The 69,579-nt window shown below is 36.4% G+C and overlaps 9 protein-coding genes across 30 annotated transcripts in view; 4 read left to right on the plus strand and 5 right to left on the minus strand.

The window, feature by feature from the left end:
• Window positions 1-9,648: 9,648 nt before the first annotated feature.
• On the minus strand, window positions 9,649-11,231 carry LOC6616235 (beta-1,3-galactosyltransferase brn). Of its 4 annotated transcripts, none has more exons than XM_032724350.1 (3): window positions 10,769-11,231; window positions 10,454-10,703; window positions 9,649-10,366 (listed from the first exon to the last, which is right to left on the minus strand). In XM_032724350.1, the coding sequence occupies exons 1-3, from the start codon at window positions 11,028-11,030 to the stop codon at window positions 9,796-9,798; spliced, it is 1,083 nt and encodes a 360-aa protein (XP_032580241.1). In that variant the 5' UTR covers window positions 11,031-11,231; the 3' UTR covers window positions 9,649-9,795. The 4 variants fall into 4 exon arrangements, with proteins under 4 accessions (XP_032580241.1, XP_032580242.1, XP_032580243.1 ...); XM_032724351.1 differs by having other exon boundaries at window positions 9,649-10,703; window positions 10,769-10,938; window positions 11,040-11,230; XM_032724352.1 differs by having other exon boundaries at window positions 9,649-10,703; window positions 10,769-10,929; window positions 11,040-11,229.
• A 949-nt stretch (window positions 11,232-12,180) lies between these two features.
• On the plus strand, window positions 12,181-20,080 carry LOC6615843 (histone-lysine N-methyltransferase EHMT2). Of its 2 annotated transcripts, XM_002040173.2 has the most exons (10): window positions 12,181-12,921; window positions 13,830-15,686; window positions 15,742-15,983; window positions 16,076-16,443; window positions 16,500-16,741; window positions 16,801-16,991; window positions 17,052-17,213; window positions 17,272-17,809; window positions 17,881-18,254; window positions 18,511-18,703. In XM_002040173.2, exons 1-10 carry the CDS (start codon window positions 12,181-12,183, stop codon window positions 18,701-18,703), a joined length of 4,908 nt encoding a protein of 1,635 aa, XP_002040209.2. The 2 variants fall into 2 exon arrangements, with proteins under 2 accessions (XP_002040209.2, XP_032580233.1); XM_032724342.1 differs by having other exon boundaries at window positions 16,801-17,213; window positions 18,511-20,080.
• A 225-nt stretch (window positions 20,081-20,305) lies between these two features.
• Window positions 20,306-20,838, plus strand: LOC6615839 (cytochrome c oxidase assembly factor 6 homolog). Its single transcript, XM_002040174.2, has one exon. It carries the CDS (start codon window positions 20,449-20,451, stop codon window positions 20,725-20,727), a length of 279 nt encoding a protein of 92 aa, XP_002040210.1. The 5' UTR covers window positions 20,306-20,448; the 3' UTR covers window positions 20,728-20,838.
• Window positions 20,839-21,015: 177 nt separating this feature from the next.
• On the plus strand, window positions 21,016-23,683 carry LOC6615840 (molybdenum cofactor synthesis protein cinnamon). The gene is made up of 7 exons (XM_002040175.2): window positions 21,016-21,161; window positions 21,218-21,978; window positions 22,099-22,277; window positions 22,336-22,764; window positions 22,821-22,983; window positions 23,316-23,414; window positions 23,476-23,683. Exons 1-7 carry the CDS (start codon window positions 21,131-21,133, stop codon window positions 23,617-23,619), a joined length of 1,806 nt encoding a protein of 601 aa, XP_002040211.1. The 5' UTR covers window positions 21,016-21,130; the 3' UTR covers window positions 23,620-23,683.
• LOC6615841 (estradiol 17-beta-dehydrogenase 2) lies at window positions 23,668-29,835 on the minus strand. Of its 3 annotated transcripts, XM_032724353.1 has the most exons (3): window positions 29,518-29,835; window positions 24,215-24,993; window positions 23,668-24,145 (listed from the first exon to the last, which is right to left on the minus strand). In XM_032724353.1, exons 2-3 carry the CDS (start codon window positions 24,981-24,983, stop codon window positions 23,922-23,924), a joined length of 993 nt encoding a protein of 330 aa, XP_032580244.1. In that variant the 5' UTR covers window positions 24,984-24,993; window positions 29,518-29,835; the 3' UTR covers window positions 23,668-23,921. The 3 variants fall into 3 exon arrangements, with proteins under 3 accessions (XP_032580244.1, XP_002040212.1, XP_032580245.1); XM_002040176.2 differs by lacking the exon at window positions 29,518-29,835 and having other exon boundaries at window positions 24,215-25,267; XM_032724354.1 differs by lacking the exon at window positions 29,518-29,835 and having other exon boundaries at window positions 23,974-24,145; window positions 24,210-24,993.
• Window positions 29,836-31,418: 1,583 nt separating this feature from the next.
• Window positions 31,419-32,221, minus strand: LOC6615842 (glycine-rich protein DOT1; the record flags this gene model as incomplete). Its single annotated transcript, XM_002040177.2, has 1 exon — window positions 31,419-32,221. A coding segment is annotated over one exon (609 nt), but the record flags the coding sequence as incomplete, so codon positions are not given.
• Window positions 32,222-33,914: 1,693 nt separating this feature from the next.
• Window positions 33,915-45,002, minus strand: LOC6615844 (DNA-binding protein Ewg). Of its 9 annotated transcripts, XM_032724346.1 has the most exons (9): window positions 44,641-45,001; window positions 38,904-39,962; window positions 38,617-38,826; window positions 37,818-38,279; window positions 36,905-37,030; window positions 36,707-36,842; window positions 36,505-36,626; window positions 34,841-34,878; window positions 34,622-34,775 (listed from the first exon to the last, which is right to left on the minus strand). In XM_032724346.1, exons 2-9 carry the CDS (start codon window positions 39,591-39,593, stop codon window positions 34,718-34,720), a joined length of 1,842 nt encoding a protein of 613 aa, XP_032580237.1. In that variant the 5' UTR covers window positions 39,594-39,962; window positions 44,641-45,001; the 3' UTR covers window positions 34,622-34,717. The 9 variants fall into 9 exon arrangements, 6 of the variants coding, with proteins under 6 accessions (XP_032580236.1, XP_032580239.1, XP_032580237.1 ...); XM_032724345.1 differs by lacking the exon at window positions 34,841-34,878 and having other exon boundaries at window positions 33,915-34,775; window positions 44,641-45,000; XM_032724348.1 differs by lacking the exons at window positions 34,841-34,878; window positions 37,818-38,279 and having other exon boundaries at window positions 33,915-34,775; window positions 44,641-44,999.
• A 10,406-nt stretch (window positions 45,003-55,408) lies between these two features.
• LOC6615845 (ras-related protein Rap-2b) lies at window positions 55,409-66,763 on the minus strand. Of its 8 annotated transcripts, none has more exons than XM_032724360.1 (7): window positions 66,494-66,763; window positions 65,063-65,382; window positions 62,816-63,177; window positions 61,702-61,933; window positions 59,118-59,315; window positions 58,149-58,241; window positions 55,409-58,091 (listed from the first exon to the last, which is right to left on the minus strand). In XM_032724360.1, the coding sequence occupies exons 3-7, from the start codon at window positions 62,902-62,904 to the stop codon at window positions 57,780-57,782; spliced, it is 924 nt and encodes a 307-aa protein (XP_032580251.1). In that variant the 5' UTR covers window positions 62,905-63,177; window positions 65,063-65,382; window positions 66,494-66,763; the 3' UTR covers window positions 55,409-57,779. The 8 variants fall into 8 exon arrangements, with proteins under 8 accessions (XP_032580251.1, XP_032580249.1, XP_032580250.1 ...); XM_032724358.1 differs by lacking the exons at window positions 65,063-65,382; window positions 66,494-66,763 and adding exons at window positions 64,605-64,650; window positions 64,753-64,995; XM_032724359.1 differs by lacking the exons at window positions 65,063-65,382; window positions 66,494-66,763 and adding exons at window positions 64,629-64,694; window positions 64,753-64,995.
• The window catches only part of LOC6615846, an 11,832-nt gene continuing 4,134 nt past the window's right edge, over window positions 61,882-69,579 (plus strand). Inside the window, exon 1 of the mRNA XM_002040180.2 lies at window positions 61,882-61,965. The gene's annotated coding sequence lies outside the window, so the exon portion shown is untranslated. The remainder of the gene's footprint in view (window positions 61,966-69,579) is intronic.

Genomic DNA, 69,579 nt, shown 5'->3' on the forward strand with positions numbered 1-69,579 from the left:
TAAAATTTTTATTTTTGATAATAATAAAAATAGTGATAGGGATAGTTAGTTATGTTTATTGGCAGAACAAATCAGTCTTAATTTTAGCGGTAATATCTATTTTGTCCAAGTTATGGAGAAAACCCCGTTTGTAAATATCAGATTTTTGTCAAATTTTTTTCCGTTTATTTTTAGTAAAAAATAATCTATATTTTCTTAATAGCATTAAGAATAGTTGTCCAAAAGTGAAATGCTATACCTCGTTGAATTCGTAACAAAATTCTCTATCGACCTGTATTCAAAAATGGAAATTAAAATTTTTTGCCATTTTTCGCAAATTTTAATGATGGTACCCCTTATCAAAAATGCGAAAATGTGCTACAATTTTTATTTTTGATAATAATAAAAATAGTGATAGGGGTAGTTAGCCATGTTTATTGGCAGTACAAATCAGTCTTCACTTTAGCGGTAATATCTTTTTTGGCCAAGTTATGGAGAAAACCCCGTTTGTAAATATCCGATTTTTGGAAACTTTTTTTCCGTTTATTTTTAGTAAAAAACAATCTGTATTTTCTCAATAGCATAAAAAATTGGTGTAAAACAGTGAAATGAACCTCGTTGAATTCGTAACAAAATTCCCTATCGACCTGTATTCAAAAATGGAAATTAAAATTTTTTGCCATTTTTCGCAAATTATAATGATGGTACCCCTTATCAAAAATGCGAAAATGTGCTAAAATTTTTATTTTTGATAATAATAAAAATAGTGATAGGGATAGTTAGTTATGTTAATTGGCAGTACAAATCAGTCTTCATTTAAGCGGTAATATCTTTTTTGGCCAAGTTATGGAGAAAACTCCGTTTGTAAATATCAGATTTTTGGCAAATTTTTTTCTGTTTATTTTTAGTAAAAAATAATCTGTATTTTCTTAATAGCATTAAGAATAGTTGTCCAAAAGTGAAATGCCATACCTCGTTGAATTCGTAACAAAATTCTCTATCGACCTGTATTGAAAAATGGAAATTAAAATTTTTTGCCATTTTCGCAAATTTTAATTTTACCCCTTATCAAAAATCCGAAAATGTGTTAAAATTTTTATTTTTGATAATTCTAAAAATAGTGATAGGGATACTTAGATATGTTTATTGGCAGTACAAATCAGTCTTCACTTTAGCGGTAATATCTTTTTTGGCCAAGTTATGGAGAAAACCCCGTTTGTAAATATCCGGCTTTTTGAAACTTTTTTTCCGTTTATTTTTAGTAAAAAAGAATCTGTATTTTCTCAATAGCATAAAAAATTGGTGTAAAACAGTGAAATGCCATACCTCGTTGAATTCGTAACAAAATTCTCTATCGACCTGTATTCAAAAATGGTAATTAAAATTTTTTGCCATTTTCGCAAATTTTAATGATGGTACCCCTTATCAAAAATGCGAAAATGTGCTACAATTTTTATTTTTGATAATAATAAAAATAGTGATAGGGGTAGTTAGCCATGTTTATTGGCAGTACAAATCAGTCTTCACTTTAGCGGTAATATCTTTTTTGGCCAAGTTATGGAGAAAACCCCGTTTGTAAATATCCGATTTTTGGAAACTTTTTTTCCGTTTATTTTTAGTAAAAAAGAATCTGTATTTTCTCAATAGCATAAAAAATTGGTGTCCAACAGTGAAATGCCATACCTCGTTGAATTCGTAACAAAATTCTCTATCGACCTGTATTCAAAAATGGAAATTAAAATTTTTTGCCATTTTTCGCAAATTTTAATGATGGTACCCCTTATCAAAAATGCGAAAATGTGCTAAAATTTTTATTTTTGATAATAATAAAAATAGTGATAGGGATAGTTAGCCATGTTTATTGGCAGTACAAATCAGTCTTCACTTTAGCGGTAATATCTTTTTTGGCCAAGTTATGGAGAAAACCCCGTTTGTAAATATCCGATTTTTGGAAACTTTTTTTCCGTTTATTTTTAGTAAAAAAGAATCTGTATTTTCTTAATAGCATTAAGAATAGTTGTCCAAAAGTGAAATGCCATACCTCGTTGAATTCGTAACAAAATTCTCTATCAACCTGTATTCAAAAATGGTAATTAAAATTTTTTGCCATTTTTCGCAAATTTTAATGATGGTACCCCTTATCAAAAATGCGAAAATGTGCTAAAATTTTTATTTTTGATAATAATAAAAATAGTGATAGGGATAGTTAGTTATGTTTATTGGCAGAACAAATCAGTCTTAATTTTAGCGCTAATATCTATTTTGTCCAAGTTATGGAGAAAACCCCGTTTGTAAATATCAGATTTTTGTCAAATTTTTTTCCGTTTATTTTTAGTAAAAAATAATCTATATTTTCTTAATAGCATTAAGAATAGTTGTCCAAAAGTGAAATGCTATACCTCGTTGAATTCGTAACAAAATTCTCTATCGACCTGTATTCAAAAATGGAAATTAAAATTTGTTGCCATTTTTCGCAAATTTTAATGATGGTACCCCTTATCAAAAATGCGAAAATGTGCTAAAATTTTTATTTTTGATAATAATAAAAATAGTGATAGGGATAGTTAGCCATGTTTATTGGCAGTACAAATCAGTCTTCACTTTAGCGGTAATATCTTTTTTGGCCAAGTTATGGAGAAAACCCCGTTTGTAAATATCCGATTTTTGGAAACTTTTTTTCCGTTTATTTTTAGTAAAAAAGAATCTGTATTTTCTTAATAGCATTAAGAATAGTTGTCCAAAAGTGAAATGCCATACCTCGTTGAATTCGTAACAAAATTCTCTATCAACCTGTATTCAAAAATGGTAATTAAAATTTTTTGCCATTTTTCGCAAATTTTAATGATGGTACCCCTTATCAAAAATGCGAAAATGTGCTACAATTTTTATTTTTGATAATAATAAAAATAGTGATAGGGGTAGTTAGCCATGTTTATTGGCAGTACAAATCAGTCTTCACTTTAGCGGTAATATCTTTTTTGGCCAAGTTATGGAGAAAACCCCGTTTGTAAATATCCGATTTTTGGAAACTTTTTTTCCGTTTATTTTTAGTAAAAAACAATCTGTATTTTCTCAATAGCATAAAAAATTGGTGTAAAACAGTGAAATGAACCTCGTTGAATTCGTAACAAAATTCCCTATCGACCTGTATTCAAAAATGGAAATTAAAATTTTTTGCCATTTTTCGCAAATTATAATGATGGTACCCCTTATCAAAAATGCGAAAATGTGCTAAAATTTTTATTTTTGATAATAATAAAAATAGTGATAGGGATAGTTAGTTATGTTAATTGGCAGTACAAATCAGTCTTCATTTAAGCGGTAATATCTTTTTTGGCCAAGTTATGGAGAAAACTCCGTTTGTAAATATCAGATTTTTGGCAAATTTTTTTCTGTTTATTTTTAGTAAAAAATAATCTGTATTTTCTTAATAGCATTAAGAATAGTTGTCCAAAAGTGAAATGCCATACCTCGTTGAATTCGTAACAAAATTCTCTATCGACCTGTATTGAAAAATGGAAATTAAAATTTTTTGCCATTTTCGCAAATTTTAATGATGGTACCCCTTATCAAAAATCCGAAAATGTGTTAAAATTTTTATTTTTGATAATTCTAAAAATAGTGATAGGGATACTTAGATATGTTTATTGGCAGTACAAATCAGTCTTCACTTTAGCGGTAATATCTTTTTTGGCCAAGTTATGGAGAAAACCCCGTTTGTAAATATCCGGCTTTTTGAAACTTTTTTTCCGTTTATTTTTAGTAAAAAAGAATCTGTATTTTCTCAATAGCATAAAAAATTGGTGTAAAACAGTGAAATGCCATACCTCGTTGAATTCGTAACAAAATTCTCTATCGACCTGTATTCAAAAATGGTAATTAAAATTTTTTGCCATTTTCGCAAATTTTAATGATGGTACCCCTTATCAAAAATGCGAAAATGTGCTACAATTTTTATTTTTGATAATAATAAAAATAGTGATAGGGGTAGTTAGCCATGTTTATTGGCAGTACAAATCAGTCTTCACTTTAGCGGTAATATCTTTTTTGGCCAAGTTATGGAGAAAACCCCGTTTGTAAATATCCGATTTTTGGAAACTTTTTTTCCGTTTATTTTTAGTAAAAAAGAATCTGTATTTTCTCAATAGCATAAAAAATTGGTGTCCAACAGTGAAATGCCATACCTCGTTGAATTCGTAACAAAATTCTCTATCGACCTGTATTCAAAAATGGAAATTAAAATTTTTTGCCATTTTTCGCAAATTTTAATGATGGTACCCCTTATCAAAAATGCGAAAATGTGCTAAAATTTTTATTTTTGATAATAATAAAAATAGTGATAGGGATAGTTAGTTATGTTTATTGGCAGAACAAATCAGTCTTAATTTTAGCGGTAATATCTATTTTGTCCAAGTTATGGAGAAAACCCCGTTTGTAAATATCAGATTTTTGTCAAATTTTTTTCCGTTTATTTTTAGTAAAAAATAATCTATATTTTCTTAATAGCATTAAGAATAGTTGTCCAAAAGTGAAATGCTATACCTCGTTGAATTCGTAACAAAATTCTCTATCGACCTGTATTCAAAAATGGAAATTAAAATTTGTTGCCATTTTTCGCAAATTTTAATGATGGTACCCCTTATCAAAAATGCGAAAATGTGCTAAAATTTTTATTTTTGATAATAATAAAAATAGTGATAGGGATAGTTAGCCATGTTTATTGGCAGTACAAATCAGTCTTCACTTTAGCGGTAATATCTTTTTTGGCCAAGTTATGGAGAAAACCCCGTTTGTAAATATCCGATTTTTGGAAACTTTTTTTCCGTTTATTTTTAGTAAAAAAGAATCTGTATTTTCTTAATAGCATTAAGAATAGTTGTCCAAAAGTGAAATGCCATACCTCGTTGAATTCGTAACAAAATTCTCTATCAACCTGTATTCAAAAATGGTAATTAAAATTTTTTGCCATTTTTCGCAAATTTTAATGATGGTACCCCTTATCAAAATGCGAAATGTGCTACAATTTTTATTTTTGATAATAATAAAAATAGTGATAGGGGTAGTTAGCCATGTTTATTGGCAGTACAAATCAGTCTTCACTTTAGCGGTAATATCTTTTTTGGCCAAGTTATGGAGAAAACCCCGTTTGTAAATATCCGATTTTTGGAAACTTTTTTTCCGTTTATTTTTAGTAAAAAACAATCTGTATTTTCTCAATAGCATAAAAAATTGGTGTAAAACAGTGAAATGAACCTCGTTGAATTCGTAACAAAATTCCCTATCGACCTGTATTCAAAAATGGAAATTAAAATTTTTTGCCATTTTTCGCAAATTATAATGATGGTACCCCTTATCAAAAATGCGAAAATGTGCTAAAATTTTTATTTTTGATAATAATAAAAATAGTGATAGGGATAGTTAGTTATGTTAATTGGCAGTACAAATCAGTCTTCATTTAAGCGGTAATATCTTTTTTGGCCAAGTTATGGAGAAAACTCCGTTTGTAAATATCAGATTTTTGGCAAATTTTTTTCTGTTTATTTTTAGTAAAAAATAATCTGTATTTTCTTAATAGCATTAAGAATAGTTGTCCAAAAGTGAAATGCCATACCTCGTTGAATTCGTAACAAAATTCTCTATCGACCTGTATTGAAAAATGGAAATTAAAATTTTTTGCCATTTTCGCAAATTTTAATTTTACCCCTTATCAAAAATCCGAAAATGTGTTAAAATTTTTATTTTTGATAATTCTAAAAATAGTGATAGGGATACTTAGATATGTTTATTGGCAGTACAAATCAGTCTTCACTTTAGCGGTAATATCTTTTTTGGCCAAGTTATGGAGAAAACCCCGTTTGTAAATATCCGGCTTTTTGAAACTTTTTTTCCGTTTATTTTTAGTAAAAAAGAATCTGTATTTTCTCAATAGCATAAAAAATTGGTGTAAAACAGTGAAATGCAATACCTCGTTGAATTCGTAACAAAATTCTCTATCGACCTGTATTCAAAAATGGTAATTAAAATTTTTTGCCATTTTCGCAAATTTTAATGATGGTACGCCTTATCAAAAATGCGAAAATGTGCTAAAATTTTTATTTTTGATAATAATAAAAATAGTGATAGGGATAGTTAGCCATGTTTATTGGCAGTACAAATCAGTCTTCACTTTAGCGGTAATATCTTTTTTGGCCAAGTTATGGAGAAAACCCCGTTTGTAAATATCCGATTTTTGGCAAATTTTTTTCTGTTTGTTTTTTGGTAAAAAATATTCTGTATTTTCTTAATAGCATTAAGAATAGTTGTCCAAAAGTGAAATGCCATACCTCGTTGAATTCGTAACAAAATTCCCATCGACCTGTATTCAAAAATGGAAATTAAAATTTTTTTGCATTTTTCGCAAATTTTAATGATGGTACCCTTTATCAAAAATGCGAAAATGTGCTAACATTTTTATTTTTGATAATAATAAAAATAGTGATAGGGATAGTTAGCCATGTTTATTGGCAGTACAAATCAGTCTTCACTTTAGCGGTAATATCTTTTTTGGCCAAGTTATGGAGAAAACCCCGTTTGTAAATATCCGATTTTTGGAAACTTTTTTTCCGTTTATTTTTAGTAAAAAAGAATCTGTATTTTCTTAATAGCATTAAGAATAGTTGTCCAAAAGTGAAATGCCATACCTCGTTGAATTCGTAACAAAATTCTCTATCAACCTGTATTCAAAAATGGTAATTAAAATTTTTTGCCATTTTCGCAAATTTTAATGATGGTACCCCTTATCAAAAATGCGAAAATGTGCTACAATTTTTATTTTTGATAATAATAAAAATAGTGATAGGGGTAGTTAGCCATGTTTATTGGCAGTACAAATCAGTCTTCACTTTAGCGGTAATATCTTTTTTGTCCAAGTTATGGAGAAAACCCCGTTTGTAAATATCCGATTTTTGGAAACTTTTTTTCCGTTGTCCAAAAGTGAAATGCCATACCTCGTTGAATTCGTAACAAAATTTCCTATCGACTTGTATTCAAAAATGGAAATTAAAATTTTTTGCCATTTTTCGCAAATTTTAATGATGGTACCCCTTATAAAAAATGCAAAAATTTGCTAAAATTTTTATTTTTGATAATAATAAAAATAGTGATAGGGATAGTTGGTTATGTTTATTGGCAGTACAAATCAGTCTTCTTTTTAGCGGTAATATCTTTTTTGGCAGTTATGGAGAAAACCCCGTTTGTAAATATCCGATTTTTGGCAATTTTTTTCAGTAAAAAAGAATCTATATTTTCTCATTAGCATTAAGAATAGTTGTCCAAAAGTGAAATGCCATACCTCGTTGAATTCGTAACAAAATTTCCTATCGACTTGTATTCAAAAATGGAAATTAAAATTTTTTGCCATTTTAGCAAATTTTAATGATGGTACCCCTTATCAAAAATGCGAAAATGTGCTAAAATTTTTATTTTTGATAATAATAAAAGTGATAGGGATAGTTGGTTATGTTTATTGGCAGTACAAATCAGTCTTCATTTTAGCGGTAATATCTTTTTTGGCCAAGTTATGGAGAAAACCCCGTTTGTAAATATCCGATTTTTGGAAACTTTTTTTCCGTTTATTTTTAATGATGTTACCCCTTATCAAAAATGCGAAAATGTGCTAAAATTTTTATTTTTGATAATAATAAAAGTGATAGGGATAGTTGGTTATGTTTATTGGCAGTACAAATCAGTCTTCATTTTAGCGGTAATATCTTTTTTGGCCAAGTTATGGAGAAAACCCCGTTTGTAAATATCCGATTTTTGGAAACTTTTTTTCCGTTTATTTTTAGTAAAAAAGAATCTGTATTTTCTCAATAGCATAAAAAATTGGTGTCCAACAGTGAATTGCCATACCTCGTTGAATTCGTAACAAAATTCCCTATCGACCTGTATTCAAAAATGGAAATTAAAATTTTTTGCCATTTTAGCAAATTTTAATGATGCCTATCAAAAATGCGAAAATGTGCTAAAATTTTTATTTTTGATAATAATTAAAATAGTGATAGGGATAGTTAGTTATGTTTATTGGCAGTACAAATCAGTCTTCACTTTAGCGGTAATATCTTTTTTGGCCAATTTATGGAGAAAACCCCGTTTGTAAATATCAGATTTTTGGCAAATTTTTTTCTGTTTATTTTTAGTGAAAAATAATCTGTATATTCTCAATAGCATAAAAAATTGGTGTCCAACAGTAAAATGCCATACCTCGTTGAATTCGTAACAAAATTCCCTATCGACTTGTATTCAAAAATGGAAATTAAAATTTTTTGCCATTTTAGCAAATTTTAATGATGGTACCCCTTATCAAAAATCAGAAAATGTATTAAAATTTATTTTTTTTTGATATTTATAAAAATAGTGATAGGGATAGTTGGTTATGTTTATTGGCAGTACAAATCAGTCTTCATTTTAGCGGTAATATCTTTTTTGACCAAGTTATGGAGAAAACCCCGTTTGCAAATATCCGATTTTTGGCAATTTTTTTCAGTACAAAAGAATGTGTATTTTCTCAATAGCATTAAAAATTGGTGTCCAACAGTAAAATGCCATACCTCGTTGAATTCGTAACAAAATTCCCTATCGACTTGTATTCAAAAATGGAAATTAAAATTTTTTGCCATTTTAGCAAATTTTAATGATGGTAAAATAAAAATAGTGATAGGGATTGTTGGTTATGTTTATTGGCAGTACAAATCAGTCTTCATTTTAGCGGTAATATCTTTTTTGGCCAAGTTATGGAGAAAACCCCGTTTGTAAATATCCGATTTTTGGCAATTTTTTTCAGTAAAAAAGAATCTGTATTTTCTCAATAGCATAAAAAATTGGTGTCCAACAGTGAAATGCCATACCCGTCGAATTTTTAACAAAATTCCCTATCGACCTGTATTCAGAAATGGATATTAAATTTTTTCGCAAATGTTCTTAGCTTATTCCCCAATATCTATCGATATCCCAGAAAAATGATTAAATGTCACGTTCACATTCACACTAGCTGAGTAGCAGCTGATAGTCGCGGAACGCGGCCATTTTTCGCAATAAAAATAGTTCTCCAAAAGTGGAATGCAATACCTCGTTGAATTCGTAACAAAATTTCCTATCGGAATATATTAAAAAGTGGAACTTAAATTTTATTTGCATTTTTCTTCTAAATTTGCTACACAGATGAAAATTATTCAGAAATTTAAAGAAAACTTTTTAGCCTTTAGAACTAAGTGCCTGTCGTAATATATAATTTCACTTCTGAAACTTTTATCAAAACTACTACTAATTTTCAGCTGTTATTGTAAATGGATTTGGTATTTTATTAGGGTCCAGGAGAGAAGACATTCCGTAATTTGACGACTATATTTTGCGGAATTCATTTATTTTCGACTAATATTCTGGTTAAAAAAATCCAAACAATATAAAAACAACCAAATCGTTTTGTCTTGTTCTGGTTTTATATCTTATTTTATTTATTTCGTATAAATGCAGTCAAAAAAAAAAACACTGGCAGAACAGTTTTATTTTCAAAATTAATGATTAAAAAAAGAACGAAAGTATGATTTTATGTCCTATTATTTTTCATTTAATTTTCCGACTGTTACTATGGCAACCGAAATTATATATAATTAAAAAACTGGTGTATAGTAATTCAGTTAAAGTCGATTTCTGGGAAAACATTTATTGTAATGCATATATATATATGCAAGGATGAGTACCGGAGTCATATCCTCTTTGCAATATATTCTTCATTATCGATTAGTTTCTAAAGGATGAAAAGCCATTTGTCCTTGAATGTCACCTGAGTCGCAATGCTTTTATTTCAGCAAAACCATGTTTAGGGGGTCGAGATTTGGCCGCCGCTAAACAGGTCTCTTTGAGCGACTTACCAACCGGCCGTTTGACGCATTCATCAAAGTAGCACTTCTCAACGTTATGCAGAAATTCCACCAGTAGTCGGTCGTCGCCGCCATTGGGTCCCATGGAGTACTCGCACTCGTAGTTGTGCTTCTTGAGATCTCGCACACAGCAGTCGATGAACTCTGCATTGGCAGAAAACCAGTCGTTGTGACGCTCAAGGGGAATACCTAAACGAGTCCTTACTACTCCAGTCAACCAGGTGTCATCGATCCAAAAAAATGGCATCCTCTCCGCCTCCGCCACAATCCTTTCGGCTGTTGGCACGTTGGTCACGTAAAGCCAGCCCGACAAATAGGCGGGATATAAAGCATGTGGATACTCCTTCTTGCTAACGTACCACTTATTGGCTCGCAGCCGAATGGGGGGCTTGGCATCCAGTACATAGCCTGATAACAAAGTACTTGATGTGGCCAGTCCAGGTTGTCGCACCTCGAGGGTCTCTAAGTACCTGCGCAGATGAAACACATCGTAAATGATGTCATCATCCAGTTTAATTATAAACTTGGCCTGCTTTTTGCACTCCTCAGAGACCCACTTTAATCCCATTACGTGTTTGTAGCTCAGATTGCGATAGTCCTCGATAAAATTCCCCTGGAGAAGGTCCCCGAAACGCTTCTGTTCGCTAACCAGTTGATCCTGGCTTATAAAAAGCTCTCTTGAAGGCAGTGCTGCCAAGAGAAAAACTCTTCGCAGGCCCATTTCTTCCAGTTTGCTTTGGGGAATTGCCTGTCGGTGAGCTGATCGCAAGGCATCGTGCCCCGCATACGAAGTGACTATTAAAACGGCTAATCGGGAATTACAAAAATGGTTTAGTATTCCTTACAATGGTTGATTAAAGCGAAGAACTTACCTAAGAGTTCTCTTTTCGCCTTTCGACACACATTACTGGCCAGCAAGTATTGGAAGTCCGTGAGATTCAGAAGAGAATTACTTAACGGAGTATAAGGGTTACCTGGATTCCTCTTCGTTTCGAGTGGTAGGTGCAGCAAGAAACCGTTTTCGCGGGACTGCCTTAAATCCCTCAAGTGATTCGAAAAGTAACAAAGACTCAGTAGGACGATCAAAAATAGCGACAGGATAATCGGAAGCAATCTTCGTCCGCGCATGCGCATTTTTCTTACATTCTATGTGGGATTCCCCTCGTCCTATGCCGTCTGTATGTATATGTGGCTTGGTGTAACTTGATAAGCTTTAATAAACACAATGCCTAGAACGATTATATATTAAGAAAAAAAATAAAGAGATGCGTTAATAAGAATTGTTTTCACGCCTCTGCCAGTGCTGCCCCATCAAATTAGCGTTAGCTAAATTGGGAACCGTGTCACCCTATTTTCATTTAGCGATTACACTCTCCCAGCAGCGTTGCCATCTCCGATAAACATCGATTTTTGTGCCATGCCAGCTCTAGTTGTTGTGTTGTTGCTGTTCTTTGCGGATAACAGTTTTCAGCGCGGAGTGCGTGCGTGTGCGTGCGTCGAAAACGTAGTTCTGTATGTGTGTTCGTGTGCTTTTCTTATATTTTTCTAAAATAATGTTATTGAATTGGTTGGCTTTGTGAAGAAAAAGCCACGAAAACTACAAGCATTTGTAAATTCGTTGCAGAATTTCGTTAAAAATTTGCAGCTTACCAATTCCAAAATCTGAAAACAGTGACTGCAACACCAACAAAAACGCAGTAGCAGCGACGTCGGCAGAGTAGCAACAAGAACAACAATCTTGGTGATGAAGCGATGTGAGAAGGAGAGTGTAATATTTGACAGCATGTGAGCTAATCAGCAAAGCAGCGATTTCTGCAAACATTTTGTGCTTCTTAAGGGAAATTAAAAAACGGAAAAGTTGGAAAACCTATAAATAATATAGTAACAAATTTTGCATTTGTTACAAAAAGTACAATAAATTTAGCTGTGCCCACCAAGAAACGCAGTCGACTTCGCTGCCGGCAGAACGAAGAAAAAGAAGGACCATAATAAAAAGCAGATAAACCAGATTTTAGTGTCTAAGTTTTAAAGATTGAATTTTTTTTTCTTATGTTTGCTCATTTATACTACAAGAAATCGGTGTCAAAATAGTTGTAAATTCAGAACAGCAAAGCAACAACAAAGGCTGCTGCTTGCACGACCGATGCACGAATCTTATCGGGAAAAATAGGGTTCTGAAACCGAAATTTTGTTTTTATTTGCCTTACGATGGAATATTGACTCTGAAATCGAAAATCGAAGAAACTAATACGCCAAGTAAGCAAATAGTGACAATTAAGGCAAGATGACGGACTTTGTTGAGCTGATGAACAGCATGTCTAGTACATTCAATAGCGACTGTGCTACTTCAACAGCGGAGGGTGGTACTTTGCTTAATATGAACTTGGCGGAAGACAAAACCCTCAAGTGGCGTAATTTGGCCAATAACCAGTTCGCTAGTAAAGAAAAGAAACACAAGGACAAGGAGGAGGAGCGCAAGGAGGCAAGGAATCAAGAAGAAATCGAAGACATCAAAGCACTTTTGGCAGATGTTGTCGATGCGGCCGCTGTCAAGCTGGAAGAAGAAGAAGCGCAGAATGCAGAAAAAGTCGAACAACATACAAAAAGAGAAAAAGAGGAAGAAGGTAGGAAGGAAATGGAGTACGATCCAGATGTCGCAAAACAATACTCCGAAAAGGAAGAAAAGCAGAATGGCAAAGCAACATCCATAACAGTAAAGATGGAAAGCAACGAGCGTGCAGAGAAACACGCAACGGAAATTGCAACGACGTCGACAGATAGATGGCAAAACGAAAGCTTTAAAACTGAGCAGCAAAATAAGAAAGCTGCTGAGAAAGAAGAAGACACACTAGCGGCAACACAAAAATCGGATGCAAATGCAGAACCAGGGACAAAAACAAGAATTGAGGCAGCAGTAGCATCTCCACTTGTTGTTAGTTCTGCTAGCGTTAAACTCGCTGCTGACGCAACCAACCAAATGCGAGCAGCGACGTCGGCAGGGGCAGCGACATTAGCTGATAAAAATGTAAGTATATGTGTGTGTGTTTGTTTGTATCAGCTTCGAAATTCTTGCTGTTTATTTTATATTTGAATTCATTTAGAAGTTAGCCGTTGACTGCCTAGTTCTTTTCTTTCTAGTGTTTCACGTGTAGTTCAAATCAAGTACATAATGTACACATATTTTTGTACATAAATATTGAAGTGTATGGCATTGTTTTTGTTCAGCCCAATCATAAAAAAGGTTAGGGATTCTTTTATAATTCCTACTTGTTGAAAGGTCTTACAAATTAAAGACTTATTATGTTTGAGAAGTTAATTATTTGTTAATTAATTTAGAAGTTAGCCCTAGACTGTTGACTTCTTTTCTTTCTAGTGTTTCACGTGTAGTTCAAATCAAATACATACGTACATATGATTGATGTATACATACATATTTATGTACATAAATATTATAATGTATGACATTGTACTTCTTTAGCCCAATGATATGTTGATATGTCATACAAATTAAATAATTATTATGTTGGAGAAGTTAACTTTTTGTTAAAATTGTAGTAGTATTGAGCAAGAGAAAAGAAGTAGAAAAAAATTAAAAAAAAAAATTATGTATTTAGATATTCTTATGAATATTTCCATTCTCGATTATGTACATACCCCATGGCTAGTTTGTCGTAATTTCAGAATTTGGATGCAAGTAAGGCTTGAAGTAATTGCATCCAATTGTAAGAAGGTTAAACCATCCATTCATTCATCCTTTTGGTCAACAGACCTTTTATGTTTGCTAGAAACAGTTGTCTAGGCAACCGATGAAGGCATTTAAAGCTTTCTTTGAGGACTGGTACTTCTAGTCAGTATGTCTCTATATTATATAATACATAATAAAATTCTGAGTACTTCTTTAGTCGGCACATTCAATGAGTCTGTATTTTGCAGGTACAAGTTTCTCCCGGTGGAACGCGACGGTCTCGAAGAGCACCCAGACCCCCAGACACGCCCACTTCAGTTACTGATGAACATGTTCAGGTGGAGAATAAAAAATTCGGAAAGTCGGAGCAGTATACGGATTGTAGTAGCCATCTGGAGAGGTTCACACTGGACGATAATACTGCTATTGTCAGACTGCAGTTGAAGAGTGAACTTGACAAACCGTCATCGACTACATTATCGCCCGAGGAAAACTCGGCTCCTGCTCCGAAGCGAGGAAGGGGTCGAGCCAGGAAAATAAGACCCGATGCCGAGGTGGAAACCAGTGAGGTTATTTTACCCTGCGAGGATTCATTAGGGGAGAAGAAACCAGGACGCAAAAGGAAACTCCCGGATGAACCGATAGATCAGCAGCAACTAAGCGACTTTGTTGTGGTAAAAACAGAGCAGGAGGAATTGGGTGAAGCTCCCTTGGGAGATGTCAAGAGAATGCGACGTAGTGTCCGTTTGGGCAATCGATTACATGCCGATGGAAGCCCTTGGGAGGAGGTAAAGACAGAGGCACTTCCCTCTCAGCCTTCTGCAGAGCTTTCCTTGGCGGAGGTAACTTCTGAGGTCGTGCCACTAGCTGTCTTAGATGAGAAGACCCCACCCAAAAAGCGAGGGCGGAAGGCAAAAACGCCCGGTGTGAAGTTAGAATCTGAAACATCCTGCGTGCTACCGTTTGCTAATGGCAACAAGAAAACGAATTCCTCTGGTGGATCCGAACTTCAGCTGCCCAAGCGTTCAAAAAGACGAATAAAACCAACGCCAAAGATATTAGAAAATGACGAACTGCGCTGTGAGTTCGAAACGAAGCACATTGAACGTATGACCCACTGGGAGAGTGCTGCAGCAGTAGATGGGGATTTTGAAACGCCAACAACAGGCGGTAATGGGTCGAATTCCTCGACCTCAAGGCAAAAGAGCGACAAGTCCGACGGGAGCAACTTCGAAGGTGGTCCAGGACATCCTGCAGGCACAAGTGCCATAAAGAAAAGACTGTTTTCAAAGTCCCAGCGGGACATTGAGAACTATGGCGCAGCAATGCTAGCCAAAAGTAAGTTACGTCCGTGTCCGGATGTCGAACAATTTCTAAGCGACATCAAGGCATCGCGAATTAATGCGAATCGATCACCAGAAGAAAGGAAATTGAACAAAAAACAGCAACGAAAACTGGCCAAACAAAAGGAAAAGCACCTAAAGCATTTGGGACTGCAAAAAAATCACAGAGATGAGCCTTCGGATAACGACAGTTCCAATACGGACAATGAATTCTTACCTACTACAAGAGTGCAAGTGGGAAAACCAAGTGTTACTTTGAGAGTGAGGAATAGTGTTACCAAGGAGCTTCCCACAACAGCCACTTTAAAATCACTTCGGAATCCAGTCGTGCAAGCAGCCAAACTCAAGAGAAGGATATATGCAAGAGCCACCGGTGAAGTTACTGAAGCAGCCCGAGCAAGTGTTTCAATTTCTGCACTGGATGCGAAGCAGCTTCACTCGTTGAACACTTCTATTCAAGCTGATGTTACCCCGATAAGAGACTTAGATATGAGGCCCAGCACCTCCAGAGTGGCAAAGTTTATTTGTCTATGTCAGAAGCCTTCCCAGTACTATGCCAGGAATGCCCCGGACTCATCATACTGCTGTGCCATCGATCACATCGACGAACAAAAAATTGGCTGCTGCAACGAGCTGTCCTCGGAGGTTCACAATCTACTCAGACCCAGCCAACGCGTGAGCTATATGATCCTATGCGACGAGCACAAAAAGCGCCTACAATCCCACAACTGCTGCGCAGGATGTGGCATATTTTGTACACAGGTAAAAACAGAATTATTATTATGAACCGCAATCAAATACTTTAATTATATTTCAGGGAAAATTTGTGCTATGCAAGCAGCAGCACTTCTTTCATCCCGATTGTGCCCAGCGATTTATTCTAAACACTTCGTACGAGAAGGAACTCGTCGATGAGGAAGATCAGGGCGTCAAATTCAGCAGCCCTGTGTTGGTGCTCAAGTGCCCCCACTGCGGATTAGATACACCAGAACGGACCTCCACGGTGACCATGAAGTGTCAGTCCCTGCCTGTCTTTCTGCGCACCCAAAAATACAAGATGTGAGTAAATAGTGTTGCAGATTGAGCGTGTTTTAGATTTAATTCAAATCTATTTTCAAAATGTATTAATATATTCTTCACTAACCATGCAGAAAACCCGCTAGGTTGACAACCTCTTCGCATCTAACCCAATTTGGAACAGTTGAGAAAGCAAATACTCCAGGAGCCACGGCCAGAAACAATGGGGGACCATCAACCGCCGTAACCTTAAGTGCGGCATTAAGTCCTGCTTCAAAAACAAATGGAGCCCAGAGAGGCAGGGCGGGCACCTCCAATTCTAGCTCCGGACATGCTCTTAATTCGATCAACTTTGCTCAACTTATACCCGAGTCCGTAATGAATGTAGTGCTGCGGGGCCATGTGGTTTCTGCTAGTGGTCGCGTGACCACAGAGTTTACGCCGCGGGATATGTACTATGCAGTCCAAAACGATGACTTGGAGCGTGTAGCGGAGATTCTGGGTAAGTTTGTTTGCACTCGGCATTTACGTTATAAAGGCTTAATGCTTTTGGAACAGCTGCCGACTTCAACGTGCTGACTCCTATACGGGAGTACCTAAATGGCACCTGCCTGCATTTGGTGGCCCACTCGGGCACACTTCAGATGGCATATCTGCTGCTCTGCAAAGGAGCAAGCTCACCGGATTTCGTTAACATTGTGGATTATGAACTGCGGACTGCTTTAATGTGTGCCGTGATGAACGAGAAGTGCGACATGCTGAATCTATTTCTTCAATGTGGTGCGGATGTGGCCATTAAGGTTTTTATGCCTCTTCACTCCAAATGATCTATAATCATTATAAACTGTACTTTCAAAAGGGTCCCGATGGTAAGACCAGTCTGCATATTGCTGCCCAGTTAGGCAACTTGGAAGCCACACAGTTGATTGTAGACAGCTATCGAACTTCTCGAAATATTACCAGTTTTTTAAGTTTCATTGATGCCCAGGATGAAGGCGGTTGGACGGCCATGGTCTGGGCAGCAGAGCTGGGGCACACGGATATAGTTAGGTTGGCTTCTCTGCCCCAAGGGGTTCTCTTAAAGATGATTAATATTTTTCCCTTCATTAGCTTCCTGCTTAACCAGGATGCTGATCCAAACATATGCGACAATGACAACAATACCGTGCTGCACTGGTCTACGCTGCACAATGATGGTCTGGACACGATTACAGTACTGCTGCAGTCAAGGGCGGACTGCAATGTACAGAATGTGGAGGGCGACACGCCTTTGTGAGTTTATTTACCAATCAATGGAGTGATGTAGTGATAACATATATATAATTTTTAGGCACATTGCTTGCCGTCATTCTGTCACACGCATGTGCATTGCGTTAATAGCTAATGGAGCCGATCTAATGATTAAGAACAAGGCGGAACAGCTGCCCTTTGATTGCATTCCGAATGAGGAGTCTGAGTGCGGTCGCACTGTAGGTTTTAATATGCAAATGCGTAGTTTCAGGCCTTTGGGCCTCCGTACCTTTGTGGTATGTGCAGATGCGTCGAATGGCAGGGAGGCACGACCAATCCAGGTGGTTCGCAACGAACTGGCAATGTCTGAAAATGAGGATGAGGCCGACTCGCTTATGTGGCCGGATTTTCGCTACGTAACACAATGCATCATCCAGCAAAACTCAGTGCAGATTGACCGACGCGTTTCTCAAATGCGCATATGCTCCTGCCTGGATAGTTGCAGTAGCGATCGGTGTCAGTGCAATGGGGCCTCCTCGCAGAATTGGTACACGGCAGAAAGTCGTCTAACCGCCGACTTTAACTACGAGGATCCTGCGGTAATCTTCGAATGCAACGACGTCTGCGGTTGCAATCAGGTTAGAGACTTGGTTATCGGAAATAATCCATTTTTTACTAAACTCTTAAACTGGTTCTATTCCTTAAATAGCTCTCCTGCAAAAACCGCGTGGTCCAGAATGGTACACGGACACCACTACAAATTGTCGAGTGCGAGGATCAGGCGAAGGGCTGGGGAGTACGGGCGCTGGCCAATGTGCCCAAAGGCACTTTTGTGGCCAGTTATACGGGTGAAATTTTGACCGCGATGGAGGCAGATCGACGCACCGATGACAGCTACTACTTTGACCTAGACAACGGGCACTGCATCGATGCTAACTATTATGGAAATGTAACCCGGTTTTTTAACCACTCGTGTGAACCGAATGTTTTGCCCGTTCGTGTTTTCTACGAGCATCAGGACTACAGATTCCCTAAGATCGCCTTTTTTTCCTGCCGTGACATCGATGCCGGAGAGGAAATATGGTAAGTCGATCCAACGATTTTAAAGCAAAGAGATAGATAGTCAAACGAGAATTATTTTACAATAAATTTTTAAAGACCAAAATTTTAAGCCATTGCTTCCTTTTTTATTGTAATATTTCTACTAAAATATAATAATTATTCGTTGAATAGTAGGTAAAGTCGAAAGGACTCGTTTTCGGTCCTTTAAAACATTATTGATCAGAATTAAGGGTTCGAAATTGTTGTTGACTTTATTTACTCTTTGTTGTTTCTTTAGCTTTGACTACGGAGAAAAATTCTGGCGCGTGGAACATCGCTCCTGTGTGGGATGTCGATGCCTGTCAGCAACCTGCAAGTACGCCTCCCAATCCTCAAGCACAAATGCCTCGCCCACGGATGCAACAACAGCACCGGAAAATGAAACTGGAACGCTGTCATCTACAAATACGGAGAAAATTGGACAGGCGTAGGCTAAAACCTCCTAAACTTGAAATGATTGCAGATTTTACAGTCTCATCCGACAAATAAATCCCCACCTAAACCATCAGCAACCAGATAAGCCAGACATCTGAAATCGCAGCAGCCCCATATTCGATAACGATATAAACAATGAATCGTTATCGAAGCCCGTCCGGGCCTTTCTTCTTTGACTGCCAAATGTTTCGTGGTTAACAACTTTTTATCTATTTTTACATATACAAATAGTGTTTGTTTTTTTTTTTTAATTTTGTTTGAATTGTATTAATTTTTGTACGCCTTATTAATAATGTTTTTATTATTAGTAACTGTAAAACCAAATTAGTTTATACTTCCTGCGCGAAACAAACTAAATAAGAAGGGCATATCAAAATTGTTTCCCGACATTGTGGGTGTGCTTGTTTCTGGAGCGTAAAAATTTCAAACTTTAAATTAGGCTTGGACATTACCAGGCATAAAATAGAATTGTAATGGCGGAAAAGACCATCTAGTCATAAGAATGAGGGAGAAAAAGTATTTAAAAAGAAAAGAGAAAAAAATTTTTTTTAATAGAAGTAGTCTGCTTTTTTTTTTAAATTTGTATGAGCATGCTCCAGAATACGTAAATACGTGATACGTAAAAAGTAATTTGTTTGATTTTACCGTTAACCATGAAAATTAGACCATTTAAATTGACCTGTAATGGGCATCTAAATGTTACTAGAAACCAAAAGTATAGGAGGAATTATTTAGCAAAAAAACATTGTCATATAATGGATAACACATATATGTACATGTTTTGTGCAGGGTGAAGTACTGACACATACCCCCAATTTGATTACCACTCTACCAATCCAATTAAATCTGGAATCTTTATCAAGTATAACAATTTTTCAGTTTGCTAAGCAAGCCAAGCCACAAGTGCCTAAAAGAAAATTATTTCTTACCCGGTTGCCCCTTAGGAAAACCCTAATTTTTCTATAAAGCAATATAGTTGTATATCGAAACTATCTATCCGCTTTCACAATTTAATTTGGGACAGAACTCTAGACCCAAGACTGTAAACGTTAACATGGGGCTTGCATGTGTAATTAACTTTATCTGTTTAAAACGACAAATATATTTATACAGTGCAGTGTCCCTTGGCGGTATTAACTGTTACGGCTGACAGTTTAATGCCATCTTAATGCATTTGTGTTCTTAAGTTTTGTTTTTCTTTTGCAATCAAACTTGTAAGTTTTACTCATAATTGGAAGAATAGGCATGCTAGAAGTCATTTTTCGATTGCAGCTACGTTATTGTTTAACCATAAAATATTGAATTGATTAAATTCGCCATAAAGAGCACGGCAGAAAAGGTGCGAACAATAAACAAATATTATCGTGTGCAGTTAAGATTGACTTTTTAATGCGGCTTCATTTTTGGGTCGGTGTCTACGATTTTATCAAGGGCTTAAAATTTTTTGTCTTTATACTACGAAATAACACACAGATTTTGTAAAGGCTTAACATAAAATTTGAGCGCCCAATCATCCGCCCCTGCAGAGTTGCCACACGTTGTTACACTAGTTATCGAAACGAACAGCTGATTTTTGTTTTGTAATATTTGAGGTTGGTTTTTGTTGGCTGATATATTATTACATTAAATTAGATATGGACCTTTTACTTCAAAGCGTTTGACAAGTTGAACTTCGAACAGAAATCTATTATAGCCCCAATTGACAAGACCATCAAATAATCATTGGAAAACAACTTGAGAGATGAGTTTTCCAGACAAGGCGGAGCGCACAAAGTGCTGGAACAACCGGGACGAGTATTGGAAGTGTTTAGAGGAGTACGCCCCAAAGCACAGTTCTACCAGTGGGGAAAAGGTACCAACCCCCTGCCAGAGTCTTCGCAAATCATTTGAGCAATCCTGCCCTGGTCAATGGGTAAAGCATTTCGACCGCAAGCGTACTTATGACCAGTTTAAGGAAAAAATGGCCAAGGGTTATGATCCCTTGGAGGACCGTACGAAGGCCGAAAAGCAAGCCAATTGACCCTTAGCCCGCCAAGGTTTCTAGGAGTACTGTTGATCAGCTTATACCTCTGTTTGTGTACTTTTTTATGGTAAATAAATAAACTGTATAGTAACATACAAACAAACCACATTTACAATATATATACATTTTTGGCAGATGGTACTAAGCATGTTCTATCTTGTTTCTAAATTGTGGATTGATTTTGTATATACTTTGAAAATAAAGCTAAAAGCTTGACATGACGTGCCCATTGTAGGGTTAATGTTTCTGCTACTGTAATCAGTGTTCCCACTCCAGAGTTGTTACTGAATTATCGATAACAAGAAGCAAAAAGGTTACATGATAATTTATTTATGTATTAAATTTTGCAATTTAATCGAGTATCTTCAGTGGCTGAGTTGGAAACGGTGTAGTTAACGTAATGGAATCGATTACCTTTGGAGTTTTGACTAGTATGTTAGCCTTTATCCCCATAGACTTCTACTTTTCATGGTTTTTATACCCCTAGTTAGCGACACATGTTGGCAGGAGCCGGCGAAGGATACAAGTGGTCCTAATTTGAGACAACTGATCACTGAAACCTTTGCTAATGCCCAGGTGATTGGAAACATAGTTCCGGACGAAAAGGATCTCATACAGCAAGAGCTACGTAAGTGGATCGATCGGGAGGAGTTGCGAGTGATTCTGACTACCGGAGGAACGGGATTTGCACCACGGGATGTGACCCCAGAGGCCACGAGGCAGCTGCTAGAAAAGGAATGCCCACAACTCTCTATGTATATTACACTGGAGTCCATCAAACAAACCCAATATGCGGCTCTTTCCCGCGGACTCTGTGGCATTGCAGGAAATACTCTCATCTTAAACCTTCCTGGTAGCGAAAAGGCCGTAAAAGAGTGTTTCCAGACCATTAGGGAACTTTTGCCCCATGCTGTTCACCTTATAGGTGACGATGTGTCCCTGGTGCGGAAAACACATGCGGAGGTTCAAGGATCCGCCCAAAAGGGCCACATTTGTCCCCACAAAACGGGAACTGGCACATATTCCGATCGAAATTCGCCCTTTCCAATGCTGGCCGTTCAAGAGGTGCTTTCAATTATCTTTAACACGGTACAGAAGACCGCCAATCTGGACAAGATTCTGTTGGAAATGAGTGCGCCGGTTAACATTCCGCCCTTTAGGGCTTCCATTAAGGATGGCTATGCCATGAAGTCCACTGGATTTTCTGGCAGTAAGCGTGTTTTAGGATGCATAGCCGCCGGAGATTCAGTAAGTTTCGATTTTATTTATAGTGGTAAACTATATGTGCAGGTGGGAATGAGAGTAAATGTTTAATGGAAGTTTAAAATCCTGTCTCGATTTTTAAACACACTTCCCATTCGGTTTCAGCCTAATACTTTGCCGCTGGCAGAGGATGAGTGCTACAAAATTAACACAGGGGCACCACTACCCCTGGAGGCAGATTGCGTAGTGCAAGTGGAGGACACCAAGTTGCTGCAGTTAGATAAGAACGGCCAGGAAAGCCTTGTGGACATTATGGTGGAGCCACAAGCTGGATTAGATGTTAGGTATGTATTGCGAAATACTAAGGAGAAACTAATTAAAACATTTGTTTTATTTCCTTAGGCCTGTGGGCTACGATCTAAGCACCAATGATCGAATTTTTCCTGCTCTAGATCCTTCTCCCGTGGTGGTCAAATCACTGCTGGCTTCCGTGGGCAATAGGTTGGTACTATCCAAGCCTAAGGTGGCTATAGTGTCCACTGGAAGTGAGCTTTGTTCACCGCGCGATCAGCTTACTCCGGGAAAGATCTTTGACTCAAATACCACCATGTTGACGGAGCTTCTGGTTTACTTTGGTTTTAACTGTATGCATACGTGTGTGCTAAGCGATAGCTTTGAAAAGACTAAGGAATCGCTATTGGAGCTCTTCGAGGTGGTGGACTTTGTCATTTGCAGCGGTGGTGTCTCAATGGGCGATAAGGATTTCGTAAAGTCCGTGTTGGAAGACCTTCAATTTACGATTCACTGCGGCCGAGTAAACATAAAGCCAGGGTAATATTGTCTTCCTCAACGCATAGTGCTATATTTATCTTGTGTCCGTCCCTCAGCAAGCCCATGACCTTTGCAAGTCGGAATAATAAGTACTTCTTTGGTCTACCCGGAAACCCAGTGTCAGCATTCGTTACTTTTCATCTGTTCGCGCTGCCCGCGATACGCTTTGCTGCTGGCTGGGATCGTTGCAAGTGCTCCCTTTCTGTGCTTAACGTGAAGGTGGGTTCCAATCAATTTAACCACATTGTGAAACTGTGAGTGGCGACAGACTTCTATGATTGATAGTAGTTTTATCGTGGCAATTAATCAAAGTGGTAAGAACTATAGACTGCTCTCGATATTCTTTGTTTTGCTGAAATGTTTCTTTGGAAACTTTTAAAAGGCAATAGTTTTGCACATTTTTCAATGCAAAAGATTTTATAACATTGATATTAGAATCAATAAGGGTATTCCTTTTTTCGTATATGTACATTACATTTTTCATATCTACGTAAAATTAAGAACAAGCCTCTTAAAATTTAGAATAATTTCTTGATATATTTTTCTTTCAGTTGCTAAATGACTTCAGCTTAGATAGCCGCCCGGAGTTCGTTCGGGCCTCCGTGATTTCGAAGTCTGGAGAGTTATACGCGAGCGTTAATGGAAATCAAGTAAGCCATCTTTATCTAAAATAAATCCCATATTATGACCATTTTTTTGCGATTATCCTAGATTAGTAGTCGCTTGCAGAGCATTGTTGGTGCCGATGTTTTAATTAATCTTCCTGCACGTACTTCTGATCGACCATTGGCGAAAGCTGGTGAAATTTTCCCGGCCTCCGTGTTGCGCCTTGACTTTATCTCGAAGTACGAATAAGAACTACATAAACGTAAAATGTAAAAAAAAAAACCTATAAAACCCATATGTTGTACAGATAGCACATATATTTTCTTTATTATGATAACATTAAATATAACGTTCAACAATTACACCGTTAGCAGTGTGAACAAAAACGATTAAAAAGTAAATATTATTAAAGCCCTCAGAAAAGAAAAAAGAATATCAATCGAAAAATATTGTAAAAATATTAAATTAGGAAAAGAAGCAGGATCGGGACCGTTATACTAAATTGGATCAGGATCAGGAGCATATGTACAGGAAATGGAAGAAGACAAATCTTAAACCGACTGACTGGCGTTTTCTCCGACTGTTGAAGCCACCGGCATCTGAAGTCGCAGCGAGGAGCGACATGGCAACGCAAATTGGTATTTGTTATGACTTTGGAGCGCATAGCGCTGCTGCGGAACATAGTCCCACAACGCCCGCTCGATCACATGAAGAGCGTCCGGACTGAGCACGTCCGCTGTATACTGCGTAGGGGCCCCAACGACCAACGACATGGCTGAAATAAATTACAAACAAAAAATTATATATAATTGATTTATTTCCCAAACCTGATGGATTACATTACTTTGTGCCACTGGTGCCTTGTACAATGACTCTGCCGTCATGCCGCAGGTATCCAAAGCGACCACGCTGACCCCATAGGGATGCAGCTCCTTACGCAGCTCTTCGGCACACTTGTCTACGGCAACACGTGAGGCGTTAAAGGCAACCAGTCCATCACCTCCGTTTCGAGCATTTCCACCTCCACTTACTCCTCCCAAGTAAAGGAGTCTTCCACGTGTCGGACGGAGAAAGCACACAAAGGCCTTGGCCACACGTAAGGTGCCCAGGATGTTGGTTCTGAGCATGTGCTCCCACTGCTGGACATTCTGCGATTCAACCTGGCCTCGGAAAACACTGCCACTAGTATTAATTACGGCCGCAATCCCGCGTTCATTTGCATTTAGATTGGCGCCTATAATAACGGTGGCCTCGCGAAGCACATCCTCTCGGGTGACATCCAATCTCATCGGAATAATTGTGCCTGCAATGGGTTCCTCACTGTACTCTCGGATCTTCATCCAACCGCATAGAAGTTTTGCGGGCAGCGAATCTTGGGCCTCCTTCATTCCAGCAAAAACCCGGTAACCTTTGTTAGCCAAATGGGTGCACAATTGAAGACCCAATGCGGTATCCGCACTGGTTATCAGGACCACCCGATTGGGATGACTATGCGCATTGGCAGATGCACTATCCTCGCGCACTTTACAAATCAGGTAAATAAGCAGCGCGCCGGCGATCGAAAAAAGCGCCAGCAACTGGAAGCCCAACACCAGCATGGTCATTGCCTCCATTATGACATCGCTGGAATAGAAGAAAAAAGGTGAGATTACAAGTGAACAATCTGATAGCACAGAAAATGTAATTTATCAGTATAAAAGATCATCTTTCTTACATTTACTCAATCGGCACTCTTTATTAAAATATTTCAATCTCACAGGAGTTTAACGTTATAGTTCATTTAATAGGTACATTTTAGAGGATTTAACTATATAGCCGAATTAAAAAAAAACGAAATTGTATATAAATATGCGTTTTGAGCGTGATGTCAATGACATTTATCACTACGACCCCAAACAGCTCTTTTCCTATATTAATATATATGTATAATATATTTTAGCATTTTTACTTTCACTTTCTCCTGAAGTCTGAATATGCAATCCTGGCACGACAAGTAAATCCTTTTAATTAAAGTACTAGTTATGCGAATTTAAAAATATTTTAGCACAATATCGTAATGAAATGTAAATATATAATAAACTAAATGTGTTTTGAACCTCTAAGAATATATGTGTATGAGATTAGGTATTGAAATATTAAGAACTCTAGAAAGGTTTTATAATGAAACTGTGTCTGGATCTAACCGACACTTTTTCAATTAGGCGAGGAGTTTAATAACCTTTTAGAGTTAAATAACCAGAGATTGAATTTATATAGTCTGGGTATATTAAATATTAGGAAATTAAACATCAAGAAGTATATAAAGGTTTAATAACGAATATGTGTATGAAACGTATATTTATACACTATTGGACACTTTCTCTTCCAAACGAGGAGTTTAATCACCCTCTTGAGTTGGGTAACCTAAGATTGCACTTGCTGTATATGAAGTGGATATTTATTTTTAGCGGATTTTTATATTTAGTACAGATAGCCTCAAATAACAACTTTAAGCTTATCTTGCACTATTTCCTCTCTTTTTATTTATAATTATTTAATTATTGCACATTTTTCAACGCGTGTACCAAAAATTCGGCCGATCTCTTAAAGAAATCGAAAATGTTCCAGGTGGGGTAACGGCATATAGATACATATCTATCCAAGTATTTTTGGACCCATGAACACGTCAAACGAACGTGTCCAGCGAGGCGTGCCTAACCATTTGGAAGTAAGCTATGACTACGTTTTCTTGACTTTCCACTTGTGATGAGGAAAATAAAGGAAGGATGGGATCTGGTATGTGCAGCGGTACTGCAACCGCAAACACCAGCTGGGTAATAAGACAAACAAACGGTGAAAAAAACAAAGCCATAATGGCAATCAAGCAATACGAGGAAATTGGAAAAACTTAGTGAGAAGATTTAACTAATTCTACTTGTATAATTTTTAGAATTATATTTACAAGATTTCATATCTGAGCTAAGATGTAAAATTACTTTCATTGTTCTATATACATATTGTATGAGTCTATCGTGCTTGGCCAACGAGACTATATGTGTTGCACTCGAATTATTATATTTATTGTTTTGATTCGGTAGTTTTATTAGCCATGATATACAGTTGTGTTCATAAAAATAGCAGTGCTTGGGACCTGCGAGTTTAAGATAAAAAATTCCCATGATTTACAGTTTTAATGGTCAAATTTTGTTTATAATATCATAAGGTATTTAATTTCAAACAATTCAACAAATGTTGCGTATATTAATTAGTTTAATCGCATATGTGTTCTCTCTTTTTGGTTGTTCGTATCACGATTAGCGCTCGCATTCAGTCAGAGGAAAAATTCGGGTAAATCACAGCTAGTTAGATAGAGGCGTATATTCAGCACCGTAAAAAGCGCTTTAGCATAATTTATTCATGTACATATGTTTATCAATATCAATATATCTACAAGTAGTTGGTGTTTAATTTGGCGATGTTATTAATATATTTAATAAATCGTTTGAATATTTTTATTTAATTATGAATAATCTAATAGCTAAATTAAAATTCAACGAAACGATAAATATTTTTTAAAATGATATTTAAAATGATATTTTCAATATTGCCTCAACCGCTGGACCATTTTTGGGTTCGGCCTTTTTCCTTCGTTGCTCAATAGCAAATGCAAAGCAAATTGTTGTCTGATTGCCATAACTGATGAAGCGAGAGAAGAAATCGGAGAAAATACCGAGAAAAAAACAAAAAAAAAACACTGTAGACGCGCGCAAACAAATCTAGTTGCTCTCATTAATTTGCACTTCAAGTGGAAAAATAGGTCAAACATTTTTTGTATTTAGAGAGGTTTGGCTAAGACTTGTAATACATAATTTACTGTATTTTTTTTTTTTTTGTAATTTATTCTATAATTTAAAAAAAATATTTAATGAGTTACCAATTAAAATTTGATTTGGTCATTTGCTGAAGTTATTAGAGTTTTGGCTGAAGCTCATGTGCTAATTTGCCCAAAGAAAACCCAGGGCCTCAGATTTTAATTTGATATAGGGATATTGTCGTATCGTATTCGTTTAAACAAGTTTTTACGTTTTCTCGTGTTGCTCTCGCGTAAGGGGTATGATTACCACGATTTAATATACCCACTGCAATGAACTTATTTGTATCACGAAAAAACCCGTGCAAGACTTTTCTTTTTAGTTCTTTGTTTTTGATTAAGTTTACGGCGTTGCCATTCTATTGAAGTTCACACCCAGCACTTTTTTATTCTATTCCGCTTGTTTTCAAGCTCAGATGTAAAATAGTGGCGATTGTTGATGTTCCTATTCCCCATTAAGATTAGATCATCGGCTTCCAGTCAAGTGAGCTAAGCACGGGCGTGATGGCACTTCACTCCGAGAATTTGGGATCGGATGACATCATTATTGCGGCCCATCAATACGTGGTTACATATCGTGGGAGTAGTAAAAGAGAACCTATAAGCGATAATCTACCATCGCTTTCGACAGAATTGTTCCCTTGGCTAGGATAAAATGAGTTCAAATGCAAGGAAGGAAGCACTTGATGATATGTATATATAATTTTAGTTAGTATGACAATTCGAGTTCATATAGCTTTGTGTATAAGTCTTTCATTTTGAAGATATTTGATTTTTATATCTTGCAAAAAAAGTCGATACTTTGTTCAACGAGGTTTTGAAAGAAGTTGTTTTGATGTATTTTTGTTTTTGTATTTTTCTTTGCGAACCAATTATTGATTCAAAAGCAAATTCGGCTATCGTGTGTGTCAAGTATAATAGCACTTTATTTTAAATTTAGATGTCTGCTCTTGTTGGCCCAAAAATCGAAAATAAAAAATTAAAAAATGCATTGCGTTTCAACAACTTCACGCTCCATTCAGCATTAAAATTGCTTTGTGCCACTTTCAATGCTATTTCTACTGCAACAGGCAATTGCTTCTTTAAAATTTTTTTTTTTTTTTAATTATTTCTTATTTTTTATTTGCAACCATTTGGAATGCCTCCTATGCACTTTTAAGCTTTTTTCTTGTTGGCAACAGACACCAAGCCAGGTGGGGCTAAATCAATTGATGCTTAAGGGCTTACACGTATATAACTGTACACGTATGTAACTGTGTCTGCGGAAAGGACCCAAAAGTCATGGATTTCTTACATTAAATGGAAAGGCACAGAACGGTTGGAAACGATAATAAAAGAGAGACAGACAGATTAACACATTCTGCTGACTTAAAACTACAAACTACTATTCCTCAACCATCTGTTTTCAACCCTCGTTGGCACATCATAGTCGAAAAAATAAAAAAACACTTTCAGTGTAGTCGCGAACATTTAGGACGTTGTCATCAAACTTTCCTTTCTTGGTGATTCCACTTTATAATTGAGGTTTTTTGATGGTTGATCTGCGTATGCTTCGGGAATCTTAATAATATGTCTCTGTTCGGACATGCCTAAAAATTTTTGTTGCGCATGCGCCTTGTAGCTGAAAAATAATCCGCAACGAAATATCTATACACTTTCGAAAAATATTTTTATTTTTTAGAAATATATCTGCATTTGCTTCGCAGTCATTGCACTCGTGTATAGCGTGTGTTTTCATTTTTTTTTTTTTTTTGGATTGCCGAAGCGTGGGGTGTTGAACATAAGTTTGGTCCAATTTGACAATGAGAGTGGTATGGTGTACCTTTATTTTAGTTGTACTGTTAAATCTGGTAAAAACAAGCACTGAAATGGAGTTAAAAAATACTTAACCAAGAAAGACATTTACAAAAAGCGTAGCAGGGGCTTATCGATCTTGGTACTCAGTTAGTAAATGCATCCAAATTTAGAAGTGAACCTGTCTGAATCCTTTGAGCAACAGGATCAACATTAATCTTGTGTGCGAGCTATTCCAGAACAGGTTTCCCCCATATCAGGACTTGTTGCTTTTTGCATTCAAGCCATCGCTTGTCATGACTTAATAATTATATGTGGCGCATTATTGTGTCTGTTGGTATAACAGAGATTCCGCACGAGCTAAAGCGTGTGGAATGAGGAGATACTAAAAATCTGCAGTTGAAGCCAAGATAAAAGCGGTATGCAAAGCGGGGAATGTGGGGGCTCATGCCGTCGTCATTCGAAGGCCCAGCTTTTGGACCTAAGACACGTTTGGAGCTTACCTTTTGGAATGTGTCTAATTAAAGTTAAAGTCTGGTTGGCTAAAAAAAATTACACTTAGACAAAACTTTAATATAGAAACCAAAAAAATTTAAAAAAAGTATATTTGGCAACGCGACGCGATATCAAGCATTCACTTTAAATGCACTATAGTGTCTTGAATTTTGTTTTTTGATTTACTTATTTTACACACAGTCTGCCTATAGCCCAGGCCTGATTGAGTGCGACAGAGAGAGGATTATGCCACTTATTTGTTGTTGTTTTTAACTCTCGATTCAGCGATATTTTTCCGCACTGCGACTTTATTGACTGAGTTGGAACTGAAGACTGGTGGCTTGAATTTCGGGTTTGCTTCACCGAACAAAAATAGCCGAAGACCAGGCGGCGTAGACGAGGTCTTTCGGCCCCATCACGTTGAGTCGTGCCCCCACCTTTTATAAAGGCCGTCTTAAAACTCGCTTTGTGATCGTGTGTTAGGCGAACAAATGTCAAACGATAGCTGGTGATCCTTAACTGGTTTTCAAGTTTTTGGTGTCCGGAGTCATGAATCTATTGCATACCACATTTTTAAGGCTTACAACCTGTCTAGTGCCTGTCAAATATGGGCGCCTTTTTTAATGCAAAAAATAAACTTCTTTCTCAAACTATGAATGTAAGAGTATCATGATTCCGGCGATTAAGTGATTAAGTCCCTTGTGGAAATATTGAAATTTCGCTGGTAAGTGCAGTGTTAAGTGCAAAATGGTTGAGCTGGATATATGAATATAGACTGGAAGCAAGATCGACCGAGTTTTTCCGCTCAATTTTGCACTAAGAAAAACCTGAAACACAAGAAAAATTGCAAGCTTGAAAGAAAAGGGGGTAAGAAGCGGTTTGGATCCAACTGCAATTGGCCGAGTCGATCAAAAACCTGTTGATGGTTTCAGAGAAATATCATGTAAAGCCAATACAGAACATTACAAGTAGCGAAAATTGATGCAGCAAATTTTATATACAATTTTTTTAATCGTCAATAGATATTATTTGGTTTATGATAAGGTAAACATTCGGTGCGTCTGGTGAATTTCTCTCTTTCTTTCTTTTGGACAGTAAAAGGAGTTACCATATTGGTTCAACGCTTAAGAAAAAACGGAAAACAAGTTTTTCCAGAAGAAGTCGGTGGAATCTGGCTCTTCTGCAGCCGTTCCCTAAAAGACGAAGTCTCAAGAATTGTATAAATGTTCAATCTAATCCACTTTTTAAATAAAAAAGCTTAAAAAAAACGCTTTACTTTCTTTACCTGTATCTCGTAAAGTTTTAGGAAGTTTCTATTTTTCACAGATCTTAGTTGGTACTCGAAAAAGATAAAAAAAAGTTATGGGGACAGTTACTTAGGTTTATAAGCATCAAAAACAGTATTCATTTTAGCTGTCATACCTGGTTGAATTCGTAACAAAATTCCCTATCGACCTGTAATCAAAAATGGAAATTAAAATTTTTTGCCATTTTTCGCAAATTTTAATGATCAAATTATCAAAAATGCGAAAATGTGTTAAAATTTTTATTTTTGACAATAATAAAAATAGTGATAGGGATAGTTAGCTATGCTTATTGGCAGTATAAAACAGTCTTCATTTTAGCGGTGATCTCATTTTTGGGCATGTTATGAACTAACCCCTGATAAATCTATAAAAATAGTTGACCAAAATTTGAATACTTACCTTTTTGAATTTTATAGTAAATTCGTTATCCACCTGTATTCAACAGAAAATTTTCCTATACGAAATGTTGAAGTTTCTTCCGAGTACTCCTTGGCGAGTAACGGATATAGCAAATTTATAATTTCTCCTTTATGTTTCCATAAATTTCGCGAAAATATACAATCCCAAGACTCATTCAAGACTATATTTAGGCGATTTTGTGCCATACAAATTTAATCATAGTTCGTTTTAAATTACCAGACGAACAGGAATTTAACAAATTGGTTGTTACAAGCAAGTGCCATTTGCTATATAATTTATGTAACAATACTAAAAAAAATTATCTTGGATACATATATACAGTATTTACAAAAGTGGTTGAAGATTAATTTGATGGCTTTCTAGGATTGGACTAGGATTATGCCCAACCTCCAGCGGGCTGCCAACCGCCACCACCGCCGCCTCCGTGGCCGCCACCGCTGCCGGCACCTCCATGGCCTCCAGAACTCAGTTTGATGATTTTGATGACCTTGGTGCCGCCACCTCCGCTACTTCCGTGGCCACCACCTCCACCTGATGACCAACCGCCACCTCCTCCTCCTGAAGACCAGCCTCCTCCACCACCACCATGTCCTCCTCCACCACCTCCGAGACTAATGATTTTGATGAGTTTAACATCGCTGCCGCTGCCGCTTCCGCCGCCTCCCCCTGAGGACCAGCCACCCCCGCCAGCTCCAGAAGACCACCCACCTCCTCCCCCGCCGCCTCCAGAAGACCATCCACCTCCTCCTCCGCCGCCACCAGAGGACCATCCACCTCCTCCCCCACCGCCTCCAGAAGACCCACTCTCGGTGATAACTTTAATAATTTGTACGTCTCCTCCGCCGCCATGGCCACCACCGCCACCACCTCCCGATGACCAACTGCCTCCACCTCCTCCAGAGGACCAGCCACTTCCTCCGCCGGGCTTAGGGTTAGCCATCACACTGGCCGCTCCAATGAACAGAAAACACACAAAGGCCTGAAAAGCATAAACACTTTATTACAGTCACTTTAAAAAAAATGTGTAGCAAGGCAGCCTGCACAATAATTTTGGATTATTCAGGATTAGTTATCCTGGCTTACAACGAACCGTACTTTCATAGCTTGAAACACTCCGTTTGGGTTAACTAGTGGGTTAAGTGCAAATCCACAACTGGCACGACTGCAGATGGCGGCGAGAGTTTTTATACCAAACCAAGTGCAACATAACTAACCGGAAAAGCTTGGCTCTGCCAGACGGCAAAAGGAAAAATATTTTTAACGCAAACTGTGTGGTTGGCAGATGTTGGAAGTGCCGCCGAGGGCACTGGTAGGAAAAAAGTTTTATATATATGTGAATATATTATGAGCAAAAGTACTTTAAAAAACATATAAGTTTTTTGCCATAAGCAAATTCGACATAAAAAATTCAATTGCTTTATCCTAAATACGAAGTTTGAGTAATACCATTTTTTTTTCTGTGTTAATGTCGCAATATGGGCCAAATGATGCCGCATCATCGTCAGGGGGAGGATTCAACAATGGACATTAGTTTTCAAATCCCGATGGACGAAGGGAAAATACAGCAGGCGAAAGCTGCAGACAACTCATAACTGCAACTCCATCCGATTGCTGCATCTGCAATAGTTTTGTAGTCAGCCAAAGATTTGTTTGTATTGTAAATGCACATCTCCCAACAGACAAGTTGATGGCGCACCTTTCCCATTGCATAATCCTCACCATTGCCGGTCACAATAGCAACTTCAGACCAACTTGCAACTTGTGACGTTGTGCGATACTATTATATAATTTGCAGGTTCCAGGGTATCGATGGCTATTTGGTCAAAAACTTTGACAAAATCGCTCAGAGGCAACCACGATTACTATTCGATTATTTGCAAGTGATGCATCCACAAATCGAGAAATACTAACAAATTACAAAAATTAAGATGATGATTTGAGAACGGAGAGGGCCTTTCATATGCTTACTTAGGTAGAAGTTGCTTTAGCAATTAGCTTTCCTTCCGATTTAATATATAGATAAATCATTTGATTAAATTCCTAGAGACAAGGTTGTAAGCAATCATACATACAGATTTGATTATATAGATTGATTACGTGACTTAATTTCTTGCAGACAAAAAAAGGATTTCATAAAGTTATTTTTGTAAGGTTATTATTATCTTAAACTATATATTTAAGAACTACAAACCTTTTAATATGAATTTCACTTTAAGTATTGTATTTTATGCATATCATTCCCCACCAGGCAGGCTGCAGTTACATTTAATTTCGGTCACTCCACCAGAGCCGGCATCATCTGCAGTGTAGTAGATCAGCGGGTCAACGTCCCGTGGGGCTGTTTAAACTACAATGCGGTGCAAAAAAAACGTGTTTTCTGCCTCCATGAACTTATAATACTTTTGGCGTGTGTGCCCACTTCTCCCCCCTAGTCTAAAATTTGTGTTCAAGCTGGGGTTTAGTCAGCGAGACAAAAGCGATCAGTGAATTAAACAAGAGTCGTGGGTTCGGCGGGTAAACTTTCATCGATTTCCGAACACTTACGTCAATATACGATAGCTGTCATAGATTAATATAGCTGCAATCTCAAAATTTACAGTCGTATATCCTGACCAAGGTTTAAAAAACATTGATCGCATCCTTTTCCCCTATATATCAATGTTTTTACGAAAAAATGATTGACTTGTTGTACACTCTTTGGTTTATTTAATAATTGAGTAGTATTCATTATCGTTAGCTACTAGGTAATATAGTTAAGTTTAATGTGATGCTCTCTGGTTACATTGCATTGCGTTCTTTATCAGTTGACCTAAGATAATTGTATAATTTATAAACTCTTATCTTTCTCTTCCTTATATATTCAATTGGTTAGTCATAGCGGATGTTGCACAAGTTTATCTACCATATAAGTAAAGTCCCACCTACAAGTAACGCTTATAATGTTTACACCTCGGCATACGTTTGTTACAATTGTATAGCTAATAAAATTTAGATTTATATTATTTATAGAGCAAAAAAAACTCACAAAAAATAGTAGGAATTAAGGTTTTAAAGATATTTATCTATGCTAATTCTATACTGCTTTCGCGCTTTATACAGAGAAAGCACTCTTGACTAGACATGCGATGACTAGATGGTTTATATTTGGGTAGACGGGACCATGGGGTTCCTATTGCTTCTGTCTCCGTTAGCAACACCTTTCAGGTACTTGGAAAACATTGGTGGGGCAAAAGGAACCCAAAGTTATAGACGGGTAGTCAGTCAGGAGAGCTACGAGGCCCAGAAAACACGGCACGTCAATCGCTTAATCCAGGCGAAATCATGCCTTCTATGGGCTACAGCTATTGTTCCATAATAATCGTGTCTTCGGACTTCACGTTGCCGGAATTAATGGCCTCCATAGCCTTGCTTAGCAGGGTGGCATCCTTTAAGCTGACCACCTGTACCAGCTGGGGCTCTTGTCCATGACCTCCTTGGATCATCATCTGGTGCATTCCAGGCGACATGGTGATGGTCTCCAGCTGATCGCCATTCTCCACCTTTCAGGAGGTAAAAAAAAGGGTGAGTTAGTTAGTACAAGAGCAAATTCATAGCATTTCTTTACAGATCAAGGGGTCCTTGAAAATTCTCCAGTTTTCCTATCTGGTTAAAAGAAAAGAATATAAAGAAAAAAATTATAAGATAAAATGTATAATAGCAAAATATACTTACATAAACTCAATATTAAATAAGGACAAGCAAAAAATGTATTTATATTCTGAGACCAACAATAATTAAAAATAAAAAATGAATTTTAAGTTAAATTGTTGGCTTTATTTAGCATTTCAGTTTACACAATATACAAGCAAATGTTTTATGGTAAAATTATATTAAAATCACAACAATCGCTTTTCTTTTAAATCAAATTTGTTGCTTTTTCATTATCTTTCTTTTGCAATTTAACTTGGCTTGATTAAATTAAAAATTTGGGATAAAACAATTCAAATTGCGATTATGAGATATGAAAATCAAACATGTAAACACAATGATAACGGTAAAATCAATATTGATTTCATTGAAACACAAGAGCAATAATGAAAATAGTAATAGATCAACATAAAATAAATTTTGGATACACTTTCAGGAGAATATATTAAATATCCCTCCACACTTATATCTGGTAAACTCATTTAACCGCGTTTGCGCTTTTTTCATGCGAATGACTACATTAAAATATTACATGGTGGGCAAAAAATTGGTATGGAGCTAAGACTCACGGGGTTACAGGTACGTAGGCTGGCTGATCCCTGTTTTTTTTTTTTATTACCTACAGGCTAAAACTAACGTAATTGTACAACTTAAATTTGTTAATATTTGGTTTGATTCGCGCTCTTAGTAAGTTTACATGCATAAATATATGTACTCCACACTTTAACAACTAAACAAATGGCTAAACTATAAAATATTCTGTTTTGTAGTTCTGTAAATTAGGAACAACTTTAGTTTTTAATTTAGAATTAATTTTTTGGTTTAAATTTTCAACAACATTTTTGGTTTTCTATTCTCGGCACTAAATTCAATTTGTATAGTTAGTAACTGAGGGATTTCCTTTGGCTATAACTATTTAGATTTTTTGGCATTCACAATGTGCGCGTCTAAGTTTAAATGGCAAGTGCATTTTTTTATTATTTTTTTTATTTTTCTATTTGTGGAAAGCCGTAATTGACTAGATTCGAGTTAATATGGATTATTAAATGGGTAACTCTACCCCAAGTGCTCCAGTTTAATGGCCGGCAGTTGAAGCTGCACGCTGGTTAAACTGGCACTGTCCACACAACGGATGGAAGAGGAAGTACCGGAGGAGTGGTCATTTTCATTGGCATTTAGCTGGGATTTGCTTTTTAGAGACGAATTGGGTCTCCCACGCTTCTGAACCATTACATCTCCTCCCCCAGTAACCCCGATGGACCTTTTCCTGGTGGATCTCTTGTTTGCCACCTGTGGAATGCTGGGAGTGGCCAATACTATGGGCATCTTTACACTATTATTGTTATTTGCAAGGGTGAAATTATTGTTGTTGTGGTGCCCTAAATTGCTGGAGGTGGTTGTGGATGTGGCTATATAGTAACGTTCGCCGGGAGTAACCTGATGCCCAATCACCCCACCACTGCGCCGGCCTAAGACTGACGATCCCGCTGAGATCAGCGAATAGCACTGAACGCCGCCATTTCCCAAAGAGGATGAGGAGCTGGCGGCGGTACTGGTGGAGCGATTGACACTTGTATCTACCTGCATCGGCGCGAGGCACACTGTTCCATCGCTGTTCGTCTGGATCTGCTGCACATTGGCCATCACCGACTGGTACATAGAGACGGGAACTGAGATCACATTGCTCACCGAAACGGGATATCCTAAAAAAAATGAGTTTGGTAAGTGCGTATAGCAAGGATAAAGGTAACGTGAACTCCAAGTACACAACGATGATAAATACCTTGGCCATCCTCGGTTGTAATATATATTTGCCCATCCTGCGTCTCGGTAAGATCTACGGTCATGTTCTCATGGCCATTTACATCATTGAGACTCTGAACTGTCTGAATGGTAGCACCGCCTTCACCCTGGTGGAGCTAAAAAAGAAGTTGCAAGTAAGAACTCGAATGCGGATGTAGTAATCGCGAAATGTATTTACCGTGGCAACACCTTGAACCTGGGCAGTTGTACCATCCGGCAGTGTGATAATGGGATTATTCGGGTCTACCTGGATTAGCGATACGGTACCATCGGCATTCTGTGAGAGGACCGTTTGCGTGGTGTACTGTGTATAAAAGTTAATTACACTAGTTATTAACTTATTAAGAGTCCAAATGTCTAAGCCAAAACGCCGTAATTGAATTTAAGTATAAAAAAAACTACTGAAAGGCAATTTTAGCAAGCAAATAAAAATGTTTGATTATGTGTTTTTAGAGTGACGGAAGTCGTATTTACATGTGGGTGTGTTTTTCAGTTTGTGGCGGATGCAAATAATGATGGAAATAACCAATAACTCGATAACAATCAGCTGCAACAGAACACAAGCAGATGAAACAAAAAATCAGGTAATATTAGGTTGACTTAAATAAAATAAGAGGAAAATCGGGACCAACAACATAAATCATAAACGCAGAGTAATATCAATAAAAACGCAATACTGAGCCAAACATCAATCAGTTAATGCAATTTTTAGGAAAAGGGAGTAGGGCTTGTAAGCTTTGCACAAAGGTTTCAAATCTGCTATTATGTACATAAAAACCCTTATTTTTAATTTAGTTACAAATGGCTTGATTAATTTTAAACCTTGTATCTGTATGCAATTAAAATAAGATTACTATTTTTGTATGATCTGCGTTACGTCAATTCGTCTAAAGAAACCTAAACTCAACATACTTTGTTATGGAAACCATTAAAACATTACATTAAGCGCTTAAAGCTACTTGCAGATATTTAAATAAATTCGTATCTTGCTATCCTAATGTGCATAGTCTGACAAATCCCGACCCTAGTCCCGTCTCGGTTGGGGAGCACAACAGCAATTTAAAGGGCATTTCATCCGGATTAGTACGAACATCAACATCGCTGAGCGTAATTGGCTCGATGCAGACTTGAGCATTGGCGATCTGCTGGGCAGTGACCGTCTGGTTAGCACTCGACTGGGAGTGAGCCTGGGACTGCGAATGCGCGTGAGCCTGTGCCGCACTTACGGCGGCGGCTGTCGTCTGAACCGCTGTGGCGGTTGCCGTTCCACTGGCAGTGGTCAACTGGATTGTTTGTGGCTGTCCTCCGGCCACTGGCTGAATATGAACAGTGTTGGGCAAGTGCGTCTGGTGGTGTTGATGGTGCTGCTGATTCTGAGCCGGCGCCTGGCAGATCTCAATCTTTGTAGAGGCGGGCAGCGTAGCCGTCGTGGTCACATGCTGGTTATTGGTACTCTGGATGATTGTCGGAGCAGGAATGTTGCTTTGGGCCGTGTGGGTGGTGATCACTGTTCCAGCACTATTGATTTTCACAACATTCACCTGCTGCGGTTGCTGTGATGATGATTCGATGTGGATTGGTTAATGGATTAGTAATACGATAAATGCCGGTTGCGAATAAATAATGGGCATGACTTTTCACAGGGAAGTTCGTCGCATTCGACTATTGCAAATTATGAACGTATAAAATAGGGTAGCCTAACCATTTTAAAAAATGTATAGAACATGTTTACATTTATTTAAAACCAAAAAATGTGGAAACACTTTTAGGTTAAGTTTTTTTTTTTTTTTATTATTATTATTTTTTTTTTTTTATTTAACCCAACACGGTTCCGAGAACATAAATAAAAGCTGAAACCATAACCTTGAATGGAACCTGTGCTATACTTACATTGCTGTTGCCCGTCGGTGGCGTCATTGTCGTCACCGTGTGGATGGTAGGAGGATTTGAAAGCTCCATGTCCTCGTCTTCGTCGCCCGATTGCGAAATCAACGCGTTAACCTTGTCCTCGTCATCGGCAAAGGTGGGCAGCAGATCCTCCCTTCCATGGTACTTGTAGCAGTTGATCACAATCTTGCGTAGAGCATGTGTCCAGCTGATCTGAAGAGGGAGACACATACAGTTAATAGGATTCAAAGGTGATCGGGGGCGGCTCTTGGAACACCCACCCCACCCACCTTCTGTTTGTCGTCCTCGGAACGGGCATCCATCCTCACATTAGCCCAGGGTAGCTCCTTTGGCCACCAGGGCGGTCTGGTAGACTCCCTGCCCCATCCTGGCTTCCCTCGTCCCGTAGAATACTTGAGCATCAGCGGGATAAAGGCTCTCAGCTGCGCCTGGGTCATCTTTTCTACGGGAGTGGGTATACCATCGATTACCAAGCCAGGCAGTTCGAAAAGGGAAGGATCATCTTGGGGCGGAGGGGGAGCTTGCTGGGCCAGTGCATTGTCCAGTTCATCCATTACAATGTTTTTTAGGTTGCGCAGCACGTCTTCCAGGGGTTTGGCCCCAAAAACCTTATAGCTTGTGTTGGGTTTACCCGGTGTGGCCACCAAAACTACCGCTTGTTTGCCCACTCTGCCCGTAAACTCATAGATAATAGCTCTCAGCTTGCGCAACAATCGATTTTGTTGCCGTTTTCTAACCGAGGGATTTGTTTCGAAACAATGGGGTCTCTTTCGCTTTTTAGAACTCGCTATTGCTGCCGCTGCTGCCACGCCTACTGGTCCTGCGGCTGCTAATTGGTGGGCCACGTCATCATTCACTGGCATTGAACCCAGATCTCCCTCGTATAAACTGCCATCGCTGCTGATTAGATCCTCGTCGTCGTCGTCGGAGCCCAAGCTCTGGATATCCTCATCAAGCATTTCGATCTTGTAGGTGGTTCCGTTTCTCTGGGAACTGTTGCCGGCACTTTGCAGCTGGCCGCCGCTGGTTGCTGTTATTGTAGTCACGTTGAGACCGCTTCCCAAAGTGCTGCTCCCGGCAGAAGTTCCTCCTGAACCTCCGTTAGCCCCATTCGAGGAGTGACTACCCGAGGAGGTGGTGGTGACAACCACATTTCCAGTCGAACTCCTTTGGCTGCCCGCCGGCGCCACGACTAGCCGATAGCTTGTAGTGGCCAGTTTGGCGGTGGGGATTAACTTTTAAGCCTTTCTGCTTCCGATCCTTTTCTTTCCTCAAGCCTTACTCACTGGATTGAAGAAGGTCTTATTCGCATGCACAGTGTGATAAAACTGTTCGGAAAAACAAAGAAGGGAATTTCTAAGAGAGTTTTAATGTATTACATATAGCCAGAAGAACGGTGTGGTCGAGATGTAAAATTACTCAGTATGCACCTATTTTTCAAACCCAAGACCATTGTAGCTGTCACAGGGTTGATTAAAATACAGATCAACAATGTTTATTTATACATGTAACACTTTGTCCAAGCCCACAACGGCGCCCATATGCTTAAAAATTTAAAAGTTCGTTGTTTGTTTGTTTAATAGTAAAGGTAGCAGAACTGCGCAACACCAAAAATGAGAATAATTGGACAACAAACGCAGCGGCAACAATACATATGTATGTATTTATTTACCATACATGCCAAGAAGCATAGGAACAAATGTTTGTAACTCAAGCGAGGATCCACAGTTGCAGATTATTGCCGTCAGCATCGAGTCATTATATCCGTTACTCTTAGAGTAAAAGGGTATACTAGATTCGTTGAAAAGTATGTAACAGGCAAAAGGAAGCGTTCCCGACTATATAAAGTATATATATTCTTGTTCAGGATCAAAAGTTGAGCTGATCTAGCTATGTCCGTATAAACGTCGAGATCGCAGGAACTATAAAAACTAGAAGGTTGAGATTACAGATACAGATTCTAGAGACAAAGACGCAGAGCAAGCTTGTTGACCCATGTTGCCACGCCCACTCTAACGCCCTGAAACCGCCCAATGTTCACATTGTTGAAATTGTCTTTTTTTGATATTTTATCATAATTTGATTAGCCGTGTAAATTTTTATCGATTTGCCAAAAAACTGTTTGCCACGCCCTCTCTAACGCCCTAAATCCGCCAAGCCGGTCACGCCCACACCTGGAGCAATTAGTTCGTTCTCATTCACACTAACGGGTATCTCATAGTCGGGGAACTCGACTATAGCATTCTCTCTTGTTTTTTTCTTGTGTTCAAGTGTCCTATCCTACTATCCTCAGATCGTATTGGTTTTGATTAAAAGTTAAGAAACGGCGGGACTTGGGTAAGTGCACTATTTGCAAATAAATATGAAGATAGACTAAGCATAAGGTCGATGTGACACAGGTGGCAGGCCACCTTAAGAAATTGGAAACAACCAGGACGATTTAGATTTGGACTCTTATTTCTTCTATCGTAGCTTTGTGTCTAATTTCTAATATTAGTATTCTGGAACTGTATTTTCTATACAAAATTTCCATTTATTTGAATATCCCTTCTTCTTTAATATTAATTTTTTTATTCATTGTCACCAGACGCTAATCTCGTTCGTTAATTTTTTGATTCTGCCCTTTTTCAGGTGTATTTTTCACTGCGCAGAATCCGCAAGCATATGCTCCCGCTCAGATTTGTAATCTAAATCTTCTATCTCTTCAAGTATATCGCTCTCGTTCGCTTTTTTAGGAACCGTTGCACGTGCGCACTGTTATAGAGCTCGAAAATTGGTTGCTGATTGGATTAAACAGTAACCATAAAAAATGTTTGTTTATTTTTTTGCTTGCCTCAGGTATTTTAGATTGATGTGTTGTTGAGGACAAATGCAATCGGGGATTTTTTTTGGTTGATTTGGCACCTATTTTTTTAGGTAGTTTCTCTAGTTAATTTTCTGTTCAATTTTGGTTATTTTTATATCCTAAGTCAACTCTTAACTTTTGGCACACACTTTTTGTAGCACAAAAAATAAAATAAGAAATTTTTGGAACGAGATAAGGGCCGCTAACGAACCGCACGGCACTGCTTTTAGTCGCTCTCTGTGCTCAAGTTCTATTTGCGTTTGCTCAGAAACTCAAAATCCAACGACGGCAACGCGACGGCAGAAAGAGAGGGTGCTAGCTGATAGCAAGAGAAGGCACTATCTGGCAGAAAAGAGAAAGAACGACAAACCACCCCATGGAGTGATTCCGACGTCGACGCAGTAAAAAATCAATACTGCGCCCATGCGTCAATATCGCTGCTTGAAATGGGTATATGGAATTCTCGCCGCCTTTCTCTGTCTAGGGGCTTTATTAAAAATACCACCATATTTTTGTGTTATAAAAGTTATTACTTGCATGTCCTTATAACTTCAAGCACTACTGTGTCTCCATTAAAACTCCCTTACTTTAAACCAGAAGAGCTCAGATATATGTATGAGTTGTTATCAACACCCCTAATAGGAAAGTAAAGAAGAGATTCGGTTTCTGAAAAAAACCAACCCCTTAAATCCCACACCTTTTATTGTAATGAATACACACGCAAACTCGCCCAGCTCGAGGTGCACATCATGATGACACTATCTTATGCTGTGTTTATTTATTTTCCTTGGATCTTTTTTAAACTACCACGCATGCACTACTCGCACCACCCAATCACCCCCGCGAAAGGCAGCAGTGGAAACACCACGTCCTTATAGGGGATGTGAGCCCGACCCACTTGCGCGTGCCAAACATACATCGAGAAAAGAGGCCCTGCAAAAGTGAACACACTTCTAAACCTTCTAAACCTTCCAGAGAGAATATATGTTCACCCCCTAAGACACATACATATGTACATACCTAACCGGATGCTGAAAAAGGTGGGTGATGAAATTTTGTGAAGGAACCTAAAGTTTTATCAAATTAAAAAGCACTGCATTTGTTGGATGTAGTCTTCAGTATCCGTTCTAATTATAGAAGCATACCATTTTAGAGTCTTTTAAGATTTAAGGCCTACACAGTGATTCCCTTTTTATACCCTGTGAAGGAGGCATTTGCGATGTATACTATTATTGATCAGTGTCAACACCACCACAAAGCCACGTCCGACTATACGTTCCTACAAAGGTTCTCAGCTTCAAAGCTATATGCTTGCACCTTTTCCAAAAGTATTCTTTGTCTTGCAAATAGTATATAAGTCTGAACGGAATAATCAAAAAAAGAATTGGAAAAAAAGTGTACCATCATTGTTTTAACATCTGTACATATGTATATACCAGTACAATATATATCGGTTGTAATTGCATCGAGCAGTCGAAAAGTCACAGGGAAATTGAGGAAAAAGAATCCAAGTTTGGTTTTTTTTTTTAGCACAAAGTGTATACTCGCATAAGCCGTTTTTGACAACATAATTTTGGTTTCAATTTGATCAATATATTAGAAAATAAAATATACTTTTTTTGTATCCGATCATGTTCTTATTCGGTTTTTTTTTTTTAATTTATGTACAATTTACGCAAGGGTATGTGTGCTTTCGTGTTTTATTTGTATTCTTAAGGCAATTTTTAGTATTGGTGAAAACATCAACTTTTTTTGAATATTTAAATTCTTTAACCCCAGCCCCAGTAAGCTCCCGAAAGCTACTGCTGGTTTACACCGTTGTATCGTTTATTCTATCTATACATATATAGGGAAATAAAAAATACCTTAAGACAATTTTTTATATTTTTTAGCATACAAGATGATTTCTCTTTCTTTGACTAACAGCCGCAATAATTACCAAATTATAAGACAATTTGTTTTGTTCTGCAAAGAATTGACCCCACCGTGTTCTTTTTACTTTAAATTTCCCACAATCTAATTTTCTTGGTACTGATGTTCCTCTCTCTCCCTCTCTTAATTTTTCACCATACTCTTTTTTCTGTACTTGACAGCACAGCTCTACAAAAATGAAATGATAACAGCAAAAAATCAAACGGGAGGCAAGAAAGAATAAGTTACGCATGCGAAGGTTGTCGCGGCAGTGGAGTCGGCGCAAAGACCACCACTGTTCATAGCAATGCATTGACAGAAATATATACGTAAGAGTTCGTAGGAGTTTATAGTCGAGGAAACAGGAAAATACCAGCAAAAATTTAATCTTCTTGTTATGTCTAAATTTTTATATTTTTTTGTCCTTTTAAATGTTTCTGACTATCTTAAATTCATCTTGAGTAGAAACTATTTTTGTTAGGCATGTGTTTAAATCGGTCATACAATAAATAAAATACTATTATTCCTTAAATTTAACTTAAGAATGTAAAAAATATAATCTGTAATTGTAGGCTGGCCGTTGCCCTGTTCCAATTGGAACTGTACTTTTATAGCCCACCCCAATACAACCTATAACAGTGGCGTCTTTCACTATTGGAACTGGAAAAACCCAATGAAGGTTGCTGTGAGCTAGCCATCCCGCTCTGTTTATCCATGTGTGTATCTACAAATTTTTCGTGTCTAGGGGGTGGTTTGGGTGTTTTTCGCAACCCCAAAAACGTCAGAATCACACAGACACAGATGCATTAAAAACACGCATACCTTCCAATGCAAATGGGAAATGCGTGTGCTGTCGTGCTCACAATTGGAAGTGATACCTGTTTCGCGTTTCTATTCTACAACCCTACTTTGCATATCCTCCTTTCTATCGGTGTTTCCTATTTTTGTGTTAACTTTAAGCTCAAGCGCATGGTTAAGTTACGGACACTCGCAGTTGGATTTTCATTTACGGCGCCGATGTAACGGTAACACAAACCAAATACACCAGCACACATATGTATATGTATGGATAACCTAATACATACACACAATCTTGCCAGAACCGTTAGCTCAGAAACTCGGAAACTTTTGGGCATTCACTTATGTATACCACTACAAATCTCTATATACACATATAAAGCATAGACTGTCGCAGTGGAAAATCGGAAAATTTGTCGACCCCTACTACTAGTTTACACCCACGTACGCACCTGTGTATTTTTGTTGTTTTTCCAGCTCCTTTATGATAACACACATATACACTCACAAAGAAAAAAAAGGCGCACGCACACGAACGCGCCGCCGCTATTGTGCATTGGTGTGTTTGCCCCTGCGCCGAAAATTTTCTTTGGCGTTTATTTATTATCACACTGCACATGCGAATATTCCGTGCATTTTACATTTGCGCACTGCCGTTTCTAGGTTGTAGCTCCAAAACTTCCCGCTCGCAAAGTTCCGTTGTTTTCCCTCACGATGCTTTTCCGTTAGCTTAGTTTTCAGCTGCCTCTCCCAGCACTTTTCCCCAAGTTTCGACGCAATTTAGCGATTTAATTTAGTCGAGGAATGGTATTTAGTACATGACAAGCTATCGATATACAGCACGCGTGATTTTTTTAGACGTCGATAATGTACACGCAATACATATCGCAGTCGATGGAAAGCGGTCACTCTAAAAGGCATAGGAGAAACGAGAATTTGGGGGTCCAACTAATTGTGCTAATTTAATTTAAAATTTACGTTTAAATTAAATTCCGAGATTTAAGTCAGTGTCCCCCTAGCGGACTTTTATTAGTTAAAAAATTGCTTGTATATTTTTGAGTAAGCATATAATAATCGCACTTATATTTATTTAATATAAGAACTTTAAGTTTTCTTGTTTCGAAAATATGTTAGTGTTACTATGCAGGGAAATTTTTTTCCATGGGGCTACCGCTCAAGTCCGCTCAAAGACACTAGAATAACAAGATGCGTAGCGCCATACAAATTTTTGGCACGCGATTTTTTGGCCGTGGCTCTAGAGGTGGCTCGAGGCTCTCTCGAGTTTTTGTTCGAGAGAGAAAGAGCGGAGAGCGCTACAGCAAACAGCTCTTTTCTACGCATACAGTGATAGCAGACAACAGTATGTGTGTACACGTATGCTCATGCATTGTAAATTTGACAAAATATGCCCTTCACCTTAGAAGTTCGTTGACTTTAAGTCTATATTATTTTTTATCAATTGGCACCATGCGATAAATTCTTGTTTTGCATTGCCCTAACGTTATTATTATTTAAATAAAGCTTAGAAAAAGAAATAGACGAATCTATGTACATCACAAAATAAATTTCGAAAATGACTTTATATTAGAATACTTGTCATTAGGGTATTCAGCTTGCGACGTGAGAAAAATTAATAAGGCAGTGATTGTTGAGTGCTTATGTCCGCACTTCGTGGCTCCAGATATGACTTTTGCAATAAGCAGTTTTCATATTTTTATTTATTTTATTAATTTTTATTACTTGAATTTTTAATATTTCGGCAACTAAGGGCACCATCTGATCTTTTTATTAATATTTGTAAAATACACATTAAAGTTTTTGAAATATTTTTAAAAATAATAAAAAACAAATGTGTATAAAAAATTTTTTTGTTGAGTATTAGTGCACAAATAAAAGAAGTGTATATATATTACACATAATTAATTATCAACATAAATATAAATATGTAAAAGGTAGCTATTTCGAGCGGCGATCTTAACAAACGAATTTTTTTTTTTTTTTTTTTTTTTTTTTTTTTTTTTTTTTTTTTTTTTTTTTTTTTTTTTTTTATTTGTGCTTTATCCCTTATATATATATGTACATTTCATTAAAGCTAATGGTATAATTAGGTATTTACAGTGTTTAGCTAAGGCTTTCATCTGAAATATTTATTAATTATGTCTAGTTGACCTGTTTTTAGTTTTTTGTATAACAATATTTATTATTTATTAAGGAAAACAAGGGAGAAGAAAAACCTTAATTGACTTACAACTAACTTAAAAAACTAAGACTTGAAACAAAAGATTGTTAATATTGTATTTTTTGTTGAACTTTTTGTACACCTACTTTTATATGCAGGTACTTAGTGTTTGTGTAATAAGGTAAGTTCATTATTAATTTTAACAGCTTGTTTTGGCATATTTGAAGTTTTTTGATATGAGTTTGAGCACATCTACCCCAAACAGGTGACCCATACATTAATATTGGATTAAAAATTGTTTTAAAAATTATGATCTTATTGGATATTGATAATTTAGATTTACGATTTATTAGAGGGTACAGTGTGCAAATAATTTTATTAACTTTCATAATTGTGTTGTTGATGTGGTATTTAAATGTTAGTTTTTTATCAAAAATTATACCCAAATATCGAATGTTGTCAACCCATTGTATTGGAGAGTCTAGTATTCGCAACTGTCTATCAGGAAGATAACGAGGTTTCCTTCTTTTTGTAAAAAATATAGCATTCGTTTTATTAGGGTTAATTTTAATTTTCCATTTTTTGTAATATATGTCTAATTCATTTAAGTAACTCTGCATGGATTGATTTATCTCGCTGTACGAGAAACCAGCACTGTAGACAGCGGCGTCGTCAGCAAACAGTGAAAGTACACAGTTTGTAGCTTGTGGAATATCGTGTGTAAAAATATTAAACAATGTAGGTCCTAAGACAGAACCCTGGGCACACCTGCATTTAAAATTCGTCTAGCAGATTGACTACTGTCCAAATTAACGCTAAAGTATCGATGTGTCAAAAAATTTTGAACTATTTTAATGAGGTATATGGGAGTTCCAATCATCTTTAGTTTGTGCAACAGTCCGTCATGCCATACAGTATCAAATGCAGCCTCAATATCAAGTGTAACCAGCCCTACAGATTGTTTGGATTGGATACTTTCTTTAATATAATTTCTTAGTTTTAAGGTCGGCAGTATGGTATTTTGACCATTTCTAAAACCATACTGTACCGTTGGTAGTGTGTTGTGTATGTCCAAAAATTTCACCAATCTCAATTTAATTAATTTTTCCAGAATCTTGGACAAACCGCTTAATAGGCTTATTGGTCGGTAGCTTTCAGGGTTATCAGGAGGTTTTCCTGGTTTGAGAATTGGAACTATTTTTGCTATCTTCCAATCCCGTGGGAAATAGCCTGCCTGAAGACAGTGATTGGCAATGTTAACAATATGATTAATGGCGCTTGTAGGAAGGTTTTTCAAGGATATATTAGGTATTCCATCAATTCCAGGAGATTTTCTAGTATGGAGAGCTTTTACAATTGAAAAAACCTCTGGATAAGTGACTCTACAAATTTCTGCGATGTTGTTTGGGGTTTCAGCTATAGATTGTAAAGATATTTTGACTTGGTCAATTGTATTTTGGTTTGAATATGAATGTGTCAGATTATGCTTCAGTTGAAAGACATCAGCAAGAATATTCGCTTTTTCTTTTCCAGAAGCGTATATTTCATCAGCTTTACTTAGACACGGAACAATTTGTTTTCTTTTTTTAATTGCTTTGGTTATATTCCAAAAGGGTTTGCTGCATTTATCCAGCTTTTGAAGTTTATTGTTCCATTTTGCATTATTATAAATGAAAAGCTCTTTTCGTATGATGTAATTTAAATGATCACATCTTGATTTTAATAATGGATGACGTGACCTAAACCATTGTCTTTGGATAATATTTCTTGTTTTAAATAATTCAGTTATATGTACAGGGAGTGTAAGCTTGGAGTGATGTATAGGTTTATGAGGGACTGCTTTAAGAAAGGCATAATTGATTACTCTAGTGAAAGAGCCGATTAAATTATCAATATCCAAAGTCGATATCTGTGAGCAGTTGACAACCACCTCTTCAACCATCAGCCTTTCATTTATAATTCTCTTAAAAAGCGCCCAATTTGCCCTTCCCAAAATCGGATATGTTTTTACATTGCGCATAAAATTTGTAGAGTATTTAATAACCACTGGTAGGTGATCAGAGGAAAGCTCTTGCATTACTGCTGGATTAGCCAGCTGGTTAGGGATATTAGTGAGGCATAGGTCCAATGTTGATGCTTTTGCTTTATGGTTATGCGGAATATATGTGGGTTGCGTAGGGTACAAAATACTGAATTTTCCCAGATCTGAAAGTTCATTGAGAATTTTGCCCCAACCATTGGCTCGGGTACACTTCCATGCTCTGTGGCGCGAGTTGAAGTCCCCGCAAATTAGAAAATTTCCATTTATTTGTGAGATCTTAAGGAGATCAGATCTATACAAACTTTTTAAATGATTATGGTCCCAAGATAAATCACATGAACTAGGAATACATTTTGAAGTATTTCCAGCAAAGTAAATAGAGTAAATTTTTAGACTGGAATTAGAGTCAGTGTTGATTTGTATACCTACATTTTCAATAACATGACTTTTAATGCAGGGTATTTGTTCATGTATCAATGTGTTACTAACTGCAATGGCAACGCCGCCTCCCCTACTTTCCTTCCTGTCATTTCTGTATATAGTGTATTCGGGTATATTAAAACGGTCACTATGAGTCAGCCACGTTTCATTTATAAGTGCTATGTGAATGTGATTATTTTCTAAGAACTTGATCAGTTCTATACGTTTGTTTCTAACGGCACGAGCATTCCATGCCATAATATTCAAATTATCAATAAAATTATTTGTTTGTGTAAACATACTTAATCGCTAACTGAGAAATTACTTGAAATTGCTCTCCCTTATTGGAGCATTCATTAAGTCTTGTTATTAATTCAGACAAAAGAGAATTTATCTCTTCACATGAAAAGAGATTAGTTTCATTTGTGATATTTGCTTTGGGATTAGGCAAAGTATGAATATTGGTGAGTGCATTACTATAGCTACCAAAGTTGAGTTGTTGCACTCTCTTAGTTTGAGTAGGCAATGAGATCTGGGGTTGATTTCCAAAGAGAGCAGATGGAGCGATGTGTTGCTTAGAATTCCTCATTCCATGAGCTTCCAAGTTATTTCTTCCAATGCGTTGTGATGAGCGTTTGGAAAGTAAATTGAGATAAGAAATTCGGCATGGGCATGTCAGTTCTGTCGATGGATGGTCGCCTTTACAGTTAGCGCATTTTTTGTTGTTTACGTCCATACATACGGCAGTCTGGTGTGATCCAGCACAATGGGCACATGATGTTTTAACTGAACAATTATTTGATCCATGTCCAAATAGCTGGCAATTGTAGCATTGAGTAATTTTATTCTGCAATTTCACTTTATACTCCCAGCGTACTTTAGTGTGGTTGACATACATAAAGTTTTTGCGCAGTTCCTTTACTGTGATACTTTTGTTTACGAAATAAACAATGTACAGTAATAATTCATGATCAGACTTAGTTTTCTTTTCCACAATTTTGACTTCGGTGCATTGTAATCCTAGGTTTTGTAGCATGGATTTGACAGTTTCAATTGGTAGTTTATCCAGCCCGGATAAAATGGCTTTGTATGGCTTGTTTGATCTAGTATCGTACGTGTAGAACTCACAGTTATGTTCCTTGAGTTGGTTACAAGCTGCATTGAAACAGTCCATATTTGGTAAAAATATTTTAATTCCAATTGAGATGGTTTTAATAAAGTAATCATCAGTTTTAATTTTAGCCATTAGCTCGTGTACAAATTTTGTATTTTGTTTAATTAATGTTATAGGAGGTGGTTTGATTATTATTTCATCAAGTGTGTCCGTTTCAATAGGTTTATCATCATTATCATCGTCTAAAGTTTGTAGTGGACGAAAATAATTTGTAAATTGCTTGGAGCCCCGTTCGTTCTGGCGCTCCACTAGTGGTTTATTCCTTTTAGTACGCATTTTTTCAACGGCAGATGCTTCAGCATCACCAATTGCATCACTTGAACGTTTGATTGTAGTCCTTTGCGAATATCACAATTAAAGAAGAAAACAGAAAATATCTAATGTACACCAAAATGTTCTCAGAGAGAACAGAAGATAACGATCGCAGCGTTCAATTTTTACAACCGCGTTCGACAAGAGCTAGTCGAAGACTGACAAACGAATTTTAAAAATTTTTAAATTATAATAGTCAGGGCGTGAATTTTTATTTTATTTCATCATATTGCTACGAAATGGGCCAAAACTTCAAATATGTGAATTCGTTTCTTCGATCAGAATTGATTTCGGCCCGAAAATCGTCTTCTAGCACAACACGCACACATATACGCGTTCTCGTCTCTTGTTTTTACTCACACAAGCAAGCAAATTCTATTTTTAGATTTCTTATGCTCTCAGCGTAAGCGAGCGGAAAGAGAGCAAATTTGGCCTTCACCAAAAAAGTGGCTGCATTGTGCCAAACGAATGTACGGCCGTTACGCATCTTGTTATTCTAGTGTCTTTGGTCCGCTATTACTCCCACATATTTAAAATGGTTTTATATTTATTTAGTTTGTTATTTTTTTGAAGAGTTTTTAAATTTCTCCCTAGCACTCCACCATCTCCGTATCTGGTAAGAAATAGACGACGCGTTCTTTCATATTTTAATTACAAATTTTTATGTTTATATTATGCATGCTACAAGTAATATACAACATTTGATCCACGAATTAATCAAATGTAGTTATTAATATAACTAAACTTTCAGGATAACCCAAAATAATTAATACCGACATGGTGAACAGTATTTCTTAAAATAAAAATAAAAAAATATATTATTTGGCAGTTGAACTGCAATTACACGTAAGCCCTTCACAAGGCAGCTAGCAATATTAAAAAAGTAGTGAGCTAGCCACGCCAAATGAAAAACTGACATACAATCAACTTCGTATTTCACACGCGGAAAATTTAACAAAAAAAAAAAAAATGTTTTAGGGATATGAAATTCTGAAGGACCGGTAAACTAGAACGACCGAAGACGACTAACTGCTTCCTACCAAAAATGTTGGGTTTTTATGTCCGTCGTCGGCACCCACACAATAAAATTCAGTATTAGGATGTATATAGTGATAAAAGGAATTGTTTTTTTTAACACAGATTGCCCTTATGTAAAAACCAAAGAATTCATATTATATAAAAAGAAACCACAAGTTGCTTATCGCTGTGAAATGAGGCTGGTAGTGCGCTTGCACTATGGGGAATTTGACATGTTTTTTGGCATAAATTAATGTATCGTAAACTATTTATAATACGCATACCTTTAGAATTATTTTGTCAAAGTGGTTAAACAACGATCTCGCAATTCTCAATTTTTTATACCGATTTTATATCCAACATAAAGTACAAATCAAAAAAATGTAATCCAGCAATGTAGTGGAGTTACACCATGTTTTAGGTTGTCCACAATCGGTATAAATTTAAGGCTCTTAAAATTTTTATTGAGCAAAAAATCTTTCGGAGTCTCTTTCACGAGCTACAAATTGCGTGCGCCACACTTCTATAAGGGCCGCATTGCTGATTGAGAGGTTGCTACCTAAAAATTTAATTTTCGCGAAAAGTCGCAAGTTAACCCTATATGTTCTAAATAGGGAGTTAATCATTCTAGAACAGACTTACTTAACAAATTTCAAAAATTTTTTTGAAACCCTATTTAAAGTTGAAATTTTGTTTAGAAAGTTGGGCGAGGACTTCACTTGCTAAATACACAAATTAAGCAACATATTGAAAAAAACACTTAGTACACACCTGAAGAATGACCATTAATTTAAAATTTAATGGGCTTTGGCCTTTTGTTTGAAAAGATATTAATTTTCGTAAGCTCTAAAAAAAATGGTCACCGATGGCACATTTGTGGTACATATCATAAACCTTTGATCAATTCTTAATCCGTTAAGAAACAAATTTTCAAGATTTGTAACATTTTTAAAAACACAATTATGCCAAAAAAACGGATCAAATTTCCCATAGTGGCTTGTTTAGGCTTTGAATTTATCCGAAACTTGGCCCTACTTATCCTTATCGGCAATTCTTCCGGAATGCTACACGAACTGGCCTTATCGGTTCTGCATAATCACAACTGGCAGTGATCCTGAATTCAGTACTTAATCCAGCTTGGCAACTTAAAACAGAATTGGGTCAAAGGGGTCGAGGCGTTTACTATTTCCGTTTACTTCACGATTGGCAATAATATTCTTCTATATCATTATGACAAATTGACTACTGGAAATTTGTGGGTAGGATTTTGTATACAAATAAATTGTTTTTACTTTACTACTAATATTTAACTGAAACCAATAAATATTCACGAAATAATTTATGTTGCAATTCATTGCTTCCACACCAATATGTTGAAAGTCCTCTGATGCTAACAGCCCCCACCGAGACGCTTCATAACTGCTTTTAAACGAAGGTCACGCGTTCCATATACTGTGTGACAGTGGAAAACTAGATTAAGGTCCCAAACGTAGTTTCCAAGGGACGGTTGTTTTTGCAATATGCTATGGGCGAATAGGATTATCCAAATGTTTTGTGAAAATGCCGGCAGGTGTTGCTTGGCTGAGCCTGTGTTTTGTTGGTGCTGGTGGGATTGCCGTGTGCCACTGCCAGTCAACTGTCGGCGACGTTTGCCGTCAATTAAACCTCCAAGCTGTCATCCACGAAACCCACTAACACACCACCCATTAATCCACCACCTACCGACCCACCGCAAGGAGGAAAAGCTCGAGTTAATTGAAAAAAACCTACATTTAAAGTACTGATAGTACGGTAATACTACGGCTCACACGGACAACCTTCTGTTATAATGTCTACTGTTGGCTGTTCATATTGCGAATACCCCACGTGGACCAGAGTGCGCATGCGTCTGTTTTGATATAAAAAACAAGAGATATAGTCGAGTTTCCCGACTATCATGTACCCGTTACACAGCTAGTGTGAATTCGAACGCGAAATTTAATCATTTTTTTTGGGACATCGATAGATATTGGGGAACAAAATGAAAAAAAAATTAAAAATTGTTCAAAAGTTTTTAAAATTTTTTATAGATCCTAAAATTTTGACGTTCATACGGACATGGCTAGATCGACTCTATATAGTCGGAAACGCTTCCTTCTGTCTGTTACATACTTTGAATACTTTATCGCGTTTTACAGCTTCACAAGCGGGATTGGGCTCAATGCGTTTATAGATAAGACCGCGAGGTCAAATCATTTTTAGACTTATAAAATGTTTAGGGCTGTCAGGCAAAATATACACGTTTAAGCAGATTTATACTTAAAGAATTATACATATAGAATGTCAGCGTTGCAAGTTTCGGATGATTAAGGGCACATTTCTTGAAGTTTTGTCATCAAATATGGCTCGTGAATCACATGAACACAAATTTCCTGGAATTCAATTACGAATTCAACTTATTTATTATATGAATGTAATTAGCAGTATGTTTTGAATGCATAAAAAATACTTATTTAATAATTCTTTTTAGTTCCTGTTTACTTCAATAAATAATTATTAAGATTAATTTATGTGTTTGCGATTCTGTATTACGTTTTTAATACATTTGAAGTAAAAGTGCTTACCTTACTTTAACATTTCAATGCTATATTCACAGGGAAAAAAGAAAAATCAACTTTTATGAGGTTTCAAAAAAAAAACAAATGAACAAAATATAATTTAATTCCCTTATGCTTCCTTATTCTTGCATTTTTTACGATTAATTGTTTGGCTTTTAATGCAAATTCTTTTGTAGACACTATTGATTATTTGCGTCATAACCCCCCCACCCCCACCCAACACACCACGACCGCTAAACCGACAGATCCTTCGTCATTAAATTGTACAGGATATTAGCCAAGTACAGTAAACATTCCAAGGTCAAAAATTCGGTATGGCAACAGTTGCAATAGAAGCTTTAAGCTCACGATGTGTCAAACTTTCGTTAGGTGGAAAACACTATAGGAAATTTTAGGAACAAAAATTAATCGCCCTTGCATTTATTTCCGGTTCTGTTTTTTTTTTCATTTATCAATTACATTTATAATTATACACAATGTATATATATATGTGTTTATATACTATATGCGTACATGTATTTCCGTATGTAAATATTGATAATAATATATATTTATTTGTGAGACATTCAAATAGAGAGGTTGTGAACCAGGAACCAAAACAATTCCCATTTAAAGGAGGTTTACAAAATGTTTAGGGAGCTATGCACTTGCTTTATGTTTAAATGGAACAGTCGGGAATACAAATTAAGATAGGATCATTAAAAGGAGTCGATTATGATTGCAAATTTTGTTTAAATTTATTACTTAAGAAAGGGGTAAAACTAAATCAATATTAATCCAAATTAGTATACGCAATGCTCACACTTATACCCGTATTTCTTGGTATCAATTTGACAGGTCAACTCGCTTAGATACTCTTTATTTGACTAATTAGATTCTCCTTAAACAATGAAACTATCGGTACTAAACATATATAAACAACCAGAAAAACAACCGTAAAGAAACAAATTATTTAGCGACTTCGGACAGCCAAAGAGCGGGCTTGTATTATAGATAAAGAACCACTGCGATACACCGATTTACATATACTCAGATTTATGTATGTTAAATTGATATTTTTTAATTTGCTGTATATAAATAATGAAATACATTTTCGAAGTTTGAGTAACACCTCTATATTGGTACTTTCTCAAAATTTCAGTACTTCTCATACTTGCATAACGATTCCGGTATATAAGCATTTACAAATATGTATTGTATAAATATAACGCTCTGTTTAGGTTTTTGTTATCTGTGATTCGAATGCGGGTGAATATATGTGTATATATTTTATTGTTGGAAAACCAAATTACAGTGAATCTATTAGTTCCATTTCACTTGGGACTGTTTTGGTTCTACATCTCAAAAGTAATCTTAATAAACGCCTATTATATATCATACCATAATATTATCATATATATTTTACCAATCTATACACGTATTCATAATTTGCAATTGCTTTTGTCCTTGTCATATTCTTTGGTGTTTCCATTTCGTTTTCAATCTTAACCATTTGTTTCAATCTTCTTCTTTGACCCATATAATAGCTAGCCGTAAAGTGAGAAATAAAAGTCAAATATACACTCATTACGTTTCTAAAGATAGGTATTGGATTTATCTTGCCAATTAAAGCTACTTTTTTTAACTACGCATTTGCTTTTGGTTTCTGTCTTAACTTCCACATTCACTTTTCAACACTGATTTCCCACCATTGGTAAAGGGGTCAATTGACGCCTAAGGAAAATTCCGAAATTGGCCTATTTTCCGTATTACTCAGAACATAATAATTTATTCTAAGATAGGATGAAAATCGAACATAAGTTTTTATTAATATAATAATATGAAGTATTGGCATAATGCGCAATAGTATAAAATGTGAATTGCATTTACTCGGCCATTGCCTCATGTGTAATGTGTAATTTTATAACCTTGCAGTATGAATCTGTTTTTGTTCGCCACTCACATAGTATAAAATTATTTCTATCGTAGTTCTTTTTATCAATCTTATTACCATTTCTTTATGGTTTTGTATGTGGTATAACACTGTGCTGCAAAATGGAACTATTAATAAATAACTAGGCGGGATCCAACAGATTTTGTAAGTTACGATGCACACATTCCGAATATAGCTACGGAAAGAGTAGCTGAAGTAAGAGTCCCAAAACAATCCTATTTATGGCCATTTTTGAACGCCCACAACAGGCAAGTGCATTCTTCGTTATTTAATTATTTAATACAGTCTTTTTTTTTGCCATCATTGCATACTCTCCATTTTCGTGACCATATTTGGAATTTGTTCATAGTAATCATCTGCATTTGTTGTGTCCCATTAATGTAATTTTGGGAAATTTAACAATTAAATTTTGACAATAAGAACAACTCAATGTAGTTTGAGAATCTAATCACTAATCATTGCACAATTTGAAACAAAAGAGAATGCCATAGTCGAGTCTATCGACTATCAGATACCCGTCACTCAGTGCGAGGGAGAAATGTAAATATTCTTTTGTCATAACGAAGGTTGGTGTGCGTGACAATTTTGGGCCGTTTTAGAGAAGTCGTAAGAATTTTCTAGAAGAAACTAACGCTGCGTCTACCTATATAAAATCTGCATTGCTAATCTTAGCTTTCAAACATTTTAAGTTCCTAAGATCACAGGTTTTACTCGGACAGACTGATCTGGCCGATCGGCTAGTGATACTGACTAAAAATCATAGCGTTCACACGGACGGACGAACAGACAGATCAAAACAAGGGTAGCAAACGATTACTTGTACCTCTTAAATACTTTTCAACGAACCTAATAACGTATATCCTTTAACTCTACGAGTCCCAAAAAATTTTTAAAACTACATATTTAAAATAAATCATTCTTTCCAAAATTGATATAATGACACCACTTGCCAAAGTAAGAAAAGTTTGTATATACAGGTTATAAATAATCTTTAAGTCTTCCCTTTAAAAAATGTTTCATTTCAAATTGCATCTCAGAGTTAACATTTGCGTTTTGTAACTTAAGATAATGTTCCGTAAAAGAAATGTAAGAACCAGAAACTTGTAGAAAGCACATTTATGCAAAAAAAATTTATTGTGTACAGTGTAATCTATACACAAATAATGAACAAATAATTTTATATATTCCTGTTAAATCAGATAAGACAAATACTCAACTAAGTACTTGTAAAAATTAATTTGTCTTGGGTTATTGTATATGTTTATCTCAGTGATTTGTATATTTTTTTTTGACGATTGAATTTTTGGTCACACACTTAAGTATTCTAAAAGCTGAGTTTAGGAAACCAGAGACTTGTGATGTAGGTACTTACGTTATTGGAGCAATAATAGTAAGATAGAGGTACATTTGAGTAGAGATTGCTCTACAATATTGAGGATTTCATTTTTTTAGATTGATAAAATTGGAAATCCTAGGGAGACAACTTTAAAAATACCCCGCTTAGTTATATGATCCTTCTTCTTTCTTTACTTGCAAAATACAATTTTAGAGTGCTAAATCTGCTTAAAAGAATTTCGAAATACTTTTGAGTCATTGAAAATGATAACGTCAATCTCGTGGACAAAAATATATTAGAATATACTTTCAGATATCAAGCGATTTTAAACGTTTTAATATCCTTTGGGAACAAAAAAAAATCTGTTTAATTAGACGACATGTAATGTTTTTAAGAAAATGTATTCTAGCTCACCCAGAAAGTTGTCTTCCCTTACAAGACTAGAATGAATAGAATGAATCTACCTCTTGTGTTAATATTTGTTCTGTTGTTTGAGTTTAGAAATACGACCCATGTTGTTATTGACTATTGAAAAGGTGTTGAAAACCATTATGTATTAGACCTTTTTTTAGTTTGCCCTGTTTAGGAAATGATGCACGAATTGCGTTTGGCGCCCAAACTTCGCTCCTGGATTCTTTGGAGGTGCTGCAGCTGGGCAGGTGTAGGAGCATGGGATCCGGATCCCCCGGAAGACGACGCAGCTGCGGCTGCAGAGGAGGTAGAAGCGGAGGTACCACCTCCAGAATTGTGGTGCTGGGTGTGGTGCTGGTGGTGGTGTAACGGGGTGCCGGGTCCATTGTTACCAATCTGCTGCGGCAACGACTGACGACGACGACGGAGGGCCGGACTCAGATTGTAAGTTATTTTTGCCTGGGCCAGCAGTTCCTTGAACACCTAGGGTCGAGGGCATTATATAATCGCTAGGTTGGGTTGACAAATGATTGGGCTCACCTGGGTAATGTTTTCATTACTGGAAGCTGAAGCCTCTACAAATCCATTCTCCCAGTCCACAGTAACTACCGATTCTGTGGTGGCGTACTCAACCTACGAAAAGGCAAATAAACATTAAATGGGGAAAGCAATTGGGTGGCCGAAATTATAGTGTGTTTGTGATTTGATTTCGTTCACATTTTCAGGACTCTTTTCTACTACTTTGAAGTTCCAATACAAATTTGAAGAAAATTTCGTCGGCAGTAGGGAAATCCTTAAAAACTTAACATGTTGATTGGATTAATAAGTAAGAAAGAAGGCGTCTGACAGCTTTTTTCTTGTAGGCGTTATAATGAGTATGGCAGTTTTCAAAACACACATGAGCGTAGGCCTCAATAGGATCTATATGCTTAGGAGCAATTTTCTAGCTGTCTTGGTTTTCGATATCTCGAACTGTTTCTAAATTTTTGCAATAAATGAAAATAAAAAATTTCATGGTTTAAAGCAGTGCTTGCGATTTTGAATAAAGATAGATAGGGAGATAGATAAGAAAGGTCTTAGGGAATACAAATATACCCTTATACTCTATGACTAACATATATGATAAGTAAGCTGTAAATATATTTAATATTGTTTAATGAAAGGAATAAGGAGCTATTTTTATCTAACGAATTAAATTCAGCAGTGAAAACAAAAGTGATGGTACTTTATTTTGTGAGACTTTCGCAAAGAGCGTTTTTAGCTTTTAGTCAGCTATGTCACCCAATTTCACATTTAAGATGTTAAATTTTTTTGTTTGAAAAACTTTACATAATTGTCGACTTTTCTTTGCCAAAAAGACAACATTAACAAGATGAAGGGAAGTGCAAAATGGCAAGTCGAGAAACATAGCAGTGCACTTAAATATGAAAATCATTACGCGGTTTCATTTGACAGGAAATTAATTTGGGCTCGGTATAATGAAAATAAGGAAATAAAGTTAGAACGCACCTCTCGCTCGGTTTCTCCATCTGCTAAGAGATCGATCTTGTTCCCGACAACCACAATTGGAACCGCGGTAGTGGCCTTAGTCTCGTGGATCTGATCGCGAATTGTGCGCACCTCCTCAAAAGTGGTGGCATCGGTTACGTCGTAGACCAAAATAAAAGCATCCGCCGAGGATATGGAAAGAGCTCGCATCGCCGGGAACTGAAGAAAAGGAAAATACAAATTTTGATCTTATTTAGACGCGTTAATAATATTTAATATTATTATTTATTTTTAAGATAATTTCCATTAATTTTAAATGTAAGGAAAGAAGCTTTTGAAAACGATGCATTTTAAGTGAGGATTACTTTAACAGTTGTTGTTTACCGTTTAAAAAAATGTATTTGAATATTAATGTTCCGTTTTGAAAACCTTATCATAGATTTTATTACCGGTAGATAATGCATATTTAACTACATTCACATAATATAATTTCATTAATATAGCTAAATTGCTAGAAAATACCAGCTTAAATATTAATATTCAGAATAATAGAAGCATATAATTATATTTTGTAAACCCATACCATGTTAAAATACTTAAGGAAAATAGCAAGCAGAAAAATCACTTACCCATTAATTCATATAGCTATCGTACTTTGCCAATTCCTGAATTAATATTTACACAAAAGTACTCCCCTGTGTGTCTCTGGTCTAATTAGAGGTAGTTGGTGGCTCCGTAGAAATTACCTTCATCTCTGATATGTGCCCCCTTGCATTTATCCTAATGCATGTTCACAATTGTGGCAGAATACCCAACCAAAAACTGAGTTCCTATGTGTATAATTTATGAATTGTGTTTGGAACCTTTCCAAGCCCCAGGACAAGGCAAGTTCTGTGCCGATTATGGAAATCTCAGCACTGATAAAGAATGTAAAGAATTATGATTTTTTTTTAAACATTAGAATCTTATATATGTGTACGATTTTAATCAAGTTATTTAAATTTTTTTTATTTAAAGGTAAATATAGCCATTAAGTTGATAACACCGAATGCAAATCTTGTAACGCCAACTTTACCATATTTCTTTACATACTGCAATAGTTATACCCGTTACTCGGAGAGTAAAAGGCCGCCTCACCAGTCACTCCCACACTTGCGACGAATTTTTAAATTTTTTCTCATTTTATTCCCCAATATATATCGATAGCCCAGAAAAATGATGAAATTTCGCGTTCGCATTCACACTATCTGAGGAACGGGTATCTGATAGTCGGGGAAGTCGATTATAGCATTCTCTCTTGTGTTTTCTTAAATAAGAATATGATACAAATTAGGAAAATTAAGGGCACTAAATCAAGTAATGGGACAAGAATAGTACTTTGTCCTGAGAAAAAAATATTTCTGTTGCGCAATGTTAGCTTTTTGGCTTGCATATTTGCCCATTCGTTATTATTATTAATAACTTGGTTCATAATAAAATATCTATACAATAATGTCAGTCAGTCAGTTACAAATATCTGATAGTCGGGGAAGTCGATTATAGCATTCTCTCTTGTGTTTTCTTAAATAAGAATATGATACAAATTAGGAAAATTAAGGGCACTAAATCAAGTAATGGGACAAGAATAGTACTTTGTCCTGAGAAAAAAATATTTCTGTTGCGCAATGTTAGCTTTTTGGCTTGCATATTTGCCCATTCGTTATTATTATTAATAACTTGGTTCATAATAAAATATCTATACAATAATGTCAGTCAGTCAGTTACAAATAATTAATTTGAAAATGACTAGTTTAACAACGCGATTTATAGTTTTTTTATGGGAACGCCTTAAAAATGTCTGTTCATTTTTCACTCAGGACACATTGCCAAATGTCGCATTGACAGTCTCAGTTCATTTAATTTTGTTCGGTCAGTCTCTGCTTGATTGACTCTATTTGCAGCATATATATCCAGCATATAGCCAGCAATTATATGTTCGGTATGTAAACTATGTAGAAAGTGTCCTACACCATGTAGTCGTAAACGACCGCCCTCTGATGTTCGCTTACATGAATAAGACAATTTCAACACGCAAATTGAATAGTAAGGTTGTAACTTACGTGCAGCCTGTTGAACGGGTATAAAATAATGACGAAAATGGGGGACTTTTCTGTAAAATCAGACGATTTGTATTAAGGAATCGGATTCGGAAAACTGAATCCAGGTCAAAAGATCAAATATCGCTCTGCGAAATTATTACACAGAAACTAAATCAATGCTGCTGGGACCGGTACAGTCCTTTTAGAGTATTTAAAAACGCTGCTGCAGAGCGATTACGGGGACTTTAGTAAAACTACCAAATTTTCTGGCACAGAATAAGTCAGCATGAATACCAGCTTTTGAACCTTTTGGCTGTCCACATGCAATTTATATGTAGAGTGAGTCTGTATGTACTAGGGATACCCTTCATACCAGTAACTGTAAATTCAATTCAATCAAGTTCACTTTTAATGACTACAAATGATTTTATAACCGTTAATAAAAATCAACAAATTCAAGAAACCCTTGCGGCACTTAAATCAAGTGAAACGTTGATTTAAGCGTACGTGGCGTAATTTTTGCTCACCTCGTATGAGCCGGCAGTGTCCAGAATATCAAGGGTAAGGCTCACGCCGGCGATGGAAAAGTTGCCTTGGTGCATTTCCTCAATGGTCCGCTTGTATTTGGTGCTAAATGTGTTGTACAGAAACTGGGTGATTATTGACGTTTTTCCCACTTTTGCAGAGCCCATGACGACGATTTTGTGGCGTGCGTTGGCCGGTCCAATGGCATCATCTACTGCGTTGTTTCTACCAACCCTGCGAATGCGTGATTTTCGGTTGGCATTGAGGTAGGTTAAGAAAGACGAACATGAAACATTTAGTTAGTTCACAGCATTATTATATACTCTCTACTGCTCTTCATTATTATATACCCTTTGAGAGGATATATTGAATTCAGTCAAAACTTTGCAAAGCATGGCTGAAGAAATATGTTACTCTGTAACAAAAACTCTTTAAGTCAACGGTACAATCAAGTGCCAAATTTGGTTGGACAATACGTAGAATCCATGATTTTATATTACTCTGCTTTCTTGGTACCTTAGGTGTTTTATTAATATTTTTTTTTTTAAAGGGACAAAGCAAGAAAACACAAGGAAAAATGTAATCAGAAGCAGTAAGAACTTGAAATTTTTGTCCTGACAGGCGAAACAAATGAAAAGTATGCAAACTACGAACATCAGTGACTGCGTTTTTCTTTCCCTTTTATGTCGTTTTTTGAACCCAGTCGAATAATAAGAATGCTGCCTTGGTGCTGAAAAAATAATGCCAGTTTAAGTAAAATGAGAATCTTACAAATGTTCGCGACAATTTTCTAATACAGTTCGCCAAATCATTTTCAGTTTTTTTTTCTTATAACCATTTTATGAAAAAAGTAGTTTGCTATAAGTTGTTAGTTTGGTGGGCTGCAACCAAGTATGGGTATACTCTGCTTATTTTGATCACGAAATGCTTTAAGTACAATTTTCAAAATTTTTTTTATGATATTCCTTGCTTCCACTCTCATAAATATGTTAATGTTGGTATAATTTAACTTCGCATAAGTGAATATGTTTCTATATTTCGATAGAAATTCAAGTCACCGAGATCATCAACGATTCGAATATGATTTTATAACGAATATCTGCTGTAATGACTTACTTTTCACGCTTTGGCTTATCCTCGGCATTGTCGTCCTTCATAAACGAGGGCTGCAGGCTGAATCGGCGGCGTAAGTGGCGGCCACGCATATTGTAATCCTTGGAATACCTGTGTGGTCTCCCTGATTGTTGAGGCTACTGATAAATCAACGACCCTCGCTTAAGACTTAATGTTCATGCTTCGTATGCAGTTTTATATTTGCAGCTTAGCTGGCAATGTAGCGCTCACTGGCAAACTGTTAGTCCATCGTACTTAGCTTATTCTTAGCCTATTTAGCGTTTATCCCTTTGCTTTTCGTCTTACCACCAGAATGTGCAAATATATTGAGAATGCAAATTTTTGCGTTGTATTCCTCTGTTCACCTGCAAATGAAGGGATTGTGGATCAGAGGCAAAACAATAACAACACACCTTCCTAGTTTTCTGCTGCTGGAAAAAAGTATTGTTAAAGAAAGACGGAAAATATCAAGCCAACAAAAGGGAGAGATTGAGTCCAAAGATCTGTCAAAGATTTAAATACCATGTTGAAAAATATATAAATATCAGATACCCCTTACTCAGCTAGTGGATATACGAACTCTAAACTATATAATTTTTCTGGAATATTGATAAATATTGGTAAATAAAATAAGAAAAACTTAAAAAATTGTTCAAAAGTGCGGGCGATGCAGTTTTGGGCGGCTTGTCGGCGTAAGAGTGGGCGTGGAAATAAGTTTTTCGCAAATCAATAGTAATTTTCAAACTAATAAAAAAAATGAAAAAATATCAAAATATTTTGCAAAAGTGTAGACTTGGCAGTTATGGGTAGTTTGTGGGCGTTAGAGTGGGCTTGGCAACAAGAAGCTAAGATCTTCCTAAGATCTCGACGTTCATACGGACGGACATGGGCAGATCGTCTCGGTTATTGATCCTGATCAAAAATATTTTTACTTTATATTGTCTAAAACGCTTTGTATTGTCTGTTACACACTTTTCAAATAATCCAATATACCCTTTTACTCTACGAGTAACGGGTACAAATAACGGGTATATACAAAGATGAAATTGATTACTAGTTGATAAACATGACACTATCGTCACTTTATACTTTTTACTTTTTTTATATAAAACATTTATTTGAATGAATGAATGAATTTGAATGAATCGGCCTGCCCAGCTATTAAAATGTCAGATGAATTACCAAAGAATGAGAAAGGGTGGCATAAAAAAATTATTAAAGGGGCGGACTTTCCTTTCCACACTAACAGAAAGTCCTTAGTCAGGAGAAGAAAATGCTGCCTTTTAATAGTTCTTAAACAATTCGAAAAAACGGTTAATGCAATGGGTGAAATGTTGATACATTTTTCTCCCCTTGATACATTTTTCTTCTGATTTTTGGGCTCACGTTCGGTGAGGAATGGTAATGAATTTGGGCCTTTTACAAGGAATGAAGGCAGATGAAATACAAATAAACAATCAGAACAAGGACAAGCTGAGACAAATTAAGTGTCACAAAAAATGAATAAGAATGCTACTTTTCGGATGAGGGTGAACACCATTAGACAAAATAATAACGAAATGATTATCACCGATATGAACGAATCCGAAACTTCTCAAAGACAATGGGGACTGTAAAAGAATTCACTCGAAAGAGAAGATCTGTTGATAGCTTATATTACATGAAATATAAAACTGTACCGCTCTTTAAGCTTCCCATCTCTTCGAATTCCCCAACACAGAATTAAGTAAAATTAATTACTGTTACTGTTGGTAACATGTATCTGGCAACAACCGAGTAAACAAACACGTACTTAACTTAAAATGTCACTTCTTACAAGGAGGTGATACTGCTGCGACCTAAGATTAAAAGAAAGATCTCGATTTAGAAACCGCGTTGCCTTCTAAACAGTGATTTATTAATTATTAATTGCTTTAAATAGATTATCGCAAAAATTTTACTTTATGTGCAGGCAACAAAAGTCTGAGTTGTGAAATCTGAGTCAACGAGCAAAAGCCAATAACCCAAAGCAGCCAAATGACATGCTGGTACACAAGAGCTTCTTATCAGCCATGGGCCATGTGGCCATGTGTGTAGTATGAAAGAGCTTTTTTTAGCTCGCCACAGTGGGGCAAACATACAATTTTTGTTGAATGGTTCTTAAAGTCTCCCTACTAACTTTTGCTGTTTACTGAGCAATAACATAATATATTAGATAAGAGCCTTCGTAATTAATAATTAATATCGTATACTTATACTATTTACAATTACTTTTTTCTTTCGAAGCTATGTCTTCGGTTGCTTAGGGACACAGTTGCGGAAAAATTGTCTTTTGTTAACGTAAAAGTTGTTGCTCCACTTTCCCTTTACCTAAGCGGTCAGTACGCCGGTCTTTAAAGGTACGCCCTAAGCTGCAGATTTAGCTCAAAGATACATCGAACTACAAAAAACAACGACAACAGTTGAACAACTTTATTTTTTTCAAATAATTGACTTTTTACTCTCCTTACTCCCAGCGGACTGGAGATCTATGTCCCGCAAGGCTTGGGTTTCCAATTGTTCTCGTTTTAATTGGTGTTTTATGTTGAGTACTAGGGATAAAAAAAAATTATATTCAGAATTGGGGTGTCAATGAAAAACTTTATTTGCCATAAACGAAATAGTGATATAGCAATCACATCAATCACCTACAGCAAAATATCGATAACTTTAATTGATACAAGCAGTAATATATAAAATTTGTATTTCTTTAAATGATATATCGTATAGAAATTGGGAAATAAATATTAATTTTCCCTGAATCCAACCAATTCCAAATGCTTGAGAATATCCTTGAAGTGGAATTTAATGGAGATACAAATTTAATGAGAGGTAATCTGCATGGCAGTCATACCAGTCAGTGAGCGATTTAACACGAAACAGATAAGTGTTAATTACGTTTGTTTTATAGTTGGCCTTAATAGGAATTGTATGCGTGTCGAATACGAAATCCATTAAAATGGGGGAATATAGGTCTTAAAGCTGGCAATTTTCAATGAAAAGGGGATAAAACGATAGGGATAATATGAGATGGAACCCTGGCATTGATGAGTAATATGGGTAATAATCGACACTGGCCATGACAATGATTGCGTTCAATGCCAATAGAGCTGTTTATCTGTGCGTAAAATAAACATTTTATCTGATTATCGATTACGGTAACTGAGTTAATGAAATAATGAATACATCGAACATATATAGGGAAATCCTTTGGTTCAGTTAGGAAAAATAATGCCATAATGACCCCTGAAGCAAAAAAAGGAAGGATTTTGAAAATTTGCAAAAGTATAATTAAGGAAAAATCTGAAAATGCTAGTTAGCTAGTAGCCTATTTGGTAAAACAAGTTACTTCATCGATTTAGATATCACCAGTAATATGCTTATTAAATTTTAATTTAGATTAAAAATAAATTATCGTTTGCCAAATTACATTTTTGAAGATGTTAGGTATGAAAAGGTTGTATTTTAGTAAGTCAACTAACATCTATTTCAAGTTTTAATGTGTGCATTATGATACGGTAGAAGAGGCACTACACGTCATATTAATTAGCAACATTCATATCTGGACTTGGAAATGGCATAATTGAAGTTCATCATAAAGCGCAAGATTTAAAATATTGTATCCATGATTTACCACTCAAATTTAACCGACTCTTTTAGTACCTGTTCTCCGAGGTGGCTTTGACTTTGAAACTTGTAAATTAATTACTTCTTTGGTGTGTTAAATTTTTCAAACACTCAAATCACAGAAACACAAGTAAAAAAAGAATCTTTGCCATGTACGAAAGAAATAACAAATTTTCCCTTTAGTTTTTATCTAGGGTGGTATTTAATTTTCTGCTAAGAGTGGACTGTTTTTGTAGCTGTTGAGATGAAAATTGTTTTGGGGGAGATGCGATGGAACAACACGCTGCGTCGAGTTCCCGGGAAAAACTGACAGGGAACCGAGTGTTACACTTGATGCATGCCCGAATTGAAAGTCAGGTACCGAAGGTCGACACGAAGCTGAATACGGCCAACCTATGGGTGGTGAAAAGGAGTAAAGAAGTTTTTGGGTGTAAAAGCGCCACAAGTGCATGCCAAAAAACGAAGAAAAGGCACACGCACAACAAAGCTGAAATATGTGAATTTTACATCCTACCGAAGATGAAGATTTCTTTGACCGTAGGTCATGCGAAAAAATCGGGTTAAAAGGGGGGCAGAGGAGCATGGCGAAGCTTTAGCTGAATGCTGAGCTTTTTCCTAATGAGCTTTCGAGCTAAGTAGATGCAACCGCTACGGGATACACATGGCAAAAGATACATTCAAATATTGCGAAAATGGCTTTATTAATTTTCATAAAGTTTAGGTTCCACAGAAAATTATGACAAAATCATTTAATAAAATCATTAAACTATTAGCCTGGATGAATTTTGCATCCACCATCGACATAGCAGGACCCACACTGAACAAGTTTTTAATTTTTATATTAATATAAATTAAAAGTTATGTAAATAAATTGCTTATATTGCTTTACATGTCTCATAATTTTTTTGTTCTAATGTAAAGCATTCAAATCTTCGTTGTGAAAATATATTAGATTTTTGCTTTGTTCTTGGGAGTTCCTGAATTTTTTGATTCTATTATTGATTGTGAGACAGACAATGTCAACGACAATTGTATGAAACCGCAGCGAAAAAACTTCTCAACACAAAGTTACGGCTGCAGTTGGAAATTTGTCGCAAAAAGGGATAAACAGTAAACAAGCAAAATATTGTTAATGGAAGCATACTTCTATGCTCTATTAAAAGTAACATAAGAGATGTTGTCACGTTTGTAGGCTACGTCATTTATTTATTTTTCGTACGACCAAATTTATTTGAAATTTACCATTGTGTCATGGCAATTTTCTTTGGTGCAATTAGTTTGCTTCGGAGTCATATACTGATGTGTACTAATGTCGTGCGGGTACCTCATGCCTCCACCTGAAAACAGTTCAATAATAATAAGCCCCCAGTGAGTTTTCAATGATTCAAAAAAACAAATGACAGCTTTGTTCAGCTATGCGGGTCAAAGGCCATAAAAGTCGATATACATTGGTGTATATACATGTATGGTATGTATGTACCTGAGCGCTGACTCTGACGGCTCTTTAATTTACATATTTCTCTGGATGTGTAAACTGTGTCAACTGAAGTGTGTTTTGCTGCCTTTACTTCATTATACCCGTGCTCATGTATATATGTGTTATAGTGAGCCTTTAGAAACATGCAAAGCGCAGGCGTCACGGAATCGGCATGCTTTCATATCAACTTTTTAGTTTTTATAATACTCGAAATTATGCAGACAGGCAGGCAGTCGTAGGGACATGGCCAGCTTGACTCGATCAGTTATCCTTATAGAATCGGAATGGCTTCCTTTTATCATTTTAATACTTTTCGACGAATCTAATATACTCTTTTTTTCTCTACAAGTAACTTACTTGGCGATTATAATTATTATGTAACTCAAAACACAAAATGCAATAAAAGTATGGAAGTGAGCAGGAATTTGGTGGCTTGTGTGATGTTTCAATAGTTGGCAGACGTAACTGACTATATCAGAATTACGAGCCGAGTCTCTTTAAGTAAAGAGCTTGGACGTATATGAATCAGAAACATTACAAGGTACAGGATTAGGTACAATCCAGAGCCCTACATGGTTGTTCAATACTTAAACACGGCGTCCTCATTGTATTTTACTATTTTCACCCCCTCCATTTTTCTTTTATTTTCTGCTCTGGGCCTGTTTATTCTCTTGGGCGCATTTGGAAAATATCAGCCTTGCGCTTTGTTGGTTTTCAATCAGATTTTGTTTATCAATGTTTTGCTGGCAACAAAAGCTAATGATTAATAACAAGCTGGCAGCAATAATCCTTGATTCCCCTGGAAATATGTTGTAATTATCGTGCATCGCAAGCAATAAAGTTCATCGGAACCTGTAACCCTAATCTTGAGTTAACCTGTAAAAATCTATGTAATATATTGATCGCTGTTCATAAACAACTTTTGATGAAAACTTCATTATTTTATAAATACCAACATATATACACAATGCACATTGTTATATCTTTTGACTATATGAACTATTTAGTTGTCATATTGAGTAACTGTGTTTTTTCTGTTTTGAAGCACTTACCCAGCCCAGTAAAATAGCTCATGAAAAATTTAAAGCAAATCTATTTCTTTTAAAATGGAATAGTCGAGGTTCTTAAAAATAGAGTACCCTCATAAGCTTACTTTTTTAGTTTAAAAGTTTAAATTACTACAGTTAACTTTTCTGATATAAAAAACCAACATATAAGATTTAACATTTATTGAAGTTGTTCAAGATGCCATAATAATAGGATAAGCCATGGGGCGTTGTAAAAAAAATGTTTGGAAAGGTAATGATAAGAATTTAAAACGAATTTAGTCAACAAAGAGTAATGTCCATACATACATATGTAAGTATGCCCAGGTTTCGTTATATGTTGAAAAACCATCGGTCTTTACCATATGAAAAATTAAAAGCTCTGCATGCAGTGCAATGCAAAATAAAATAGATCGCGGACTAATGAGCGTGACAAGGACAACTTGACAGAGGCGGAAGCAGTCAAAGAGACGGCGACATGTCGTCACCGTCATCACAAGTTTAACAGGAAGCCACGCCCACTCAACAGGTGCCCAGGTGAATTTACTGAAAGCGGCAACAACAAGAGCATAGAAAATAACATCGCAAGAATATAGATT

The sequence above is a fragment of the Drosophila sechellia genome, chromosome X (assembly GCF_004382195.2).
Source record: "Drosophila sechellia strain sech25 chromosome X, ASM438219v1, whole genome shotgun sequence".
In the NCBI taxonomy this organism is placed as follows: domain Eukaryota; kingdom Metazoa; phylum Arthropoda; class Insecta; order Diptera; family Drosophilidae; genus Drosophila; species Drosophila sechellia.

Coding starts and splice junctions, on each gene's coding strand:
- LOC6615844 (XM_032724343.1), bottom strand. CDS start 39,593: ATGCTTGATGAGGATATCCAGAGCTTGGGCTCCGACGACGACGACGAG. Junction 38,827..38,903: donor CCGAGGACGACAAACAGAAG/GTGGGTGGGGTG, acceptor CTCCCTCTTCAG/ATCAGCTGGACACATGCTCT. Junction 37,031..37,817: donor TTACGCTCAGCGATGTTGAT/GTTCGTACTAAT, acceptor TTTTATACACAG/TACACCACGCAAACGGTCCT.
- LOC6615841 (XM_032724353.1), bottom strand. CDS start 24,983: ATGGAGGCAATGACCATGCTGGTGTTGGGCTTCCAGTTGCTGGCGCTT. Junction 24,146..24,214: donor CAAGGCACCAGTGGCACAAA/GTAATGTAATCC, acceptor AATTTATTTCAG/CCATGTCGTTGGTCGTTGGG.
- LOC6615843 (XM_032724342.1), top strand. CDS start 12,181: ATGACGGACTTTGTTGAGCTGATGAACAGCATGTCTAGTACATTCAAT. Junction 17,810..17,880: donor ACGTCTGCGGTTGCAATCAG/GTTAGAGACTTG, acceptor TTCCTTAAATAG/CTCTCCTGCAAAAACCGCGT. Junction 18,255..18,510: donor GATGCCGGAGAGGAAATATG/GTAAGTCGATCC, acceptor TTGTTTCTTTAG/CTTTGACTACGGAGAAAAAT.
- LOC6615845 (XM_032724356.1), bottom strand. CDS start 62,904: ATGCGTGGCCGCCACTTACGCCGCCGATTCAGCCTGCAGCCCTCGTTT. Junction 61,934..62,815: donor GATAAGCCAAAGCGTGAAAA/GTAAGTCATTAC, acceptor ACGCATTCGCAG/GGTTGGTAGAAACAACGCAG. Junction 59,316..61,701: donor ACACTGCCGGCTCATACGAG/GTGAGCAAAAAT, acceptor CCTTTTCTTCAG/TTCCCGGCGATGCGAGCTCT.
- LOC6615839 (XM_002040174.2), top strand. CDS start 20,449: ATGAGTTTTCCAGACAAGGCGGAGCGCACAAAGTGCTGGAACAACCGG.
- LOC6615840 (XM_002040175.2), top strand. CDS start 21,131: ATGGAATCGATTACCTTTGGAGTTTTGACTA. Junction 22,984..23,315: donor TTTCTGTGCTTAACGTGAAG/GTGGGTTCCAAT, acceptor TTTTTCTTTCAG/TTGCTAAATGACTTCAGCTT. Junction 23,415..23,475: donor CGAGCGTTAATGGAAATCAA/GTAAGCCATCTT, acceptor CGATTATCCTAG/ATTAGTAGTCGCTTGCAGAG.
- LOC6616235 (XM_032724349.1), bottom strand. CDS start 11,030: ATGCGCATGCGCGGACGAAGATTGCTTCCGATTATCCTGTCGCTATTT. Junction 10,704..10,768: donor GGCGAAAAGAGAACTCTTAG/GTAAGTTCTTCG, acceptor ATTCCCGATTAG/CCGTTTTAATAGTCACTTCG.